This window comes from Saccopteryx leptura, chromosome 4 (assembly GCF_036850995.1).
Source record: "Saccopteryx leptura isolate mSacLep1 chromosome 4, mSacLep1_pri_phased_curated, whole genome shotgun sequence".
NCBI lineage: Eukaryota > Metazoa > Chordata > Mammalia > Chiroptera > Emballonuridae > Saccopteryx > Saccopteryx leptura.
The window spans coordinates 8,371,397-8,443,485 of NC_089506.1; positions in this window are offsets into that span (position 1 = coordinate 8,371,397).

The following is a 72,089-nucleotide window of genomic DNA, read 5'->3' on the forward strand; positions in this document are numbered from 1 at the left end:
TACCTTATGTGTGTGTGTGTGTGCGCGCGCGTGCGCACGTGTGTGTGTGTGTGTGTGTATATATCTATCTATCTATCTATCTATATATATCTCACAACACATCACATGTACACTTTAAATACAGACAATTTTTTATTTGTCAGTTATAGCTTAACAAAGCTAGGGGGAAAATCAATCAGATCAGGCTATTTTCTTGTTCAGAATTTCTAGTAGTATCTCATTTTATTTGGAGTAAATACTCAAATCCCTGCAACGAACTAAAGGTCTTCACATGACGAGGTGCCCTGTGACCTGTTTGACTCTGTGCCTGTTCCCAGCATTGCAACAGCCTCCCAGTCTTGTCAGCTTCTTGGACTTGCTAAGTATCGTTCTTTCACAGGGTCTCTGCTTTTGTCCTTCTCTCGCCTGAATGTCTACTCTTAATAATGCATGGCTCATTCGCTCATGTCCTTTAGGCTGTAATTGAAAAAGCAGTGAGGTTTTTCTCTGGACACTGTATATAAAGATTCCCTTCTTCAATGCTTAATTTTCTCCAAATTTATTTTGTCTTCAGTACTTAGCTCAGTCTAAAATACTCCTATTTCCTATTATTACTCTCATCTATTGCATTTCTCTGCTATAACGTAAAATTTCTAGCATATTCTATAATTCAATAAATAAATGTTTGTTAATTGACCAAATGAATGAAACACCAGGAAGATTAGATGCATTAAAAGCATTAAAAAGCTAAATTCTCTCTGCAAAGTCATAGGGTCACATAGATGAATTAGCAATTCCACAGCCATACATTCATTCATTCAGTTTATGAAAATATTTATTCTGAGACTGCAAGATGGTGCATACTGTGCCACGCTAGAAATTGTTTCTCTCTCTCTCCCTCCATTAGTGTATAAATACAGATACATGAATTTATTTAGGTGAACTTTCAGTCTAGAGATACAAAAAGTCAAAAACAAATTTTGTCCCTAAATCATCTTTTGAAGTATTTCAAGCCATGGGGGTGACAAGTAAGTATTAAAATAATGTGATCCACCTGACCTCTGCTGGTGCAGTGGATCAAGTGTTGACCTGGAATGCTGAAGTCTTTTGTTTGAAATGCCAGCTTCCCTGGTCAGGGCACATACAAGAACCAATTAAAAAATGTTTTCTGCTCCTCCCCATCCCTTTTTCTTCTTTCTCTAAAATCTATAAATAAAAAATCTTAAAAAAATAATGTGATCCACTTTCAAAAATAAAATCCCTTTCTTCTCTCTTTCTCTCTCTCTCTCTCCTCTCTCTCTCTCTCTCTCTCTCTCTCTCCCCCTATCATACAGCAAATACCGTATTTCCCCATGTATGAGAAACATCTTAATTTTGAGGCTCAAAATTGGAAAAAAAATGTATTACATAAAGTTATTGAACTCAAGTTTTATTCATCATAAAACTCACACAACTCCTCATCACTGTCAAAACTACCATCCATTAGCTTGTCCTCATCTGTGTCTGATGAAGAATCACTGTCTTCGTATATTGCCTCATCCTCAGTTCCATCTATGGCACTGGAAATGCCACAACTACTATATAAGAGGCACCCAGTTTTTAGACTCCTAATTTTTTGAAAAAAGATGCGTCTTATACATGGGGAAATATGGTATCACCCCACTGTTCCATTTTGAAACAAAAGTTAAGATAGTCTCAACTTTTGAAGATAGGAAGGAATTCGCTTTATAATAAAATGTACCTTTTGCAACAAACCAGAACCTAGTTTCAGGTCAACTAATTTAACCCAAAATCCAAGTAAATATTTTTAGTTATTTGGAATAAAAAATTTTTAAAAAAATAAAAAATCACTCTCATTATAAAAGATAAACAGAATTGCAAATGAGTAGCATTCTAATTTACATAAAAAATGCAAACAAGTACTCATTATAATCATATTAGATTCATACCTGCAAATTTAGATTATACATAGTACATGGAAAATTGGATAAACACGTTTAGTTACACTTTTAAAAGAGTAAGTACAAACATGACAACAGCTTATACAGAACCCTCTAGAAGTATCTATTCGACAGCAGAGGATGAGCTACTTCCCACCGGATTCAAGTGTAGGCAACGGAGCGGGCAGAGGAGACAAGGATCGACATAGGCATGCACCACAATGGTCAACTAACTCATGTGACAGAATATTGTAGCCAAGCTTGTATAGGAAAAGTGAAATTAACAAGATCTATGCTCTACTGATTATACAAAACTTACACCTATGTTCTTGTGCTCCAGAAATTTCTCATAAAAAATGCAGATGTTCCAACCGAATTACAACACGCCACAATATTTATTAACAACGTTTTTGAAAACTATTGTTTCTGTCATTTGTAAAAACAGTAACTTACCAAAGATACAGAAAAAAAAAAAATGGCATTCTGAAGATAAGTAAGCTTACTCTCAAGGCATTCGAAGTTTTATGTAAGATAAGATATTGAGGGAAAACATAAGAAAATTTTTTCAAAAATTAAAACTTAAAAATAAATGTAGGCCTGACCTGTGGTGGCGCAGTGGATAAAGTGTCGACCTGGAAATGCTGAGGTCGCCGGTTCAAAACCCTGGGCTTGCCTGGTCAAGGCACATATGGGAGTTGATGCTTCCAGCTCCTCCCCACCTTCTCTCTCTGTCTCTCTCTCCTCTCTCCCTCTTCCTTTCTCTCTCCTCTCTAAAATGAATAAATAAAAAAAATAAATAAATAAAATAAATAAATAAATGTAAAAGAAAAAAATTAACATTAAGACCATCTTCATAGAGGAAATATAAAGAATAGGAAACAAAGAATGAAAGAATGCTAAGAACAAGATTTGCCAGAAAATGGACTGATGTACAACATTAACCCCATGCTGATCATGTGTGAACTCTATTTCATTCATCACACAAATAAATGTATCTACAAAGTGAGAGTAGAGAGATGACACATTTTTATTTATTTTTTTCTGTAGGAAAATACATTTTAAAAAGGATATATATATTTTTTTCTGAAGCTGGAAACGGGGAGAGACAGTCAGACAGACTCCTGCATGCGCCCGACCGGGATCCACCTGGCATGCCCACCAGGGGGCGATGCTCTGCCCCTCTGGGGCGTCGCTCTGCCGTGACCAGAGCCACTCTAGCACCTGGGGCAGAGGCCAAGGAGCCATCCCCAGCGCCCGGGCCATCTTTGCTCCAATGGAGGGGAGGCTGCGGGAGGGGAAGAGAGAGACAGAGAGGAAGGAGGGGGGGGTGGAGAAGCAAATGGGCACTTCTCCTATGTGCCCTGGCTGGGAATTGAACCCAGGTCCCCCGCACGCCAGGCCGACGCTCTACCGCTGAGCCAACCAGCCAGGGCCTAAAAAAGGATATTTTAAAAGTGCTTTTCCATCAGCAGAGCCTAAAATTTTAGGAATAGAAAGAAAACACTTCTCGTCATTTTTAAGAAAAATTACTTGCACAGGAGAAAGGGTCTATCCCTAAGCACTTTTATTTTGTCTGTGGAAGAAATAGAGCCATTTGTTTCTCTAAGTGCAGGACAGACAGCCCATCTGTATGGCCAGAGGCCACCGCCATCATGGCCATTCACATGCAGGTTCTCATTGAATTTGGGCAGACGGTAAAGAAACAGTGGAGCCAAAAAATGGTGGGCCATTCCTTTATTAAATAAAGTCTTGCACCGGGCAATGAGCAAACCAGCAGGGAAAACACTTCCCTTTCACTCAGGGCTGCCAAAGCCCTGACGCATTCTCTGGTTCCACAACCAGGAGAATCTTCTCCGATTTCTGCTAGAATCAATGGTCCCACCAGTCTCAGTGGAGCTCACAAAGCGCCTCGGCTCTGGTTCCTCATCTGCACACCTTCTCTCTCCCTGCCAACATGGCTTCATTCTGCCTCTTCTCTTTCATCTCTGCTCTTTTCAAAACTTTCTGGCTTGAAAACCTCTCCTCCAGCAAACATTAGCAAAATAATGGTCCTTCCCAAGCAGGAAGGTAATTTGCAATCTCACAGACCACATATACCTGGTGCTGCCTAGCCCCCAAGGCAAACTATCAGCGAGCAAACATAAAAATCATATTTTACAAACTTATTTGACCAACACCATCCGGGGGAAGAGCACAGCCACACTGTAGAGTATTATGTCCTCCAGAGTCGTTGCTACATCTTCAATCGCCTAGTGACTAGTCTATAATTCTACAGTCCAGTGGCCTCTGGGCCATGAAGAGTGTGCAAAGATCTGTAAATGCAAAATGTCTCTTGCTCAGGAGCAACGTTGTGTGCTATAATGTATTGGAAGTAAGAACTAAGTACAAGGATGGTGTCGCAGAAAATCTCTGCCAGGTGGGGAAGGAGGCACTGCATGCAGAATGAACATAAAATCGGTGTGAGTAAACGGTAAACTGCGGCAGTCTTCATGACTGGCAGGTGTTTGTATCCAGCTGTGAGGTCAGTGCAGACAGCCCAGTTACCATTCAGCCCCATCTGCAGGCTGAGGCCAGGTGCAGTTACAACTCCCTTGTCACTATGGCAACCACTGGTGGGATTATTAAGCAAGCAACAGGGTGAGTGTTGTGTTCAGATTGGTCACATAATTATCAGGGCTACGTCTACATTGTGACATGTTGGTGTAATCATCGTAAGAAATTTCCAAACTTGTAATTTTTTTACGAGTTTATTTGAGCCAAACTGTCAACAATTGCTGGGAAGCAACGTCTCAACACATTGAGAAAATGCTCTGGAAAATGAAGGTTTCACCATTTATTTTCTACATCAGAGTCCAAGGGGAAGACTGAGGTAAATGATGTGAAATGGACTGGGGAGAGATTCGGGTGGTGGGAGAAAGCAAAGCGGGGATATCTCCGGGATTGGATACAAGTGAAAATGTATGTACAGAACCTCCTTTCACAGAGACAGGAATAAGATAGTTCATAGTTAGTTAACAGGATCATGACAACAATGAGGCGGGTTGTTGGTTACTGCTCTGGTGGGGTGCCGGCCCTGAGAAGGGCAGGCAGAAAATATTCTCACCTGTTATCAGCTACTTTATTGTAGATGGAAAAGACAACAGACAGGTTTGATGAAGGTAGGCCCTGACCTTGGTTAGAGACAGATCCCTCCCCAGGAGGGGACTACCCACCGTGACCTGCTTTCAGGGAGAGAGTTTTCATCTCAGACCCTCCCGTGTGGTGCCCGTAGGTCGCTGAGTCTGCAGGGCCACCGTGCTGGCTTTCCCTGAGCTGGTCAGGGTCAGCATGTGGCTCCTCTTTCGTCCACAGTGTGAATTCATTTGGGACACAAATACTTCAAAGTTGTAGACCTCTTTTGAAGATTTCCTCAACAGAACTCTTCCCCAGACATCCCCGTCATAAATATTTTATCATAACACCTTTTCTGTCATCTCCTTTTCAACTCCCTGAACAACTGGTGAAACCATGGGTGACTATGGGAGGGGCAGACACTGGTTATTAGGATGTACTTACTCTACTTGAACTTCTGACCAATGAGAAGATGTTCATGCATTACTGAGCTTTCAGGCCATCCCTGGGCTCAGCCGTCATACTACAAATGTCAATCTGTTGGCATGTGGGGAACATCATTCCCTGGTAAGTAGCTCCTCACACGGAAATGATAAGATCTATAGGAAGTGAGTTTTCAGGAATTGCTTCAGACTAATTACAAGTGATAGTAAAGTGCTTCTGGGTAGAATACCCAGTTCACACATCTTTGTCAGAATACATAGAGTCCCGTGTCCAAAGAGGAGAATTTCAGTCTCTAACATAGAAGTAAATCATAACAATAGTTATTTGCTAAACAATTTGTTCTAAAACTTGTCTATTACCAAATTGGTGCAATCTGGAATAATGCTCATGTACAAGTGAATACTACCAAAATAACAGTAGCTTCTTGGTGATCGTAGATGCAGATGTTACTGACAGAAATGGTGGGCTAGCTTGTTTCAGGTCAGACTTTCTTATAAGCACAACTTAATAACTGGGAATAAAAATGAAATAAGTTTGTTTGACGGCACCGGAGAGCTAACATGGACCTGTGGGGGCAGGATGATAATGAGAAGAAAACCCAAAGGATAGGAGTTCAACATTTCGTGTGACTTTTCTTGTTTTGGAAGCAATCACTATAAGAACAGGGCTGGCAGGAGGTGCAAAGTGCTGGAAGTATCAAAAAGAAATTGGATTAAGGAGTCACTACAGAAAAGGGACCATTGTAAATACTCCAGGCTTTCCTTTGAAGATTCAAAAGTTCTGGCATAAGAGTAACAGCAAGCTAAAAATAAATAAGGCTTGAAAAGAAATGAAACCCAGCTTCAAATAAGCCTGATATCTGATTGGATTAAGATAACTAGCACTTCCAAACTGCTAACCAGAAGCAAAAGTTAATCCTTTCAAGTAGAAAATGATATCACCAAGAGCTTTGAATTCTTCAGACTTTTTCTGTTACAGGGTCTGCCTTTAAAAAACAAACAAACAAACAAAACAAAACAAAAAAAAACCAAAGGCATGCAAAATAATTGCAGGAATACAATAATTAAGTGGAAATTGAGAGAAAAGATAAGTCATAAAGGAAGAGAAACGTAAGTTCTAGAAATGATTATTTAAGTATTCAAGATAATTTAAATATTATCTAAAATATTAAAATTTTTAGATATAAACTTTATAAATAGTTTGATTAATAATTGGAAGAAGAAAAGTAAATAATAATTTGGTGAATTTTAGCAGTGAACTGGAAATCACATTTAAAAATATTAAGAGAATTCTAGATCTATAAACAGAAGCCAAAATGAAGAAGCAAATAGTTGACTTTAACAACAAATTAGAGATAGCAGAAGCATTGAACAAAAAGACAAACAAGCGAATGTAAGTGGGGTCGTGAGAGGTTCTAACATGCGCTATGGAACTGGAAAAGAAAAGGAGAAAGTGGATGGAACAGACACAGACACAATGTCTGAAATGCCAGTGAGTGAACTTCTCCTCCAACAGATTAAAAAGATTAATTTCATAAAAAATTATTAAGAAATACAAAGGCTCCAAAATAGCTTGGGGAAAAAAACAATAAAAAATGGTAAGAGTCTTATATTACTTCGCATCTTTGACTTTATTAAAGTTACAGTTCTAGCTATGTAAAACAGCACAGTTGTGTATAACAGCAATGTACAGTGTGTCCGTAAAGTTATGGTGCACTTTTGACCAGTCACAGGAAAGCAACAAAAGATGATAGAAATGTGAAATCTGCACCAAATAAAAGCAAAACCCTCCCAGTTTCTGTAGGATGATGTGGCGGCATGTGCGCATGCTCAGATGATGACGTAACACCGTGTATACAGCGGAGCAGCCCACAGCCATGCCAGTCAAGATGTGGATGGTACAGAGGAAAGGTCAGTGTGTTCTGTGGCTCGCTAAATTCGAATCCATGACCAAAGTGCAACGTGAATATTGGCGCGTTTATAATGAAGCGCCACCACATAGGAATAACATTACTCGGTGGGATAAGCAGTTGAAAGAAACTGGCAGTTTGGTGGAGAAACCCCATTCTGGAAGGCCATCAGTCAGTGATGAGTCTGTAGAGGCTATACGGGATAGCTACCTAAGGAGCCCTAAAAAATCTGTGTGTGAGCCCACATCAAACTGCACTGAATAGGTATGAAACTGGGAGAGTTTTCCTTTTATTTGGTGCAGATTTCACATTTCTATCGTCTTTTGTTGCTTTCCTGTGACCGGTCAAAAGTGCACCATGACTTTACAGACATATTGTATTAAAGGAAATAGTATAAAAAAGTGAAAAACTACCTTGACAAATGGAACAACAGAGAATATTCAAAACCAAGCCAATAAATATATGGACACTTGAGTGAAAAAGGATGAACTCTTCAAGAAGTGGTTTTGAGTCAATTGAATATCTATGTGGTATTAAAAATATAGTCCTTAGTGTACATCGCATCATAACCCATATATCGTAACATTTGACATTTCCAAAAGGCAATCTCAGGTGGATTGTAGATTTGAGAGTAAATTTAAAAATAGGAAGGTTTGTGGAAGATTAAAAAAACCCTGGATTATATTAAAATTTTTGGTCAAACACACTGAAACATTATCCATTATGGAACAGATAATTTGGGCTAGGTTTAAACACTCAACCTCAATATATTAAACATTACCATTAGCAGGGGCTAAATATCGAGTCAAAAACAAGAATTGTGCAAGAGTAGCTAAATAGGCAAAGCAATGCATGTATGGGAACAGCCTCTGCTTTATATACTTACATTATATAGTATGTTATATCACCAACCAATTGTACTCCAATGTGTGTGTATGTATAAATATATGCTGTTTAAATATATCCTGGCCCTGCCTGGGTAGATCAGTTGGTTAGAGCATTGGACCAATACACCATGATTGTGGGTTCAATCCCACATGCACGCATCAACCAATAAATGCATAAATAAGTGGAACAACAATGAGATGTTTCCCTCTCTCTCTTCTGCTCTCTCTAAAATCAATGAAAATAAATAAATATATTTACCAATTAGTTGAGTACACATACAACACACACACACACACACACTCATACACAGTTGCCAAAAGAGAAATACAGTATCTTGAAAGCAGCATTAACTACTGTAGGGAAAACAGCTGTATTAGGCTTACTCTCTTGTTTTCAGCTGCAAGTACTTTGCATGATTAGCGCGTGATCACATGGCAGAAAGCCACGTGTGTGTGTGTATAGCCTATATAAGGATACCGGTATTTTTCCTCACGCAGATCGCTGGCCCGGCATCCTGAGAGGTGCGTTTCCTCTGCCTGTTTGCTCGCCTGCGTGGGGAAAATCCAATTAAAGGGAATGACCCAATGCCTTTCCGCTCCGCAGTTCTGTGTTCTGCCAGAATCCAATTGAACCTGCTTGGCAGGTTCAATTTCAGTTTTACAACTAAAATCTAGAGACAGTTTAAAATGCTCATTAATAGTACAATATTAAAATAAATTGTGGTAAATTCATACAATAGACTAGTGTAGAAATAATAAAAATGAGCAAGGTATTGTTATATTTCATAAAATATAGGCATTGAACAAGCATATTATCAAGCAGAAGAAACTAAGTTCCAAATAACATCCACCTTGTGACTCCATTTTCTACAGTTCAAAATAGCCCCAAACAAAAGGTGATAGGTATTTTTTCCCCACACATGCTTTGGTATGGACTGCATCAGAGAACAAGACATTGTTGTATTTTACAGCATAGAGTCCACGCACAAGACCATCTTCAGGGTCTAAAATGGCTGCCCCAGCGTATAAGAACGTATCTAAAGTCCAGTCCATATGGAGACAGAAAGCTAGGAAGAAAATACCTAAGAAGCTGAGCCTTCCTTTGAGGCCACATCCTAGAATATACACAAATCATGCATCAGTAGTATGAGCTAAATCCTGCTGCAACGGAGCTCACAACATCCTTACATTACCTTAAACAGAAAAGGATAAAATATCAATAGTAAAGCACAGTGGAGGGAACCGGGAAATGCCGGGGTTCTTTGAAAATGGAAGGTAGCATGTATAGTAACTGGACTCATCAGTAGCATATGCACACGGTTCCAAATCAGTGAGAAAGACTCACCATCTCGTCTGTTTCCTGCCAAAAGTGCATAACCTGAATCTAATTGTGCTGTGATATTACACAAATGGAGAGATTATATATAAAACAGCTGTCCTGCACCCCTAGAAAATCCATCACGGAACACAAAGAATTACTCTGCAAATTTGCCTGGTGAAAGAGACATATGATACATTATAAATAAATGTAATTCATGATGTTAGATTTTTCTATAAAAAATTTTTTTAGAAATTTCTATAAAGAATATTATTAGGGTAATTGGTAAAGTTTGAATAAGATCAGAAGATTACATAATAATATTACATTAATGTATATTTCCTGATCTTGATAATTTTACTATGGCAATATAATAAAATGCATGTTTTTAAGAAATAAATACCTATTGATGCATTTAAGAGTAAACTAGTATCAGCTTGCAGTTGAGAAACTCTGGTGTATAAATAGATAAACAACTAGAATGAGAGAAAAAGTAAAATATTATGATGTTAATATTTGTGATACATAGGTGAAGGCTCTCTGGGAGTTTGTATGACTCATGCACCTGCCTTTAAGTTTACAACTATGTCAAAATGAAAACTGGAAAACACCAACCAACCAACCCACCTTGGAATATAAATGTTACCCATTTTTTAGCCAATGGTAAAACAGAGACCAGATAGTTCAAATGCCCAACAATATGCATGAAATTTTGACCCATTATACAGTAAATTAAAAGTCCACTTTAAATAACAAAATCTTTTAAAATATTACCAATAAAAACCTCGGTTGCCAAGAACATCTTAATACATTGCTCCAACTCAAAAATAAAAAGAGCGAAGAGAGTGAAAGGAAATAAAGGAGCATGCTTCACTCCTTCCAGAATCTTCAGTCCAGAGAATGAATGGAAACACCGGAGCCCTGCGTGTGAGAGTGTGTGTGTTGGAGTTGAGGGCAGGGAGACAGTCTCAGATTGCTCTCATATTTATTGTTAAAGATGCAGAATTTACTGACAACCTCCAGCTAGGGTAGAAATTTCCCCTTGTATATGGAACTTGTTCCAGTCTTTGCGTTTTGTTTATTTGTTTCTTAGTTTTTTTTTCTCTACATTTACTCCTACTTCTATTATTTTAAAAAAATATCATGTTTTTATTTTACCTCCCTGTAATCTGTGAGGGAACATCAATCTGAACTGAGAAAGTAGCCATGTCTGTAAGTGTTCTTCTGTCCGGTCCAAAGCTTGTGGAAACCAAATGCTGATCTATGCTAAAAGTCAGTTGTACGTGCCTGAGTAACAATTCAAAGAATAAATTTCAAATATTCAAGTTGCTTATTTTCAAATTCAGGAGTTTTATAAACTTTCTCAGCTAATGAAATAATAAAATACATATATTTAACATTTTATTTTCAAATACTTAAGGAAGTAAAATTTACCTCCTTTAAGGTGGTTAATTTTTTAAAAATGCATAAACTGTATGACTAAACAGGTGCATAGTATTCCTGTAACTGTTCACATAAAATGCCAGAGGCAAAGGGGCAGAATTAAGCCCTGACAGGATGTTAAGTGCAGGCACTCGAACTGCTTGCTTCCAGTTATGCACGACTAAGCAAATCTATATACTGCATTTTCCTGTTTTTTTAATGAGAACAAGGAAATCTATCTAGAATTATTTATATGTGATACCTGTTATAAAGAAGCATGTCAAAAATAATTCAATATTATCGTGTTAATTAAAACTGTAACTCTAGAAGTAATTGTGGGAAAACACAAGGGTGGGGACTAATACATTTAATAATATATTTATAATAAGTGTTCATGATATGAAACTATAATAAAATGTTATAATATATTTAATAATATATAACACTTATAAATGTGTACTTATAATAGATTTTAAATCTATTATACATTTACTAGTAGATAAATATCAATTTATTTTTAAGTTTATTAATAATCTCTTACCACACTACATTGGATAACTATGTATAATGCCATCTAAGTCATATCAAATTTTTTTATGTTTCATATGAATAACAATGATATTATTAAAAATGTCATTAAGCAGCCACCAGAAATGACATATACAATTATTTCATTTCAGAGAAGAAAGTGGTATAGAGTAGAATGATAGAATTTATCAATTAAAAGAGTTATGGTAAATGTGATGTGAAAATATATTTGTGTATCAATTTATCTACATGTTAAATATTGGTATCACTTTTAACAGAGGACTTTGATATTTAAAATTAATATAAATCCTAATAGTTTTATATTTTATTTAAGTAATATTTCTCAAAATTAGAATGTAGAAGTTTTACTTAATTTTGCTCATGTATTATATGTATTACCATTACAATGAAAGTAATTTCAATGGTAGAACACATACAATAGTAGTTAATAGTGAATCAATCAATAAAATGAATCAAATAATTTCTAATGCTACCATTTACTAAATCTGTTATATTAAGCAAGTTATGTGACAGTTTTTGCTCTTCTTCAGTTTCTCTGGCTATATAATAGGAATTATAATACATAGTGAAAGTAATTTTTCTGAGAATTAATTAAGTAATCAACTTAAAACCATCTGCCCAGAGCATTGTATAGAGTAAATCTTTATTATTTGGGAGTTATTATTAACATGATTTTTGTAATGATACCAAAACCAAGAAAATATCTCTGCAAAATGAGCCAAACATAATCATTTATTTATGAAATAGCCCAATATATAGTAGTTATCTTACTATTTCACTTCCCTTTTAAGGAGCTTTTCTTATTTATCGAGACCTGTCATAAAAGTCATTGATTATTTCTCAGAAGGAACCTATAGGTAGAACACTTTTACCTTTCATCATTACCTGGTGATGTCATCCTATACTAAAATGAAAGAGTCTTAGATTTACACCTGTAATATAAAAATAAAATTACCTACCTATATATCTACCTCATTGGCTGTTGTTAGTACTAGATAAAATGACTCAGTACATTGACTGGTCCTTGATTTTCAAGGATTATAAGCAAAGAATATATAATCTTCATGGCAGAATACATTCCTAGCTCATATTTATATTTACTTCGCCACAGAAGGCTTATAGAAAGATCCCATGTTTTCTGTTTGTGGCCCGGTTTCTGCTAAGGAATGTGATGAAAATCAAAAACCAATATGAGAACAGTACATTCTCAAGCTTATGAAATCAGCGCTATATCTTCTATGATTTACAGAGTCCCTTTGAGGAAGGGACTGATGGAATTTGCTGAGAAAATAACTTTAGAACATGCTGTCTTCTCCTAAGTGGGAGGCATCTCTTACTATTGAATAATTTTAGGGATCATGTCAGGATCCAGATGGGAAAGAGACAGAACAGGTTGAGAGAATCTTCAATTTCCTGATCAGTTTTCTTATTGCTCCTCTTTTAGTACAAGAGATGGGAAAAATTCACATCAGAAGTCCTTGCTGGGAATTAAATGAATGCATATGGTTGGCGTATCTATGCTGTTCATTTCTTAGGAAATTGTGTTGCGTGATTGTAGCAAGAGTTTAAAGATCCTAAGCAGTTAGTTCCAAAGAACATAGTCTCTGCAAATAATGTAAATTTTTCAAGATTAATATAATAAAAATAGAAGAAAATGCATATGATTAAAGGTTAAATAATTAACTCATTAATATATGGTTACATAATTAATTATAGCTATGGAAAACTAGAATGATTAGAATGACCAAATTGACTATGCCCTAATGCTTGCTAGTTCTGTGAATGTATTCTTGGCTTAATTTCTAAGAGAATCAAACAACTTACCCTGGAAACTACGGTCAGCTAATTGTTCTTCTGACTGTGCAATCTTGGTTACTTTGTTTTATTACTACCTGCTTTACTTTTCTGGCAAATGAAGACAATAACTTCTTTACAATGTTGGTGTGAGAAAAATACTTGCAAAGAGCTATACTGGGTCTTTAATAGGTGATTTTGTTTTCTTATTTCCTTTCCTTTCCTTCCAAACAGAAATGGCATATCTTATAAAGCAGAAACAGTTTTTGACATGATTATACAGATTTACACTTTTTCTTCATTACCATTTCACTACAAAATAATTAATGAGCAAGTACTAGACAAACAGTTGGGAATGCAATGATAAGAAAGACCATACCTACAAGGGCTCATTGTCATGGAGATCACATACAGAAACACTCCACAGCCGTTTGGTTTATACTTTTATCTTTATAATTGATATCATTTGAATTACTGTTCCTTTGAATACAACATCCTTATTCCCAGAAAAGCTACACATCATATAACTAAATTCAAGGGGGGTTTTGCACATTTTGACTTGTTAAACTATTCATGAATTGATATCATTCATTTTTATTAGTAGTATCAAATACAGACCTGGACCATGCAGAGATTACAGGCCTAAATGCTACATTTTGATCTCTGATTTAAGCTAATGGGTATATTAAACAGAATGGTGAATTAAAATGTTTTGGGACATGCTCTGAGGCAGATCGAAAGCTTAGGTAATGCTTCTGAGATTAATTGCACATTGAACTCATTAACTTATTGTAATTTATTATTTTCATGTAAAAACCCTTGATAAATTTAATTACCTAAAGATGTTTGATGCTGGTAAAACATTCCAAAGCAAATAAATAAATAACTCTAACAATACTCTATATTGTTTTCTTTGAAACACCTTTTCAAAGGTAAAATAGAATGTAATTAAATTTGTTACGGTTCACCTGTTTTGTAAGTATATACCAGGGGTCCCCAAACTTTTTACACAGGGGGCCAGTTCACTGTCCCTCAGACCGTTGGAGGGCCAGAATATATATATAAAAAAAAAAAACTATGAACAAATCCCTATACACACTGCAAATATCTTATTTTAAAGTAAAAAAACAAAACAGGAACAAATACAATATTTAAAATAAATAACAAGTAAACTTAAATCAACAAACTGACCAGTATTTCAATGGGAACTATGGGCCTGCTTTTGGCTAATGAGATGGTCAATGTCCAGTTCCATATTTGTCACTGCTAGCTGTAACAAGTGACATGACGCGCTTCTAGAACCGTGATGCGTGCGTTCCGCTTCACAGGAAGTAGTACTGTACATGAGTGACGCAGCGCTTTGCGGTGCTGCCACATACAGTACTCCAGGAGCTCAGGATCCGCATCCTGTGCTCCTCTCACTGACCACCAATGAAAGAGGTGCCCCTTCCGGAAGTGCGGCAGGGGCCGGATAAATGGCCTCAGGGGGCTGCATGCAGCAGTAGTTTGGGGACCCTTGGTATATATATATAGTATACGTGTGAACTCGGCTTTTCATGCTTGATACTTGTCCGCTTTAGAAGGCCTAGGAAGAAACAGGATTTGCAGAGTTGACTATTTCGTCACTTAGCAAACAATGGGCATTCTAAAATGGCACTTGTGTTCGTAGTAAACATTTCTTAATTACATATTTGACCCAGAGAGCAAATGAATTATTCTTAGAAATGAAATGAACTATAAATTATTAAGTCTACATTTCAGGTAGCAGTGTCCATAAAATGGTATGAATATTATTAACTGTAAATTTCTTTGGCGATAAAAATGTGGTCAATATAACTTTTATGCATCTTTCTACGTCTTATTGTCATGCAGTCCCCACAGAGGTGTGAAGAACAGCTTGTGAGTGGGTACACACTCCACTCAGTCTGGGGCTGCCAGGGACGCTAACCTGCCTGGCTAGTCCACACCAAGCTTTTAACAGGATGCTAAGTCTCAACGGATTCTTCTCAGCAGCTGACGTGCTGTGAGCATCATGTCTGCATGTTTCCTGTGTGGGTGTGCCCACGCTAGCTAGCAGCACACCACTTTAAGTTGGTCTGCCTTACCGAGTTTCTGATATTTGGTTGTCCTGTGATGTCATCTTTCTGATGAGCTCCCGAAAGTTGCTTTTGTTCTGTTTCTTTTAGTTTAGACAGCTTCTTTCTCTTGGTGAGTTGGAGCGACTTCCTTTACCGTTTTCGCCATGTTAGGGATAAACAGAACACGAAACATTCTCTGCTACTTGAAGCTGATTTCTTTGTAACGCATTAACTTGCAAATGGTTCAGCATGCTTTACAGAAAAGAGTGTAATAAAAGTAGTCTAAGCCTTGGCTGGGTTGCTCAGTGGGTTAGAGGGTTGTCCAGATATGACAAGTTTATGGGTCCGATCCTGGTCGGAACACATACCAGAATCAGCCAATGAATCCATAAATAAATGGGACAAAAAAAAAGGATGTCTCTCTCTCTCTCTCTCTCTCTCTCTCTGTCTCTCTCTCCTGTTGTCACTTTCTAAAATTAATAAAAAATAATTTAAAAATAGTACAATGGACAAACAAAGTGGTTATTTTTAAAATGTATTTTAAGGATGTCAGCAAAATTGCAGATTAGGGTGCTCCAGGCCTTCAGAACTCCACAGAAAAACTGATTTAACAACAATGGAAAGGCAGCTTGCCTTTGTGGGCACTCTGAAGAGCAGCGGATTCTCATTAGCCATCTTGCAGGCCAGAAGGGTGTGAGATGCTACATTCAGAGTCCTAAAATGCCCGCTAATAGTTATATCGGGCAAAACTATTTTTCAAAGCTGAAAGGGAAATGAAGCCTTCCCCAGAAAGAGAAGCTGAGGAAGACCATCAGCACTACAGCCGCCCCACAGGCAATGCCAAGGGGAGCCCTTCACACTGACGTGGAAGGGTGTTAGGCAGCAACGAGAAGCCACACAAAAGCATTCAGCTCTCTGGTGAAGTAAATGTATAGAAAATATATAGACACGGATAGAACTTAGTGGTATTATAATGTTATACTTCTGTGACTTAATTATGGAAAAATCACTATTCCGGTATGGGTTTTAAAAAACAAAAGCATAAAAATCACTGTAACTGTGTATTAATGGATATACAATATACAAAATGTAGTACATGGTGTCAGTAACATAAAGTTGGGGTGCAGACAGTATTCAGTTTAAGTAAAATTGTTACAAGTTTAAGATAGGTATAATTTAAAATAGATTCTTGTATGTGTTCTGACCAGGGATCAAACCCACAAACTTGTCATATTTGGACAACCCTTTAACCAACCGAGTTACCCTGCCGGGGCTTATACTATTTTTATTATACTCTTTTTTTTTTAAGATTTCAATTTATTCATTTTTAGAGAGACAGGAGAGAGAGAGAGAGAAGGGAAGAGGAGTAGGAAGCATTAACTCCCATATGTGCTTTGACCAGGCAAGCCCAGGGTTTCAAACTGGCAACCTCAGTGTTCCAGGTCGATGCTTTATCCACTCTGCCACCACAGACCAGGCTATTTTTATTATACTCTTTAAGCTGATGCTATTGTTAGTCAACTTCATATTTGATTACTTGAAATATAAGTCAAGATAAGATTATAACAAAATGAGAGAAAAGAAGAATAAAATATTGTATTTATAAGGAATCATTCATTATGTTATTACAAGCACATTATTTTTATCTTTATAAATTTGAAGATTTAGCATTAAAATGTTCATGCTACACAAAATAATCTACAGATTCAATATAACCCTATCAAATTTCTGATGGCATTCCTTGCAGAAATTGAAAAGAAATTCTAAAATTTTTCTAGAATTCAAAAGGATCTTCAATAGCCAAAGTAATCTTTAAAGAGAAAAGCAAAATTGCAGACCTTACATTTCCTGATTTCAAAACATGCTACATAGCTATAGTGATTAAAACAGGGTGAAAGTGTCATAAAGGCTGCCTTACAGAGCAATGGGAAAGAATACAGAGCCCAAAACTCAACCCTCACAGGTACGGTCGAATGATCTGTGAAAAGAATGCGAAGTTAAAACAGTGGGTTAAGAACAGTCTCTTTACTAACTAATGTCGGAAATTATATATCCACATTCAGAAGAATGAGTTAGATCCTTACCTTACCCATATTTTAAAAATTAACTAAAAATGAATTAAAGAGCTAAACATAAGAACTAAAATGATAAAACTCCTAGAAGAAAATTTAGAAGAAAAGCCTCATGGCATTCAAGTTGGTAATGATAGCTTGAACATAACTCCAAAATTGCAGACAACAAAAGCAAAAATATACGAATAGAACTACAAAGATATTCAAGCCCTGGCTGGTTGGCTCAGTGGTAGAGCATCGGCCTGGCATGCAGGAGTCCCGGGTTCGATTCCCGGCCAGGGCACACAGAAGAAGCACCCATCTGCTTCTCCACCCCTCCCCCTCTGTCTCTCTCTTCCCCTCCTGCAGCCAAGGCTTCATTGGAGCAAAGTTGGCCCGGGCACTGAAGATGGCTCCATGGCCTCTGCCTCAGGTGCTAGAATGGCTCTGGTTGCAACAGAGCAACGCCCCAGATGGGCAGAGCATCGCCCCCTGGTGGGCATGCCAGGTGGATCCCGGTCAGGCGCATGCGGGAGTCTGTCTGACTGAAGGTTTTGGGCATCAAAGAAAACCACAGAGTAAAAGGGTAATCTAGGGTGAGATAACTTGCAAATCATACATATGGTAAGAAATTACTATAAAAATATCTAAGGAACTTATACACTCAACAAGAAAATAAATAACCCTATTAAAAATAGGCAAAGAATTTGAATAGACATTTCTTCAAAAAGATACACAAATGTTTAACAAGCATATTATATGAAACCAAACATCACTAAGCATTAGAAAAATGCAATATTACCTCAGACTCATTAAGATAGCCACCATTGCCCTGGCCGCTTGGCTCAGCAGTAGAGTGTCTGCCTGGCATGTGGAATTCCAGGTTCCATCCCCAGTCAGGTCACATAGGAGAATCTCCCATTTGCTTCTCCACCTTTCCCCTTCTCCTTCCTCTCTATCTCCCTCTTACCTTCCCGCAGCCAAGGCTTCACTGGACAAAAGCTGGCCTGGGCACTAAGGATGGCTCCATGGCCTCTGCCTCAGGAATGGCTCCAGTTGCAATGGAGCAACACCCCAGATGGGCAGAGCATCGCCCCCTGGTGGATCTGCCAGGTGGATACTGGTCGGGCGCATTTGAGAGTCTGTCTCTCTGCCTCCTGGCTTGTAACCTCAGGAAAATAAAAATAAATAAATAAAAGATAGCCACCATTAAAAATCAAAGAGCAAAGCAAAACTAAAAACCAGAAAACATAACAAGTGTTGGCAAAGATGTAGAGAAATTGGAACAGTTGTGTAGTGTTGGTAAGACTGTCAAATAGTGCCGTTGCTATGAAAAACAGGATGGTGGTACGGCAAATATTAAAATAGAATTACTCGATCATCTAGCAACCTTACTTTTGGTCTCTGGGTCTATAGCCAAAAGAATTGAAAGCTGGATTTTGAAGAAATAATTGCACATTCATGTTCATTGAAGGGATAGTCACAATAGCCAAGCACTGGAAGCAACAGAAATATTCATGGGCAAATGAATACAAGAAAGTATGGTTTATATATACAATGAGATATTATTCAGCCTTCATAAAGAAGGAAATCGTGTCATAAGCTACAATGTAGATTTATTGTAAGGACATTAAGTGAAATATCTAGTTACAATAATCAATACCATATCATTCCACTCATGAGATATCTAAAGTAGTCAAACACTTGGAAACAGGAAGTAGAAGCACAGCTTGGGGAAGGGGGAAATGAGCAGTGTTGTGTGATGGGTACAGAGTATCGGTTTAAAAAAAAAAAAGAAGAAGTCTAAAGATCTGTTGGGCAATGAGGAAAATATATTTAACACTACTGAACTATACATTTCAAAATGGTTAAGGTGGTAAATGTTATGTTATGTGTTTTTACCACAATTACAAAGCAACACATTTATGTGGAGGGATTCTATGTGTATGTTTTGTCGTCAACATATGTGGTATCACCCCGACCAGAAGGCAGACCCAGCCCTGAGAACAGCTAATTTCTCAGTGAGCAAGAGTTCCAGTTAAGAATAGGGTAGTATTTGACTGTAAAATCGAAAAGGCATGGTAAGACTTTAAGATGCCATTCGCCTGGCATAGACACATTAGGGACCTGAAAAGGGGACCTGGGTAAAAGAGTATAGAAAAAATTTGCAGGGGAAAAAAAAAAAAATATATATATATATATAGTGTTTCGGCTTTTGTTCTGCAGTGAAAAATAAAATTGGTGCTACTTCTAGTAAACCTGGAGGCATCTATTTTTCTTAGACCCACAAATTTTCAGTGAATATGTGTCTTCATTACTGTTCTAAATTTGTTTTAAGTCTTACCCATAAATACTTTGTCCTACCTCTAAATATTAACACTTTTAATTTTAGGTATTGCTTCTAGATGGCTTGTAATTTATTTTTAAATTTTATTTTACAGTGAGTAAAAGAATTGGTAGCTTTAAGCCTCACAGAAGAAATAAAGAATCAACATTTTTTCCCTTTATTTTTTAAGTACACAGATTGGGTTAGGGATCTGATAATCATGGTGAAATGCCTTGCCGGGAGCCTCTCATATTCAAATGCCTGCACTGCTCATGGTTTTTGCATTTATATGCCCACGGCGACCACAGTAGTTGTTAAAGAAGTTATCTTTGTAAAGCCAAGTTATCTGGGAACTAAGCACATTTTGATTGTATTTCCAATTATTTCCTTTTCTAAATAAAAGAGAACTAATTGTAGTTTTCATCGCCATATATTCTGGCCTTCACTAACTTACTGATTTTTTTTTTCCTCTACCTTCTTTCTTTTCCTAAATAGCCTGTCAGAACACTGAGACCAGGAGTTATTCCAAGGCTAGTCTTGTGGAAAATAAACACTCTCCATCGTAGCTAAAATGTAAGCAGAAGAAACAGAATTTAACAGTAATTCAATGTAGTAAGAAGTCACCTGGGGGAACGTTAGGGGACTCAGTAATGGGATATTGAAACTGTGAATATTATCAGCCAGCATTGTCAGATCTGTCTATGTAGTCAAAAAGGGGGGAAAAGTGAGACTTTGTCATCACTGACATTACAAGCTAACATACCCATATTTCTCATTATCCTTTGAATCCTTCTCTGATAATCACTGAATACTTGTTTTTTCCACAATTTTAAGAATTTGAAGGTTAGAAAACCAATAGATAGTCAAGGTACAATATATTTTTAAAATATCATGCTTTGTTTAATATATCTTATTTATTTTATTTTAGTGAGAGGAGAGGAGGCAGAGAGAGACAGACTCCCACGTGGGTCTAGATCAGTATCCACCCGACATGCCCACTAGGGGGCGATGTTCTGCCCATTCAGGGCCCTTGCTCTGATGCAAATGGAGCCATTTTTTAGCACCTGAGATGGAGGCCATGGAGCCATCTCAGCACCAGAGGCCAACTCGCTCAAGCCAATCGAGCTATGGCTGTGGGAGTAGAAAGGGAAGAGATAGAGAGAAGCAATAGGAGAAGGGGTGGAGAAGCAGAGGAGCACTTCTCTGTGTCCCCACCAGGAATCCAACCTTGAGACATCCGCTTGCCAGGCCAATGCTCACGCCCTGTTTAATTTGACTCAAGCTCCTAGCAGATGAATATTCACTCATGTTGCCAGGTCCTGTATATGTTTTTCATCAGCTTTATGGAGATTGTAATTGACATGCAATTCACTCCACATATGTAAACTTACAATTTGATGTTTTGTCATAAATAATACACCATAAATCATAATCACAACCAAGACAGTAATATATATTGATTGTGCTCAAAGTTTCTCTTTTGTAAACTTACCCCCAAGCAATCAATGATCCACATTCTGTCATTTTAGATACTTTAATATTATATAGTTTATATGTACATATAAAACACCATATATATGTATTATATATATATATAAATGAAGTTGTATATTGTATATTCTTATGTTTGACTTTCCTAATCAGCATAGTTATTTTGATAAATCATATGAAGGCACAATCCATAAAGGAACAAATTGATAAACTGGACTCCATCATAAATGAAAATTTCTGGTTTTATAAAGACATTATTAAGAGAAAGAAAATACAAGCCAAAGACTTGGAGAAAACATTAACAAGCCATGTATTTCATTTAAAAAAAAACAACCCACATCCAGAGTATATAAAACTCTCAAAATTCAATAATAAAAAAACAAACAACCCAGCCTTTAAAATGTGTATAACATTTGAACAGAAACTTAAACAAGAAAAATAACAGCCACAAATGGATAGCTGCTCATGTCATGAATCACTAGGGAGGGACAATAACACTCAAGCATGTATCACTGCACATTTATTAGAAAGACTGAAATTCAAAACACTGAACACACCATGTGTTGGTAAGTACATAGAAGAACTGGAGCTCTTATATTCTCCTGTTGAGAATATAAAATGGTATGACCATTTTGAAAGACAATTTTACTGCTTATTTTTAAATAAAGCACTTATCTACCATAGAATTCAGTTATTTCATTCCTTGATATTTACTCACGAGAAGAGAAAGTATATGTCCACACAAAAACAGAACTGCACATAACAGCTTAGTATTTAAGATGAAAACTGGAAACAACGGAAAGTTCCCTCAACAAGGAAATGAATAAAATGTTATAATATGTCCATATAGTAGAATACTACTCAGCAATCAAGTACTAGATTATTGGTGCACAACAACTTCAGTAGGTTTTTATAACCAGCAATGAAAGCTTTTTGGTTAAAAACACCAAGGACATGTAAATGACAATGAAATAGATAGAACTATTTGATTAATATTTTCATATTTGTCACTTCAAAATTGTCAGCTTTAGTATAATTCCAATGTGTACATGCATAGTGAAAATCCTACTTACTGCATCAGCCTAAGCTCTTAGACAACGTATTAAGGTTTTACAATTCGAGTTCCACATATTTAAACTGATGTTTCATATTGACTTTTCTATCTCATACAATAATAATGCTCAACAGAAAGGCAACAACAAAAACAACTGCTAGTCATTTCATTATTCCCCAGCAGGAGATGCAGCAGGAAGGAGGTCTTGTCCAGCCCTTCCTTTGACATCTCAAATGTCTACTTAGTATTGAAAACAGCACATTAAAAAGAAGCACATACGCAATTAGGGTCACAGAAATCTAACAGTGTTCAGACAATGCCTCTTTGTTAAAACTTTCTCTGTATTTCAGATTCTTCATAGTCAGTGGCAAAGAAGACTGCTCCTGGTAATACTCTGTCAGAATTATAAACATAGACTGGACATTTTTTTTTTCTTGGCCAGTAATGCCCAGAGGTGTCTCATGGCTCTGATTGGCCTGACTTCAGCTCTCCCCTTAATGGATTATTTTGGTCAGAACAACACAGTATCTCATCAGATATCTTGAGTTACTTGACGTGTCTGGAGTGATTGAATAAATGGACACAGTTCCAAGAAATTCATAGAAAATCAAGGAGCTGCTCAAAGAGAAAAGGAGATGGATTGTGAGCAATGGAAAGCAACTGTTGTCCACTGACAAACGGGAAAGATTCTATAGAAGGAAAGTGACCCTTCTCCCTCCTGAATTTCTGCCGGAAAGAGTGGAGCAGTGGTGTGAACAAAATGATTATTAGCAACTTGACAGGGAAGCTAAAGTAAGGTAAGACTGTTTCTGTAGGAATGTGGAGTGACCTAAAGATTTACGATCCTGAGAGTTTGATTTGTTCAGGAGGCAAGAAACTCTTCCAGCGGTCACGGAAGTGCACGCTATTGGTAGATGGTTGAAGTAAGGCACAGACCCCTGTGGTACTTCTGCAGGTTCCAATAAAGGATTCAGTATGGATAAGACCTCCTCAATAGACAACCTCTCATTGAGTGCAGGTGTGTGTGTGAGAGAGAGAGAGAGAGAGAGAGAGAGGGAGAGAGAGAGAGTGTGTGTGTGTGTGTGAGAGAGAGAGTGTGTGTGTGTGTGTGTGAGAGAGAGAGAGAGAGAGAGAGTGTGTGTGTGTGTGGTGTGTGTGTGTGTGTGTGTGTGTGTGTGTGTGTGTTTGAGAGTTGATGATGTGAAACAAGAAAACGAGTGTAGATACATAAGGGACTTTTCCTCGGGATAATGTTCTTATCGACTTTACTTGGAAATATAAAGCTTGATTTTTTTTCCCTCCTGCCAATATGTAAGTCTAAATCTAAACTTTAAGTATGTTTTATTTAAAATATCAAATGAAGTCCAATAGTCACTGAATCCACCCCGGAGGAAGATTAGATGTGCCTAAATTGATTTCTGACACGTGCACGCAGGAAGTACTGCCTCCATCTGCTGAGTCCAGTCTGGGGAGAAATAAACGGGGCGGGGCGAAAGCCCCTGCTTCTGATGCATCGGCAAGGGAAGTCAAGTTCCAGTCAGGAGAAGGTTTGCTTCTGATGGATAAAGTGAGAGCGGGTAACTAAGGTCACCAAGTCCATTTTCACTGTACAGAGCCTGGGATAGTCAACCTTTTTATAACTACCGCCCACTTCTGTGTCTCTGTTAGTAGTAGAACTTTCTAACCGCCCACGGGTTCCACAATCATGGTGATTTATAAAGTAGGGAAGTAACTTTACTTTATAAAATTTATAAAGTAGAGTTACAGGAAGTTAAAGCTTATAATAATAATTACTTACCAAGTACTTTATGTCGGATTTTCGCTAAGTTTGGCAGAATAAATCTTAATAAAACAACTTACTATAGTTAAATCTCTCTTTTTATTTATCCTTTGGTTGCTCTGCTACCGCCCACCATGAAAGCTGGAGCGCCCACTAGTGGGCGGTAGGGACCAGGATGACTACCACCGGCAGGGCTGTCGGTGCCACAGGCTCTTAAGGATGGCCTCAAGCTTACCGAATAAGAAACTTGGGCTGTTTTTATATGAAGAAAACAGAGACTGTGCGTCTAACTTGCGATATGGAAAAGCACCTCTTTAGCAGCCTGAGTTTATCAGGCATCCATCACGCTCCTAACATGCCGACCAGTCAAAGTTCCCTTCGGAGAAAAGTGGCTGCAGGGTTTCAACGCATGAGTCTGCGTCCTTCAAACCCTGGGACCCTTTCCATTGCGGGGAGGTTGCTAAAAGCATGGTGCTTGTGCCCCTGAAAAGACTCCAGCCACTTTTCTCAGGAAGAGGCCGTCCTGGGCAGGGAGCCAGCATTTCCCTCCGCTGAGATTCACAGAGGACTACCGGGGGCGACTGCGTGTCCTCCGCCTGTTGCCTCCGACAGGGGTGCCAGTGCTCAGGGGCTCTGAGAGGACCACGGAGGCCTCGGAGCTGTGACCCGTGGTTTTTATGATGTTAGAGATTTGGTGGTCTGTGTCAACGCTTAGGGTCCTTCAATTAAAATACTTTAAACCTTATAATTATATTGCCTTCCATCCTCCTAATTCAGAAGCTTCAGATTATTGTTCTCTCTAGTTTAGCATCTGCCTCTCACCGGAAATTGCCCGTCTTCTGCTTGTTCAGTTTCATGACACGCCTCTGCTTTGGGCAGAAGTAGCACTCGAACAGGGATAAACTTGAGGCTCTGGCTGAGGGATAGGTGACGGTTTCTCCAGTGCAATGACCACTCTCTTCAGGGCTTGGGAGCTGTTGTAGAGACCAAACAAAACTGGCTTTGTATCATGGGCACATTTTCTTTGGGAATACTCTGTCGCCTGTGGAATCATGCTTACTAAAACATTAATTCTGCCTAACAGGTCATTTTTTCTTCCTTTTATGTAAACACAGTTTTCCTGGATGGATTGTATTCATTTACTTAATTTTTTCCCAACATAGTAACGATTTTTTTATACTTGATTAATATGAAAGAGGTATTTTTAGGTTATGAAAAGTATATATGCCAAAAAAAAAACAACAACAGATTTTAAATTGAATCGAAATATACTAAAATAAAAACAAGAGAGGCAGGCACACATGCTGTTAGATATTTTAACAACATACTATAATTATTTAGTTTGAAGGCAAACATAATAAAGCAGATTGGAAAATGTGCTAGTACCGGATTTCCAATAACGTATGAAAATGTGTTACCCACGAAATGACATAGCTGCTGAAAATGTTTCTAAACAACCCTTTATCAAATATTTTAGGCACTGTCGAAAGTGAGTGTCACGGGACATGTAAGTGGCCCGTTTATTGGTTCTGTGTTGCCTTATTGTGGAATATGTGGCTCTCCACATTGACACCAAATTGCTATCCTGTCAACATGCAAAGGAACGGATAATTCTATCTCCTGAGTGACGAAGTTTCAAGCCCACAAAGCAGGCCGTCAGCGTTTGAGGTGGTTGCGACGCGTCAAACCTGACAGCTTGCCCTGACAGCTTTCACAGAAGTCCTGAAATCAATGTGTCCCTAATTCTATTAGAAGAAGGCAGATGTGTAAAACCTAGAGGAAGAAGAAGGTAAATAGGAAAGAAATTGATCTTCAGGTTCAGAGTAATTATGGATGTCGTTTCCAGGGAAAAGTAGATTTTGATTTTGCCTCTCCTTATGAGGTCCACAGATGAGACGCAAAGAACCCATATGGGTCCCAGGTTTGCCAGGAAGAAGAATGTCAGGGTGAGCAGATGGCGGGGACATCGCCATACGGCTACTCGGGGATGGGCCCATGCTATGGCTCTCTGCCATCACAGAACGCCGCAAATGTCTGCAGACCACCACTTCCAAAGCACAGGCAGGGGAGGCCGGGTCTGTGGGCATAAAATATCATCAGAAAAATAAGATGTGTTGTACTTTATTATAGTCATCTCCATTAACTGGCTCTTTGATTTATGAAACAGATTGAAAAAAGATCAAATTCATGGAGTTTACCATGTTTTAGATACAAAATTATATGGATAATATTGCAGAGTTTTTGTGTGTGTGTGTGTGTGTGTTGTTTTTATTTTAAACCTAAAATCCCATTTGTTGAGGTTCCTCAGACTATTTCCAGAGGCTTGTATTATAAATATGACTTGGAATTATCATTTCCAGTGGTTACAATAATAAATAACTAGCTAAGCACCACTGGCATTACCATTCTCATGTTAGCCTGACGTAAAATGGCAATGTAACGGAATTTTTGTCATTACGTTTTTTCTAGTTTTATTGAGATAAAATGACACATAACCATATTAGACTAAGGTGGACAGTACAACACTTTGATAAGTGGATACACTGAAAAATAATCACCACAGTGGGTTTCGTTAACATCCGTCACCCCACCTCGTCACTTTGTTCTTCTTGTTAAAATGGCAATTAAAAGAGGATGACACAGTGTCCAGGGCATGGGGTTTAGAAACTAAAGAGAAAGAGCCATGACCCGACGAGCCAGGGACAGCCTGTGACAACGCTGGGAGGTCAGTTAACCCCTCCTCCCACATTTCAGCTCTCTTCTCTGAAGAACACAGTCTGTGACGTTGTTGGGAAAAGGCACGCAGGAGGGACCTGGAGACCACACAGAACTCCATTCAAACCCACCTCCTCCCAGTCCTCGCTTTGCTATTTCTTCTTGAAAGTGGCTAAAACATTCAACTCAACTCCCCCATGACAAGGGGTCGGGGGATAACACTCTGTGACACACAACAGGTCTGGGTGGGGGGGAATGGCGTGGGTTGGGAGACTACAGAAGGGGGAGGGGAGTCCATGGGTAGCCTTTCCTCAGGCGTGTGGACCAGGCGGGGTCTCCCAACCCAAGACCTGCAAACACTTGTCTGCCTGGATAGCCTTTATCCGATTCTGGGTAGTGTCTTTTAAAGGACGTTCCCTGGCACAGAGATCTGTCCCATGGTATCATGGTCCTCTGAAGCTATGTAGTTCTGGTGGGTTAAAAATGTCCAGCTCTGGCTCACTTGGAGAAGATGGTGCAATGGAACACAGCTTCTGGGAGGTCCTGGAGAGTCCTAACATCCCATTAAAAAGAGAGCCCATATGCCAGGATCACTAGAGCAGAAGGGATGATGGAATGACACAGCCTTCAGAGCACCGGCTGGCCAAGGAGAGCCTTGGTCAGTGTGCGCAGAGGACTCTCCAAATAACCCATTCTCCAGTGCGTCTCCCCTCCGCCAGTCTTCTAGTCCCATATCATCCTTTCTGATATCTCCTCTCCCTTTTAATGATTCTGAAAACTTAAAACTTTTGTGTATCTGAAAATGAATATGAATGCAGTAGATCTTTGTATTCTTTGCAAGAGCCTTTATGCACGTGCTTCTCATTTAGTCTCTAAACACTTAAACACAGACATGCGAGCCACTGACAAAATACCTCTAAGTGTTTATAAGGTATGATCAATAGCAAATGATCTGTAAATGATAGGACTAGAAGACATAATAAGCTGTTCAAGAAAGGTACATGACCTTCCATAAGTCTGATAAAGGCTTGCTTGCTTTCATAAATATTTGCATTAAGTAAGCAGGTGTAGAAAAATTTTCCATATTCTTCTTCCAAATTTTCTTCAGAGGTTATACATATACCATTACACAAACCCTACAGAAGTGTAAATCTCTCTCCTTTAATACTGTTTCCAGTATCTGAAAATACAAATGGTAAATTTCATTTAATAAGCATTGCTCGTGGAAATAAATCAGCTACCAAGAGAAAGGTTGCTGTGAATGGTCAGGAAGGTCAAGAGCAACTCCTCACAGGAAAGCAAGTCAATGAATAAATAACTGAGACGAAGCAGGGAAATAATTATCCAATCAACTTGCCCCTCCCTCCCCCAATGGAGCCTGTGATATTAGAGAAACTAGGAGAGGTGCTACAGACAACAGTTTATAATATACTTTCTCTGACCTCAAAAATCAAGTTTAAAAAAATAAAGCAGCAATGATTCATTGTGCTAGGTTACAAACTGACAGGACTTTGCTGGGTGTAATGTACCCCAGGTAGGAACCTGAAAACAAGAGTCAGCCACACACCAGCTGGAGGCGCTGGGACGCCCAGCCCTTCACTTGTGAACACAATGGGACTCAGACAATAGCAGCTGCCTCTCCGACACAGGGTTTTATGTGCGTACCAGAGACAATATTCTACATCAGGGGTCCCCAAACTTTTTACACAGGGGGCCAGTTCACTGTCCCTCAGACCATTGGAGGGCCAGACTATAAAAAAAACTATGAACAAATCCCTATGCACACTGCACATATCTTATTTTAAAGTAAAAAGACAAAACGGGAACAAATACAATATTTAAAATAAAGAACAAGTAAATTTAAATCAACAAACTGACCAGTATTTCAATGGGAACTATTCTTCTCTCACTGACCACCAGTGAAAGAGGTGCCCCTTCCGGAAGTGCAGTGGGGGCCGGATAAATGGCCTCAGGGGGCCACAAGCGGCCCGCAGGCCGTTGTTTGGGGACTCCTGTTCTACATGAAAATTTTCATGAAGTTTAACTTAGCTACTTTTTTAGTGATTCACAGAAAACGTGAGAAACTGAAACAAGTTATTTGGGGTTATCATTTTTAAAGCAAGAAAAAATAGAACTTCCTTTAAGACCCCAAAGCCGTGATAGGGAGGCTGCCGTCTTGTAAACAAGGACGGAGTCAGTTCCGAGGGGGGAGAGCAGAATTATGACCCCAGAATTATGGTCTGATCTGCAGAAGGCAACGGCGTTTTGTGAAATGCATACAAGCATCTTAAGTATAAAGGGTGTTGAAATGCAGGCAAATAAAACACTCTTTATAAGGATGCTAAGAAGCATTTGAGAAATTATATGTTTTCATGGAGTTCTAACAAAGTAACTTGTTGAATTTGAGTTTTAATTGAAAGCCACTGTTAATTAAAATGATGCCATATTAGACAGATCACTAAATCTCAGTGAATTAACATAATGAAAGTCTCTTGCTCAGAGATGTGGAGGAGGCAGAGTCTGTTCCTCCATGTTTATTCAGAAACCGTGGGCCACCATGTTCACATCATTTCCAAACAGTCAACTGACCGCGGAAAAATGGGTAGGTGACTGAATGGCAAGTGTGTTTTACTCTATTGTATTTTACTTTTTGCGTATGTGTGGGAGAAGGTGTTTTAACTAACAGTGGAATACACCGTCAAACCATAATCCACTGGCCAGAATTTAGTCATATGGACCTATGAGAAGAGCATAAAACATGAGATGTAGTTGTGTGTCCACAGTGTAAGGACATGTAAACATTCTCCATCACACCCTGCCCTTCTTGTCACCTAGTGACGTTTTCTTTTCTTCTCTTACGCAGACCGCAAGCAGCCCCACCCCCAGGGAGACAGCGCCAGATCCTACCCAGACACAGCTGGGTTGAATCGACATGCGGCTCCTTGTGCTATGGAGACTTGACAATCAAACAATTTATCTGAGAGTGGACCCCAAGAAACAGACATACAAGGCAGAGGGTGCAGCAGACCACAATGAAAACCCGAAGTCACAAGAAGGACAAATGGGAGATTCATGGCTAGAAGGTCAAACGGGAGAAACACGGCCTGCCGTGGGGCCTGTGAAATCTCGCCGGGCAGGCAGAGGGCAAGCGGGGTGTGGACCTCAGCCCCACGTGTGGGGGGTTGGCAAAGCCGGGCTAGCTGATGGGTCTGCTGCCTGGTGCAACACCTTTGACGGTCGTGTGCTTTGTCCTGGCTCCCCAGCAGGAAGGGTCTTGCTCATGCTACAAGTTCAGTAGCCTTATCCAAGGTGAGGGTTGAGGAACATACCCCCTTGGAGGCTGTCGCTGTGTGGCCACCGTCTTCTTGGTACAATTGTAGGACCAGATGGTCTGTGAGAGGTCTGCTTCCTTTGTTTAAAATGGCAGCCTCCTTGACAGTTACAGTCTCTCAGAAACGTACCAGTCTTCCAATATTTGTATTTTCAGTCAGTTTCAGGTGCTTTCCCTAATTCTGTTCCTCTTCCGTAACTGCTTCCTGGTCTCGGATGGTAATCTTGCTCAATCTGATAGGAATGACCTTGAGGCGGATGGCCTTAGCCTTACCTTTTATTTATTTATTTATTGATGGAGTGATTGGTTTTGAAACTGAATCAAAAGTGTTCTGATGTTCAAAATATGCTGAGGTTTTGTTTGTTTGTTTGTTTTTCCTTACTGTTTGGGATCTAGAAGCTAATCTACCCTGCTCTCAAATGCCCGTGCTTTCTCTGGTCCCTTCCACTTTGGCTTACAAATTAGGCCATTGTACAATAATTTAAGGCCATCTCATCTTTCTAATCCCCTGAAACATGCAGTGAATGGCCAACATCCATTACTGACTTCTGTTGTCCAGTCTCTTGTAGAGCTAGAGGCTTAGAGGCTATGGGAATGTGATACGTGTTATGAGGTATCCCAGATGACATTTTGAACATTTCTTCACTGCCTAATAGACATCTCCCTTTTTTCTATCTCTTTTATCAATACACTTATAACTCATTGTTGGATCAACAGGAAGGCACATGTAAGGAATTTGAATTTAGTATCCCCATTTCTGATAACAAGTCTTATATGAATTAAGTTAAGGTTAGGCACTGTAGCAAGAAAAGTTTTTTATTTTGCACGGGTATATTAGATAGGCATGGAGAGGACATTTGACTTCATAAATTCTCAAACAGGCTATATATATATATATATATATATATATATATATATATATATATATATATTTCAGAATTACCTTAGAATTTGAGATCAAACAAACAGATGAATAAAGAGAAAGAGAGGAGAGGATCACAGAAGAAATATTTAGTTGGCTGTGACTAGGAGTTTTATACATGATTCACATAACTATGATTAAAATAAATCACCTGGGATGATCTTGCAGTTTTGGCCAAGATATATAGTGTAAAACTATGTTCAACAGAAAAGAAAAAAGATAGGTTTTCTGAACAACCATCCAGCCTCCGCGAGTTACTGAGGTATGACTTTGTGGACACAGTTAACGTCACTGTACAGGCGACCCTTGTTTCCTGTGCTTCCCAGACACTGTGTCCTTTTACGAATTGGAGGTTGGTGGTCTCACTGCACTGAGCGAGTCTATCAGTGCTTTTCCAAGTTGGTGTCTCTGTGTCACGCTTTGGAAATCCACAGTATTTTAACCTTTTCCATTATTATTATTATTATTGTTACAGTGATCAAGGATGGTGGGTGTTACTATTGTCACTGTTTTGGGGCGCTCCCTATGAACCACACCCACAGAAGATGGCTGACTTAACCAGTACATGTGTGTTTTCCTACTGCTCCTCTGCTCGGCTGGTCTCCATTCTCTCTCCTTCTTCCTAGCCCTGCCTTTTCCCCAAGACACAGTAACCTTGAAATTAGGCCAACTAATAAAGCCTCCAGCGATCTTTAAGCGTTCAAACAAAAAAGGAGACTTGCATGTTTTCACTTTGAGTGACCAGCTAGAAATGATTAAGCTTAGTGAAGAAGGCAGGTTCGAAGCCGACATGGGCCCAAAGTCAGGCCTCCCGTGCCAAACAATTAGGCGATTTGTAAATGCGAAGGAACAGTTCCTGAAGGAAATTAAAAATGCCACTTTAGTGAACACACAAAATGAAAAGAAAGCAAAACATCCTTCTTGCTGATACGGATAAAGTTTTAGTCATCCGGCTGGAAAATTAAACCAGCCGCAACATTTCCTGAAGCCAAAAGCTCATGCGGAGCAAGCTCCTCGCTCTCTTCAATTCTGCGAAGGCCGAGAGAGGGGAGGAGGCTGCGGAAGGCGAGTCTGAAGCCAGCGGAGGTGGGTTCGTGAGGTTGAAGGAGAGAAGCCGTCTCCATCCGTAACAGGAAAGGGCAGGGGACGCAGCAGGGGCTGGTGTAGAAGCGGAGGCAAGGTCTGGGGAAGACCCAGCTGAGAGAGGTAGCGGGGTGGCTCCACGGAGTAACAGATGTTCAGTGCAGTCTGATAGCGGAAGAAGATGCCGTCTAGGACTTGAATAGCTAGAGAGGGGACGTCAGTGCCCACTCCAAAGCTGACTCTTTGCCAGTGGCTCAGGCAGCTGGTGATTTTAAGGTAAAGCCAGTGCTCATCTGTTCCAAAAATCCTAGATACCTGAAGAGTCACACTGGACCTACCCTGCCTGTGCACTGTGCATGGAATAACAAAGCCTGGAGGACAGCACATCTGCTCACAACACAGTTTGCTGGCTATTTTAGCCCGCTGCTGAGACCTACTGCTATGAATAAATAAATAGATAGATAGATAGGTAGATAGATAGATAGATAGATAAATAAATAAATAAATGATTTATTTCAAAACACCACTGTTTACGGACAGTGCACTCCGTCATCCAAGAGCTCTGATGGAGAGGTACAACTAGATTAATGTCTTCACGCCTGTAACAGGGCATCCATTCTGCATGCAGCCCCTGGATCAAGGAGCAAGTCTGATGTTCAGGTTCTACTACTAAGAAATACATTTCATAACACTATAGCTGCCTTAGACAGTGATTCTTGTGTTGAATTTGGGCAAAGTACATTTAAAACCATCTAGAAAAGATTCACCATTCTCAATGCCATTATAAAACACTTGTGATTCATGGGAAAGGTCAAAATATCAACATTAAGAGGAATTTGAGGCCCTGGTTGGTGACTCAGTTGGTAGAGTGTCAGCCCAGTGTATGGACACCCAGGTTTCGATTCCCAGTCAGGGCACACAGAAGCAACCATCTGCTTCCCTACCCCTCCCTCACCCCCTTCTCTCCTTCTTTCTCTCCCAAAGCCACTGGCTTGATTAGTTTGAGCCCCAGGCACTGAAGATAGCTCAGTTGATTCAAGCATCAGCCCCAGATGGGGGTTGATGGGTGGATACTGGTCATGGCACATGCAGAAGTCTGCCTCCCTATCTATCTGTCCTCCTCTTACCTAAAAAAAAGAGGAAGGAGGAGGAGGAGGAGGAAGAAGAAAAGGAGGAGAAGATGGAGGGCAAAAGAAGAAGGAGAAAGAAAGAAGAATTTGAAGTAAAAGTTTGACTCCCTCACTCGTGGAGGCCTCTGTGTTTTCAGGACTTCAGCCGAGTTACTTCAGTGCAGTTACTAAACTGCAAATGCAATGGAAAGGGCAAGAGACTGAGAAGCGCTGTCCGAAGATGGGGCTGAACTGCTGCAATCTCTTGAGAAAACCTGATGGATGAGGAGTTGCTTCTGCAGAAGAGCAGAGAAGACGGTTTTCGAGTAAGACCCTACCCCGGAGCAGTGCCGTGAAGACGGACGAGAGGGCAGGACAGGGTTTATAGTACCACCGACACTTAGTGCAGAAAGCAGCGGCAGGGCTTGAGAGGACTGACTCTAACTTTGAATTTTACTCCTTTATGAGTAAAATTCTATCAAACAGCACCACACGCTACAGAGAAAATGTTTGTGCAAGGAAGAATCCATAGAGGTGACAAACTTCATTGTTGTCATACTTAAAAAAATTCCGACAGCTGCCCCAAATTACAGTCACTACTCTTCGCCACTCACCATCAGACGGCAGAGATCAGCACCAAGGCCAGATCCTCCGACAGCAAAAACATTATGACTCACAGAAGACTCAGAGGATACTTAGTGTTTTTTAACAATAAAATATTTTTTAATTAACGTATTCTTTTAGACATTCTATTTGACATTTACTAGACCAGAGTACAGTGTAAATGAAACATTAACATACACTGGGAAACTGAAAAATTTGTGTGACTTGCTTATTGCCATATTCGCTTTTTTGCTGTATTCTGGAACCGAGCCTAAAATATGTCTTCAGGATGCCTGTATTCACTGGTTCAATCATTTGATCATTTAACATTTTGAGGAATTGGTATTTTCTAGGCAACATTAGTATTTTAATTTGCAGGTTAAAAAAGTATATTTTAAGATAAAACTATAAATAATAAGGCCCTGGCTGGTTTGCCCAGAGGTAGAATGTCAACCTGGTGTGTAGATGCTCTGGGTTTGATTCTTGGCCAGGGCAAAGTTGGCCCAGGCACTGAGGATGGCTCCATGGCCTCTGCCTCGGGCACTAGAATGGCTCAGGTTGCAATGGAGCAACTGCCCAGATGGGCAGAGCATCGCCCCCTGGTGGGCATGCCGGGTGGATCCCGGTCCAGCACATGCAACGTCTGTCTCTCTGCCTCCCCGCTTCTCACTTCAGAAAAATACAAAACAAAAACAAACAAAAAACTATAAATAATACTACATGATTATTAATCAGAGAACCTTTTTATTTGTTGATAGGATGATGAGGACAGAAAAAATAGAGTTAAAAAATCTGATGGTGAGTTTGGGATGAATCTTTTTAAAAAATTTTTATTGAATTTATTGGGATGATATTGGTTAATAAAATTATATAGGTTTTGGGTGTACGATTCTGTAATGCATCATCTGTATATTATATTGTGTGTTCACCACCCAAAGTCAAATCTTCCACCATCACCGTATCTGCCCCCTCACCCCTTTTTAGTATCTTCTACCTCTCCCCTGTTCCTCTGGTAATCACCAGGATGTTCTCTGTGTCTATGAGGGTTTCCAGTGTTTTCTTTTGTTTTCTGCTTGATCCCTTCATCCTTTTCACCCAGCCCCCAACCCCCTCTCCTCTAATAGTTGTCAGCCTGTTCTCTGTATCAATGAATCTGTTCCTATTTTCAGTGAGAGTTAGAAAAATACAAGACAAAAGAAGGAACAAATAATTTAGACAAAAAGAATATAATATTTAGAGACTTAAAGCAAGCAGTATTTATTATGTGTCTTAAGAAAATAAACTGTATTCTGCTAGCCTGAAGCAGAGAGAGCTTGAGAAAATCCATTGAATGACAATGCCAGAGAAAAAAGGTACCAGACAATAAAACAGGTTAAGGGGTGACATTATATTCATGTATTTATAGTGTAAATACATGTTTTATTAATATAAATGTAAATGTATTTATGTAAATGCATTTACTTCTTTGTTTAGTCTGTCTCTACCAAGATGTCCCACTCAACAAAGGCAGTCCTCCTGGAGTCATTAGGGTTATATCCTAAAACAGAGAACAATCAGGTTTAGAAAATTTTAGGATACATATTAGAAATCTGCATTAGTCTTTGGAAGCCCTCAGTTTTGTGGGAGAAGATTTTGTGAGGTTTCAATCAAAACCATTTGAGAGATTTTGGTCTTCCTGATATTCATACTAACTAAATGCTTAATACATTAAATAATTAGGCAGTTCCTGCCAACTTGGGTTTCTTCCATTATCAATAGTAGGCAATGTCCCATAATTTTCAGCTAACGGCAGCGTTTAGATGACACAGAAAGAGTAAATTTTAAAACAAAAATATGCCCACAATCTAAAAATATTTTTGTCCAGAGATCTTAGTATATCTTCTTTTGAACTATTTATATGCTCTGCCATGAAGCTTATCGCTTTGTGGAAACATCAAGTAAAAGGTGATATTTAGAATTTTGGGACAGAGAAACTTCCCAGAGCTTCAAATATCTACTCTAATGTCTGCCATTAAAATGAAATCAGAACACAAGTGTCACTCTTTTACTTTATAATAAATATAGCAAAGTTAGTAGATTATCTTTCTAAATAAACCCGAGTTTTAATAGACTAGAAAGTCACAGAAGACTGAAGGTAATGTGGGATTATATTGCTGTCTTTTGCCTACAGATTCGTTACCTTCATATGTTTTATCTCTCTCTTTTTTTTCCTTCAGCATAAAAAATGTGCTACTTGGATCTTAAATAATTTTAAGAAATATAATTATACCATTTTTTATCTGCGACTCTATCAGCAACTGAAGATTTGAACATCGTTATAGGGTGACATACTGCAAATTATTTAACAATCTTCTGTTCACTTTTCTAATACAAAATAATCTTTCCTTCCAAAATTTTTTATTTGTAGAGTAAGTTCTCTGTTATTTATGTGGACTATTTCACCTTTTCCCAGCTCTGGCTCTCAAACTCATATATACAATGCTATCACATTCTCTGAAAAAACAAAACCAAAAAACAAAGATAAGAAATGCTTATTAAACAGAGGCTCAGTGATAAAAAAGTAGCCAGTCTTTAGTCAAATATATATATAGTATATATATATATATTATATATATATATATATCCATCTGTCATATATGCACATACAATAAATGGATACAAGAAAACTGGGAAGGAAAATTATATGGAATCTCCACAGCCTCTTTTATGCTGGTTTACCATCTGTAAATCTCCCTCACAGTATGTAGTACTCTTCAAAATCATGTTTTAGCAACTTTAAAAGTTCTCAATCAGATGGATTTTTAAAGATTTTCCCAAGTTAAAAATCCAGTTGTCCCTAAAAAGAGATTCTTCCCTGGAAAGGCAGGAACAATAAAGGGACCAATATTCTAATCTCAACCCATATATCAGGACAAAAGTGTTTTATTCAATTCACCAACAGTTTGTTTGAAGACACTAAGTAATTATTTTCATTGTTATTAGATGTTGTAATAATACTGTGGTTATGTTTAAAAAGATTATATCAGTGAAAGATTAGTATCTAACTAAAGATTAAATAATATAGTAATGCATGGGGTTAGATTTTAAACAATCACTGGGGCATGAGAAATTTAGACATTTTGAACAATCACTGGGGAATGAGAAATTTAGACATTTTAAACAATCACTGGAGCATGAGAAATTTAGACAGAGCAATGAATAAAGCAAGGTTGAGCTCTGTCGCTCATCGTTAAAGTTTGTTGATGTGGTTAATAAGTGCACGAGAGTTCATGAAGCTATTCTCTCATTCTCGGTACATATTTTAATATTTTCTTAACAAAAATTAAAAGAGACCTGACTGGTTGTGGTATAACGGATGGAGCATCAACATGGGATGCTGAGGTCCCAGGCTCAAAACCCCAAGGTCTCCTGCTTGAGCGCAGGCTCATCAGCTTGAATGCCAGCTTAAGTGTGGGGTCACAGACATGACCCCATGGTTTCTGCTTGAGCTCAAAAGTCACTGGCTTAAAGCCCAAAGTCACTGGCTTGAGCCCAAGGTCACTACCTACATGATCACTCTCTCATAAGGTCCGCTGACTGAGACCTCAATTACCTCTGTAGTAATCCCTTAAGAGCAGCAACTAAACTAGTGTTTGATTAAGTTAAGGATAGTATCTGTAGACCTGCAGCTGAAAATCTCAAAGGGAAGAGTAGAATTCTGTCAGCCACCACAACAGTCTAGATTTTAAGAACCTCTCCAGATGATTCCATAGCCTGTGATAAATGGTCAGAAGCAAAGCTTCAGCACTTAGTACTTTATTCATGTGAGCAACTGTTCCACTTTGCCTACAACTCACCAGTTTCAGCACTGAAAGATTTTTTCCTGGCCTGGGGCAAAATCCATGGTTAATTACTCTATGACTCTAGCTTTTTGATTTCTCCCCCTGTCCATCTAAATAGTTTTCCTTTATCTCATTTTAAAGCAAAGTTCATTTCCACAACTTCTTACTTTTAGAATCTTCTTACTCAAAATAGAATTAATATTTCATTTCCAAAAGAAATGAATAAGTAAATGAATAAAGCATGTATACAACTATAATTGTTCAATTGCTAAGGGAACCATTATAACCCATTAATTGACAACCTATTATTTATATCTTAAAATATTGGTAAATTATGACAGTTGTTTTGCCTGAGATTCAAACTGATAAAGTACTACAATCTGGAATTTTGAGAGAAAGAGAAATGTGTTGTCTACAACACCACAAATTAAGTGTTTTTACTTAAATGTGACCACATCATTGTTGCTTACTTTTCATTGACCAAAGGAAGTTTCATAGTCAAGCCTAGCTTCAAGTAGCAATAGAGCTATTATTCTGAGTGTCCGGAAGATATCACTGCCAGAATGTGTGTGTGAATATATGTGTGTGTGAGAAAAAGAGAGAGAAAGAGAAAAAAAGGATTGATAGAGTACATGTATGTCTGTGAAAGAGAAAAAAATATTTTTTATTTGTCAGAAAACTTGAAACTCTCTTGACACTTCAATTTTTTAAGAATGTCAGAACAAAAATAAAAGAATGGAAGTTTGTGGTTCTAGAAAGTATTAGGGGAATAGATTTCCACTTCCACCTTACACATAATCAATAACCTAAGCTCAGAAGTTTGGACAGCTCAGATACTCTTATCAAATTTTGCAGGAACCTACTTAAACATATTAGTTTATGTCCATTTGTTACTTTCTAACTAAAAGAGTTAAAATGTTTTGGTCTAGATAGGAAGGCTCTTTATATGTTTGGACAATAAACATACAGATATGAAAACAACCAGAGGTTCTTTTTGTCTCTCTCTCTTGATCCAAGTCATGATTACCATGACTGAGACATCACAAGTCCTATCGGATTCTCAAGTGGTTATGTTCAAACTTCTTTTGCCATTTGTTTTTTCTCAACCATAGTTCACAGGCTACGGTAAGACTGAAAATGGGGAAACTAAAAAAAGAATTGGAGTTAGAGATCAACAGAAGAGTTCAGGGTAGATTAGAGCTGTCATAGGTCTATAATCCTTTTACTGAAAAATAACTGAGAGTCTCGTGTGGGGCATATTGAAAGGACAGGTTTTAATGGTAAAAGTGAGAGATGGAATCTGGACACTTCCATTGAATAGTCATGAAACCTGAGAAATCAGTTCAATTTGACTATGCAAATATTAGCAGAAATCTTTGGTTTGACTAATGAAAGAGTTTAAAACCCAGTCATTCTTTTAGTGATTAAAAAGTCTCGTATCTCTACTGACTTCCTGAAAAATCTGGAAAGTTTTATTATTATTATTATTACTATTATTATTATTAATCCATTATTATATTGGTACTTACATTACAGTAATATAGCACATCACTTTTAATATGAGCATTGAAGCACTTTATATAGTATGGTCAATAAGTTTACTTTGCTTTATCATAGATGATGATGACTTACCTCATAAATTTGACTCTAATACTGAAGTGGAAGGAAAACACTAACCCTTACATTTTTTATGTATTGAAGGGGAATATCTGATAGAATAAACATAGGTGAGAAAATGCATGTGTGCATAATTATATGTATTTTCCTCTCTCTCTCTCTCTCTCTCTCTCTCTCTCTCCCTCTCTCTGTCTCTCATATGGGTTATGGATATTTCAAAAATTTTGGTGTGTTGACTGAACTACACATTTTTTTTAAATGAATTTTTATTAATGGTAATGGGATGACATTAATAAATCAGGGTACATATATTCAAAGAAAACATGTCTAGGTTATTTTGTCATTAGATTATGTTGCATTCCCCTCGCCCAAAGTCAGATTGTCCTTCGCCATCCTCTATCTAGTTCTCTGTGCCCCTCCCCCTCCCCCTAACTCTCCCCCTGTCCTCCCTCCCCCACCCCTGGTAACCACCACACTCTTGTTCATGTCTCTTAGTCTCATTTTTATGTTCCACCAATGTATGGAATCATGTAGTTCTTGTTTTTTTCTGATTTACTTATTTCACTCCTTATAATGTTATCAAGATCCCACCATTTTGCTGTAAATGATCTGATGTCATCATTTCTTATGGCTGAGTAGTATTCCATAGTGTATATGTGCCACATCTTCTTTATCCAGTCTTCTATTGAAGGGCTTTTTGGTTGTTTCCATGTCTTGGCCACTGTGAACAGTGCTGCAATGAACATGGGGCTACATGTGTCTTCACGTATCAATGTTTCTGAGGTTTTGGGGTATATACCCAGTAGAGGGATTGCTGGGTCATAAGGTAGTTCTATTTGCAGTTTTTTGAGGAACCACCATACTTTCCTCCATAATGGTTGTACTACTTTACAGTCCCACCAACAGTGAATGAGGGTTCGTTTTTCTCCACAGCCTCTCCAACATTTGTTATTACCCGTCTTGTTGATAATAGCTAATCTAACAGGGGTGAGGTGGTATCTCATTGTAGTTTTGATTTGCATTTCCCTAATAACTAATGAAGCTGAGCATCTTTTCATATATCTGTTGGCCATTTGTATTTCTTCCTGGGAGAAGTGTCTATTCATGTCCTCTTCCCATTTTTTTATTGGATTGTTTGTTTGTTTGTTGTTGAGTTTTATGAGTTCTTTGTAAATTTTGGATATTAGGCCCTTATCTGAGCTGTTGTTTGAAAATATCATTTCCCATTTAGTTGGCTGTCTGTTTATTTTTATATCAGTTTCTCTTGCTGAGCAAAAACTTTTTATTCTGATGTAGTCCCATTCATTTATCTTTGCCTTCACTTCTCTTGCCATTGGAGTCAAGTTCATAAAATTGAACTACACATTTAACCTGAGCTTACAAGACGAGTTGGACCATTTTCTTCTCTCCTGGATAAATGTTTCCAAGTGGCACATAAATCCTAGTTCTCCTTTGCAAAAGTAGTATAGTTGATTTGAGGATTATGAACATCCTAGAATCAAGAAATATACCTGCACTTTGAACCGGCCTCCATAATATAGAACTATCTTTGGGAGTGGCTGCTCTTTGATAGAATTTGTGGGGAGTAGGGGAGGAAAGTTCACAAAGATAAACCTGGAAGAATTAAAAAGAGAGCTGGAAAAGATTTTCTGTGAAGGAAATAAAAACAAAATTATACTCTCCCAAATCTACAGAAACGATACACATAAATGACTCTGAGAGACATTCCCAGAATCCTCTGGGAACATACCATAAGCAAAAATGCCAGAGAAGGAAACAGGGAAAGAAGTCAGCATACTATTCACTCCTTCTTCCGAAATGAATAGGAGGGAGGCCAGGTAAGATGCGAAAGTATCTTCAAGAAGAATTTTAAAGTAATTTGGACTTACTACATCTACCTTACCTTGACCAGATTTGGGATTGTGTCCAGAGTCACCAGGCAGCCACATTTTCTTTCCCAGGCTGTGTGTAATAGAAGAATTATGTTAGCTCGGTATAATGCAGTAAAGGGAATTTAATGTGAACTCTAAAAGGTTCAGGCTATTTTATTCCTGAAGTCATTCAATTTCTTTTTCTGCCTCTGCAAAAACAACAGAAATTCACCGCATTTACCACATTTGCAATAGGCTCAGTATTGTCAGAATCAGGCTCTACATACTAAAACCTTGGAAAAATTCTCTCAGTAGGTTCTAGTAATTTCATTATTTTTAAAAGAATAGAAGGAAATCCAAAAATGATGTCCAATCTAGAATCATATTCTTGGGGAGCGACTTTTTAAAACATGACTTTAAAGGTGGCTGTGTATGATTTCTTATGTTATGTCTTTATTCCCACAAATTCTCCAACTTTAAGATAATTTTATACTAAACTTATTCTTCAATTTATTCATAGAGTATTTTCAATCTGAAAACTCTGTGGTTAACTTTTCTTTAATATTAAAATAGTTCTATAAATTAATATTTACAAATCTTATTTTGTAAAAATTAGAATATTAATAGCCAAGTTGTATTATTTTGTAGTTCTGGTGACTCTTTCTGCAACATCCTTTCACAGAGGATAGCTTCCACCCCTATATCAATAGCATTTTAGACCTATATCCTATTTAACTATTTAGCCTTGGAAACAGGAATCTACTTAAAAAAAAAGACTAATAATCACACCAAGAAATTATTGGCTTACCATTGCAAGTTACATTACTTAATTTTAATAAGGTTCCTGCTTCATCTGGTTGAGATGCATTATATTTCTTGCATGCTTCTAGATGCAAGCAACATAAAAATCATGCATTGTTAATGAGATAAATTATAGGTAGTCCATGTCTTGTGATCCCTTTTGATGTCCAATCAGTCAGAGAAAACAATACAAAGGTGAAAAACAAACATTTTGTATTTCATTCATTTACCCTTCCTAATAGATAGAAATTACTTGTCTTGAACCATTGGCCTTCAGCTTCCTCTAATAATCTTGGCACCCAGACTGTCATTAGAGGGAGGAATGTGAACAAATGAGGTGGAGTGAAAAATAACGTGACACGTTCGGGTAATTTATTTCCTGAGCACAGGGGCAGAAAGCTAAGTAAGATGATTATGCATTGCTTTGCTTTACTTCACTAAATGGCTTTCACTATTCATTGTGAAATCATCACAGTATGATTATTATTGAAATCTGTGTAAATAGGTAAGAAGTAAGAAAAACAACCACATCTCCTATTCACATATTATTCTTATAAAGACTATCCCAATGTCAATGGCCAAAGTTGCTGTTTCTAATTTTCTCTCATTATCCTTATTCTTTCTCTTATTTTCAAAGTTTTTTTTCTCTCAAAAATAAAATCTTCCCCTCCTTTGGTTATTAACATAGATGGGGTGATTAGCCATTAGTGTTGCTTATACATACCTTTATCAAAGCCAGAACTTACAGATTGTTTTGTTACAATTCTACACTCGTTGTATACCAATCAATATTGGTTTCATGATGGCCCTTATCTTATCAATTGCTTGATTCATGCTTAGTGGGTTTTTAAAATTTTTTCTCAAGAAATAAATACAGGAAATACAGGGAGAATAAAAGAACAAGTTCCCAAAGCTCAGACTCCTTTTTGATCCTGCAAATGTAACAGACAAAATATTATGAGCTAAGATCCCTGAATTGTAGGAATTATCTGAGAAAAGAGAATTTGGAATGAGTAACTTTGGAAAATTTTTATTTCACTGTTGGATGAGAATAGCCAATAGGTTAGTGCAGCTAGATGTGAGAGGTGGCCCCTAATCTCTTGCCTTATAAATTCTGTGTTTCCCAAGTGCCTGTAAAAGAAGTCTAATGTTTAGTGCTGAACTTAGCAGCTAGTAATAACTGAAGTCTGTTTCATCAGCCTGTGATTCAAGGAGTATCACATTGGAAAAATTCATCATGATTTCACAGCCTCAGCATAGATAAAATATATAGCCAAATAAATATACCAGGGAAATCAGAATTTGCACCCAGCAAATTAGAATGAGTCACTGGTATGGGCCATGATGAGACCTCTTACCTCAAACTGATGAGAAAATCGGTGGCTGATGCCAGACCAGAACCACATATTCAGAAATATGATGGATCTCTAGTCTACCTAGTGCCTGCCCCTGCATGTATCCACTTCCATAAGTAGGTTCTTATAGAGGACACCTTGGTAGGTACAAGCTTCTCTCCAGGATATTCATGGTAAGAAAAGCAGAGAAATCCTAAAAAGACATTTCTGAACTAGATTATCATGAATTTATATAACCTGAGAAGACTGTTTAATTGAAAGGCCAAAACAGTTTAAATTAAATTCTCTGCCATGAGGTAGGTTCAAAGTAAATAAATAAATAAATAAAAATTAAGTCAGGACTAGAATTATAATTTTACATATCAGAATTTTGTAGACTTAATAATATTTAGAATGTTATTGTTATTATACAAGGAACACTATTGTAGTCAAGTTGGCTGAAGTAATAGAGCACATCTTTATTTTTCACATGTTTTTTGGCAAAGAAGAAATTAGCAGATGCCACAACATTTAGGATCACATTGGGCTTATCTTTGAAAGGCAAGAACCACATTTATATTGTATCCATCATAGCTATGTAGTCTCTCATCACACCTCCGCTTCAAAGGTTCATTTTCCTCTCTCAACGGATTACCACTATCTGCCCTGAGCTCCAGCTAGTCATGTGTCATTATGGCTTCTTCAAAAGGTACCTTCATTTGTGATCTTATAAAATAAATTCACATATTTTATTTGACTTCTGTTATGTACCTGACTAAGTCTCTCAATGTGCTCATTCCAAATACTTTGGCCCAACTTGGGTCAAGTTTTCCACCATAGCGTGGTCAGCTGTGACCAGGTAAAGTAATTCATTAGACACAAAGATAGTACCCTTTTTTCTGAGGAGCTGTGGAGTGGGAAAGGTAAGCTTGGTAGGCATAACAGGGTAGTCATAATTATTATCTTAAAGTGCTTGAAAATACTCACTTTATCCTTCTAATAACTATAGAAGCAATTTTCAATAGTTCTTAAAATCCATTCAACTCATACATTCATGATAGCTTTTTGATTTTATAGTTGATTTCTTTCATGCTAAATTTTAAAAAAATGAATTTATTTAACTTTCATAGACAAAAACTCATGATTAATGAGTGCACAGAATTTTCACAAAATTTCAAAACGTAACCAATGTTTTCCAGCATTTAAGGATGACTCTTTTCCTTAACTATGTAAAAACTACCCACAAATATTTACTTCCATACATATTGGAAGATTTTTTTTTCTCCGTAATTGTACTCCAGATTTTGGAAATTGCTATTCATATCACATGGGAACAGTGTTGAACCTTAAATCACATTCTTTCTTCAGGTGACATCTTATAACATTGAATGATGGCATAATTTTCCTATCAGGGATTCTTGAGTCTTTAGGACTCTGACTTTTTCCTCTTGGTGTAAATGACGCAATTATAGCAAGGACAGATTTAGTGTTTTGCTCTTTTAGTGACATGTTCTCTAAATAAGAACATCTGTTTTACAGTCAGTTCCTGTTTATAGGGTAAGCTATCGCAGTTAAATTTCAAAATGTCAAACTCAATCAAAAATACTGATCTGTTTCAGTGTGCAAGTGAAACGGTTAATGTGTATAAGGAGTGAATATAACCTAGTGGCAGGAATGCCCTGCTGGGAATAGGGAGGACTATTTTCTGTTCTCAGCTCTCTCATGAATTATTGGCCATGTCTACGAAAGGATGCAGTGGTATTCCAAGGACAAACGGGCTAATGCACGCAGGGAAGACCTGGCCTGTGGACCGGAGAATCTCATTGCTCCGGCAAAGTACCGCTCCCATGTATACGACGTACCTTAACTTTGGTGTCTGAATTTTGGAAAAAAAATTATTACATAAAGTAATTGAACTCAAGTTTTATTCATCCGAAAATTCATACAACTCCTCATCACTGTCAAAACTCTCATCCATTACGTTGTCCTCATCTGGGTCTGATGATGAATCACTGTCTTCAACAATGAGCGCAAAAACAAGTGGGAAATGCAAGTAAAACAATCTCCAACCACTGTATAAGACACACCCAGTTTGTAGAGCCCAAACTTTTCAAAAAAAAGGTACATCTTATACATGGGGAAGTATGGTACTTATGTGCTCCATAGAGGTGAAGTACCTCTGGACAGGGCTGAATGTCCTGCTATGTCTTTGAGTGTTCATAGTACACGTGGCATTAGCCTATTGACGTTAGGCAATTAGGAGTGGCCTTGGTAGAGTAGAGAAGATTATTAAAACTTGGTAGAGTAGAGCAGATTATATATCTCCAAGGAGGCAGTATTTGAATGGTTAGTCACTGGCAGATGTAAGGGTCCGTTTGAGGATGCAGGAGTCCAGGCAGGGAAGGTAAGTGAGTGTACAAATGTCAGGATAGTTTGAAAAATAATTTGAAACAGTTTCTTTATGGAAGCTTTAAAATGCTTCTACATTTTCAGCACTAAGGACCTAAAACTAAAGAGGCTGTGTACTTTAACCTTTACATTGTCCATGCTTCCAGAGCCTTCTTGTCAGTTGTAGTAGGGCCACGTAACCGTCTGTATTATTGAATTGGTAGCAAGGTTCTTGATGACAGGCAGAGTGTGCAGGATGAGCACACTGTATGACCAGGTGTGCGGCCAGCCACACATAGAGTGTTCTACAGCCCGCAAGGGGTGCGTGTGAACCTTGCCTAACAGTTCGGAACCGCCGTGGTGTTTACATTGGGTGTAAAATTGGAGTTAACTGTAGAGGTATGGCTGAACCTCTCTGCCTCTGAGGGTTTTATTTCTTTTTTTTCTGAAATGAGAAGCAGAGAGGCAGACAGACAGACTCCTGCATGCACCCAACTGGGATCCACCCGGCCTGCCCACTAGAGAGTGTTGCTCTGCCCATCTGGGGGGCGATGCTCTGAAGCAATCGGAGCCATTCTAGCACCTGAGGCAGAGGCCACAGAGCCATCCTCAGTGCCCGGGCCAACCTGGGCTCTGATGGAGCCTTGGCTGCGGGAGGGGAAGAGAAAGACAGAGAGGAAGGAGAGGGGGAGGGGTGGAGAAGCAGATGTGCACTTCTCCTGTGTGCACTGGCTGGGAATTGAACCTGGGACTTCCACACACCAGGCTAACGCTCTACCACTGAGCCAACCGGCTAGGACCTACCTCTAAGGCTTTTAAATAGGAGAGATTAAGGGTAACACAGTAAAACAGAAACAGAAGTAGAAATAAAAGATGTAAACAGAACAGAAACAACAGAAAGCTTTTTTATTTTTTACATATTAATTGAGGGAATTAAAAATGACCAAATAATATTTTTCCTTTCATTGGTTTTTCATCATTTCTACCCAGGTGTTAGTGAGAATGATCAAGAGACTTCAAGCTGATGGCGCAGTTTATCTAAAGGGCATTAAACTTAAATTCCTGGAAGAGTATTTGATGCAGGGTCAGAAATCCTTGTTTCCGGTCCAGCCCTGAATCAATGGTCTCCGGCTTTGCACCGCTGTTCACCCTCAACATTCTGCTGTAGTTCCTCTATTTCCCTCTTCCCCCGCTTGCCTCCACTCCAGATCACTTTCCTCCGATCTTTTTCATGCCAGAAAATGACTTGTTATCATAACAGTCTCTTTCCTATTTTGACCCCGCCGCTCGTCACTGAATGGACAAGGGAAAGTATGCTAGAATCCCCGAAATAAATGCTGTTTTGTTTGTTTGGTTTCAGTGGATATAAAGCAAAGTTTTCGTTATTGAGCGTGATGAGAAATTTCTGTGTCTTAGGCATTAGGAAAGATTGGCTTGCTTCAAAGGGCAGGGACCGGGTAAGGGAGGAACGGCTGGTTCCCTTAAAGACCCTTCCTGACTAGGGATTATTGCAGTTAGATTGGCTCAGACATGGTGATGCGTGGTGAGCAGTCCTCTTCGGGGAGTTAGAGAAGGGAGATGGCGGGGGGCAGGGGAAGATTTACTCAAACTCTGCAGTTCAAATTTTTAAATGGAAAAGAAAAATAGCTGTTCAATACAAAAGAAAATCTCTTGCAAGGGAGAAAATAAGCATGCTTCTGGGTCCCTCACAAACCTCCGTGTCCAGCTGCTGCTCCGAGAAGTGATAGGAAATGCAAATCAAGAGCTAATGGTATACAGTTCTTCATAGTATTTTCTTACAATATTTTGTATTTCTGTTGTGTCAGTTGTTATTTCTCCACTCTCATTTCTACTTTTCTTTATTTGAGTCCTCTCTCTTTTTTTCTTGGTGAGTCTAGTTAAAGGTTCATTGATCTTGTTTACCTTTTCAAAGAACCAGCTCCTAGTTTCATTGATCCTCTGTATTGTTTCTTTAGCCTCTCTGTCATTTACTTCTGTTCTGATCTTTATTATTTCCTTCCTTCTACTACATTTGGGCTTTACTTGCTGTTCTTTTTCTAGTTCTTTTAGATACAGGGTCAAGTTGTTTATTTGAGCTTTTTCTAGCTTTTTAAAGTGTGCCTGTAGAGCAATGAACTTTCCTCTCAGTACTGCTTTTGCTATGTCCCATAAATTTTGAGTTCAAAAAAATTAGAAACTGAACTGTCTTTTGACCCAGCTATCCCACTTTTAGGAATATATCCTAAGAACATCGTAGAACTGTTCCAAAAGGGGATATGCACCCCCATGTTTATGGCAGCATTGTTCACAATAGCGAAGATCTGGAAACAGCCCAAGTGTCCGTTAGTGGATTAAAAGCTTTGGTCCATATATACTATGGAATACTACTCAGCCATAAGAAATGATGACATCGGATCATTTACAATAACATGGATGGACCTTGATAATATTATACGGAGTGAAATAAGTAAATCAGAAAAAACTAAGAACTATATGAATCCATACATAGATGGGACATAAAAATGAGTCTCAGAGACATGGACAAGAATGTGATGGAAAGGGGGGGTGGGGTGGGGGGGGTGGGAGGGGGCGAGGAAAGAGAGAGAAGGGGTGGGGGAAGAGGAGGGGCACAAAGAAAACCAGATAGAAGGTGATGGAAGACAATTTGATTTTGGGTGAGGGGTATGCAGCATAATCAAATGTCAAAATAATCTGGAGATGTTTTCTCTGAACATATGTACCCTGATTTATCAATGTCACTGCATTAAAATTAATAAAAATAAGATAAAAAAAAGAGCTAATGGCAGAGGCAAAAGTCCCTGCGAGGGGGGAGGGTGCCTCCCAGTCTCTGTCACTGCCTCTGATGTGACATTTTAGGTCCGGCCATGACATCCCTCCCTGGCAACCCCATTATTGCTCCTTCCCCTTCCCGACTTCCTCCCTAACAGAGACGATGATTTCCAACATGCTCAAAATAGAAGAGAATCACACACGCCGCGCACTTCCTTCACACTCAGGGACTAACGGGCTACAGGAACATGCCGACATGTGGAAGATTCCCAGCTGTGTCCTCGGCAGCCTGCTGGCCCTGGTGCACAAAGCCCGGCGAGGGGACCGGGCTCGCGGCTGTCCCACTGGGCCGGTCGGGGGCTGGAGCGTCCGTTTTCAGGGAGGGCCGTGCTTCTCAGATGTTACTGTGGAGATCTTGGTAAAACGTGCATTGTGACCCGGTAGACCAAGGTGGAGCCTGAGTCTCTGCTGGGGTAAAATACCCCCAGGTGAGGTCTGTCCTGCGGGTACTTCCAGTAAACGTGGGCGGGGGGGGGGGGCGGTGTTCCCGGAACAATGGGGGGGGGGCTCAGAGGGCCACTCGGGGCATGCCTGGTAACATTACTCTTCATGATATGATTTCAAACCACAATCAACAGAGTTTTTGTTTTTAAAAAAAACACTTCTTTAAAGAATTAACAAAACGGAACAGAAATATACAAATTCTGTGCATTAGAATGTGGTTTTCAACTGTGTGAAGCTCCGTACCCACCGTTCATCACAGTACTTGTTAATGTTCCATTTTCTATTATAAAATAAAATCCCTCAATAATATGCAATGTATTATATGCACATATAGTAGTTTTGAAACATCGATGTAATTGCAAAATTATGATACAGATTGAAACAGCAATTTGCTCTTTATCTGCGGGGAATGCGGTCCAAGACCCGCCCTGGATGCCTGATGCCAAGGGTAGCACCAAACTCTATATACACCATGTTTTTTCCTACATATACATATCTATGACAAAGTTTAATTCATAAATTAGGCACAGTAAGAGAGATTTACAATACCTAATAATAACATAGAACAATTAGAGCTATATGCTGTAATAAAATTACGGGAATGTGTGTGGTTTTCTTTAGATATCTTGCGGCACCATACTCACCCTTCTACTTGTGACGTGAGATGATCCAGCACGAACCGGTTCCCGCATCCGTAAGCACCCTGACTTGCCGTGAAGGGCTTGGTGTCACCCCGCCCAGGGGACCCCTTTCTGAGTCTTCCTCCAGGCTGAGACCTTTCCGGCGCCACACGCTGCAAAAGGGACACATTTCCTGTTCATGTCCGCCATGCGCAGATCTAATGTCCCTTCCATCTTCTCTAAAGGCTCATCAGGCACTGTGGCCGTAACTGCGGTGGCCTGCGGCATGACAGCAGAACGTGCACGAATGTCCGCCTCCTTCTCCACAACTTCATGGGTAGAGAGTCCTCTTACCGTAGATCTTAGCACCCTCGGCATACGATATTCTTTTCTTTCCTTGTTAAGTCGATAACTTCCACCTTTTCCCTGCGAGGACACACTTGCCAGCTACTTTTAGGCATGTCTTAACTGCCAGCACGACTACTCTTGCATTCTGGGGCCATTATTAAGTAAAATAGGGTGACTTGAACACGAGAACTGTGACCGCACTACAGACACCGGGATTGGCCAGGTGGCCCCTCTGCACTGAGGGGCAGCAGAGCGTGTGCAGCGGCATGGAGAAGCTGGGCAAAGGGAGGGGCCATGTCCTGGCACATTCGTGGGATGTCACCATGATACTCAGAATGGCAAATATTTTTTGTCTTATATTGTATCATGTGAAGCAAAAGCAGTACTGGCTAGCCTAAGATAGGACAAAAGATGTCTTTCCATTTTACTTATAGAGCAGTTTTCTCATAAAACACGTCCTGTCTTAATATACCTACATGCTAACGTTGTTTCTGCATCGTGCTATAATAGCAGGCGTAGTCATTCAAATTAATCAAACACCTGGGCAGGCAAGTGTCATAAATCAGTAGGATATTAGGGCCATTCTGAGAACTCACCACAGCTCTATCATAAATAAATTGCATTTCCCTTTCCTTCCTGGTTCATTTGCAGGTTCATGGAGAAGAGCAAAGACAGGTGAAGAGTTGCTGCCGCTCCTAACTCATGCAAGGACTGGACCTGTAAGTGGGGAGGAAACGTCTTCCGTCTACTAGTTTTCACTGTTTACATGGAAGTAACCTGAGCAGAAAATCAACTGGACCTTATGTTCAATCTGATGGAAGAGACTCACTAGAAGGCAATATTTTCTTTAAATACCATTCCCAGTAAAATTCAATTGTAATAATAAAAACTCAATAGGAAGAATTACTACATTTACAAAATATAATAATACATTTTGTGATTATATCTAAGTAAATACTAATAGGATCAATGTGGTATCTTATTTTAGTTTCTTAAGTGAGCAGAGATTTTGTAAGTTTTCAGAGATGATAGCTATATTTATAGTGTATGAATAGCAATTTCATTTAAGTCAAATGATAATGTGGTGAAGATATTTTAAATTCTAAAACACACCATGATAACAAATATCTTATTTCTATAAAATTTGTTATCGTAATTCCCACTGTTAGCGTTTTTAAAAATGCTACTTGGGATTTTTTAATATAGGTTTTATTTGAAAGTATTATCTACAGAATTTAATTAGATTAATATTTATTTTATGCAAATTAGGATGGAAGACAACATAAACTACCTATTGGAAAATTCAAAAAAATGAATCATATGAAAATGTATGATTGCTTTGGTCAGACATACAAATGTAGCCAACACATAGCCCTGTGCTCTCAGAGAAATAAAGAAAACCCCAAAGGAATTGTGCATGTTCTCCTGCACATTGTGAAAGGCTCACAAACAGGCACAGAACCAGTGTGGAAGGTCTGTTACAATATCCTGTAAAGGAAGGACTCAGTTTTTCTCACTAGTCTGTGTGTTGGTAGTTCACCATCTGCAAAGCAACTTAAGAGGAACAAGAACATGGAAGTTCAGCAGGAAGTGACTGTGCCCTATTTGCAAAACAAATTGGCAGATTGCATTTGGTTTGTTCCAGGAAACCAAAATAAACATGTTCCTTCAAAATTTTATTTCTTTATGTTAATGAACTAAAGAGGAATAATAGTATTAAAAACATAAAAGAGGAAGGTGAAAATAAACATCAAATCTAGAAACTTAGTTTTTAAAGTGAATTTAATTGCATGTTTTATGAGTTGTTTTCTTCAAAAGTTATATGTCACTCTTGGAAAAATTCAAATAAAAGGAACTGTTCTGTATAGCTATTATCCTGAAAACGCCATGAATGCCAGAAATGTGTGCATGTTTTTTCTTTCAAGATGCACATGTCTCCACTAGCATAATTGGACCAGAAAATGAAATGCTTGGAAGCCAGCAAGGGATTAAAAATACTGAAAATAGTGACTGTTTTCTTAAAAATGTAGAACTCCATAACATCCATTGAATTTTCACTGTATTCGTTATCTCCACTTTATTTTGCTAAGCACTCTACCACTTTTACTTTTTAAAAATTATTTATTGTCTATTTTTAAATATAGTTCATTAGAAATTACATTTACATCTAGTGTGAAATTTAAGTCAATATTTTTCAGCTTGTGAATAGCTTGTCAATATCAAGTGCTATTTATGAAACAGAATACTATTAACCATTGATAAGAAAACTCAAATTTATCAACTAATAAATGTATCCACTTAATTATTTTCTGGATTCTCAATTCTTGTTATTAATTTTTAAATTTTATAATATATTAATACATGTCTATGCATAAATTCATTCACATATTTATAACTATGTCTTATAGAGAAATATATAAATATATATGTGTGCATGTGTACATTTGAAGCTGGATTTGAAAACTTGAGTGCTACACTGTGGGATGCTCAGGCAGACATAAGGTATACCAAGCCCTCCACTCTGTCTGACACTTGTTCAAATGATCTCTTCTAGCTATTATTATTTGAAAATAAAATTGTGGATAGAGTCTGAGGCGGTTGAAGGCAGGTTGGTAGTGGAATCAGCGAGAGGGACCGTCTTCTGAGGAACGTGTGAATGACTGAAACTCGATGGTGTCCGCGAGAGCAGCACTCTTCCACCTTTTTCGTCTCATGACTAAAATTCTGCGGCGCATCAAAAAATATAATTTTTACTGATCTGACAAAAAACATTAGGTGTCATTTTGATTCATTCTCACCAGACGGCTCTTGTTGTTTTGGCCATTGCCATATTTTTATCTGATAATCTGAGAAAAGAGGTCAGTGCCCCTGACTAAATAGTCAGGTACTGCATTTTTAAAATATTTGGAGCACACCCGTTGAAAATCACTGTTTATTAAGGTATAATTGATGTAGAATAAATTACACTCTCTGAATCTGTAATTTGATCAATGTAAATAAAATTTGAGAAAACTATGAAGATTACCCGGCAGAACAATGTACTAAAAAAAATAATAATAACTAAAGAAATGTTTTCTGGTGAACACACACGATTCAAGTCAATACAGACCGGACAGAAAAAAAGAAGGGTCTGTGATATAACAGATGGAGAAGGACCAGACTAGTATGAAGAAAGGGTGGCTGCCACCTCTAGCGTGGAGGCAATCAAAGCAATTTTTCAATGCAAGTAATACCTGAATCTGTTTTGAGGATGACAAATGTACTAGACAGGGGGTAAAACCCCCAAGACCATGGGTACAGAGATGTCAGCAAAGGCTGCCAAGTGCACACATGTCTCCTGATTGCTAATTCGGGTCCTTCCTCGCCTGAAGGACCGTCTGTGAAATAACCCCTGCTCCAGCGATCAGTGTTTATCCCGTCTATGAAATATCCCCTGCTCCAGCGGTCAGTGTTTATCCCCGTCTGTGAAATATCCCCTGCTCCAGCGATCAGTGTTTGTCCCCGTCTGTGAAATAACCCATGCTCCAGCGATCAGTGTTTATCCCCGTCTATGAAATAACCCATGCTCCAGCGATCAGTGTTTGTCCCAGGCCGAGTTCACTCACCTCCACCTCTGGATTGCGCATGCGTGGGCACAGAGTGGGTTTCTGTAACTTCCCACATCAACAGCGGTGGCTGGGAGTATGACACAGGACTCGCCACAACATGGAAACTATAACCGTGGGTGGAACTCACGGAGTGGCTGGGTTAAGAGTCAGGGGAGAGAGAGACCTGCAGGATCTAAAGTGATGCATAGGAGGTGTCCAGTTCAGTCAAGGAGGAAAAGCAAGCATGCCAAATGAATAGAAAGAAAACACCTCAAAAGTATTAAATGAACACAACAAATGGATGTGTTGAAACATCTGCTGTTGGGTACCGAGAATCTGGTATTTAGACAACAGGTGGTTTGGAGCGTCGGGGTAGGGCGGCAGCTTCGGCAGCTGTTTGTAGAAGGGAAAGCAGTCGAGGCAGTGGTGGGCCTCAGCTGGTTCGCATGGTTCGGCAGAATCAAGCCCTAACTTTTTGTTGAGTTTGGCGAACCGGCTGTTAAAATGGCACTTGTCATCAGGGTTCTCTCTGAGGTGGGCGCCTGGGCAGCCGCCCAATGTGGAAATCACAAATTGACATTCCTTACTCTTTTTTAACGTTCATCTGCCCACCAGTGAATTCTAAGCACCCGTAGTCATGTTTATTCCGTCCATAGGTGGAAAAACTTACAAGTGAGGACACCAATCAAGAAGCAATATAGAAATATCCTAACAAAAAAAAAAATATCCTTTTTTGTTAGGCATTATTTACTATTTTTTTCATTAATATTTTAAAACTCTTTCTTATAACGTATCTAGTTTTGTGTATTTCTTTTATTGTTCTTATTCAAGTATTGAATGCATGAAATAATAAATTACCTTTCGGCACACTGGGTTTTTTTTATACATAAACAGTCATTAGGTTAGAAAACTGTCTGTTAAATTATTTGAATCCCACCACTGATGCAAAGAAAGATATTTTCCTACTTTCCAAAGTTTGTGGGCTCCATTTCTCTTTTACTAAAGTTAGTTATTTAGGTTTCTAAACAGCCTTTCTAAGAAAAAGAAAAAAAAAAAACCTTTCAAATCATAAAATAGGTCCACGGAGACCTGTTTTCAGACTCTATTTGAGATTCTTTTTACCAAAGAAAGTAATCTTCATAGTAGAACTGCAAGCTTAAAAGTTATTTTGCTTTCAGATTCATCTCTGAATGTTACTATGCTAAAGGAAACTTTTACTAAACAAGAAAAAAGCTTTGAAACTTCACACATAGCCACAGGGATACCTTCCTCATGCATAGCCACGGGGACACCCAGGGCTTTAATGAGAAGAAAAAAAGGTAGCAATTCCCTCTACCCATAATGCCATCTGGAGGACATTTACTAAGCTCTTTACACTTACACACATGTGTGCGCAAACACACACACACACAGACACACACACACACACACACACACACCAACCTGGATAACAGCCCATGAGTAGTGTTGGCAGAGTAATGATTTGGAGATTTGTTTTCTAGCTTGAAAGTATACTTGTAATTATATTTACAATATATTTCAGAGGACTCAGTGATTTGCCTTACAGTTTTTACTCATTAAATCAGTGTACTCTTGAAAATGGAATCACAGAAAATGGAAAGTTACAGAAAGTCAGTGTCTGGTTCATTCCATAATTGTAAAGGTTATTTAAAACCCAAAACCCTCAGGCAAGTTCACTCAGTAAAATCGCTTATTTAGTTACCTATCAATAAATTAAAGTTAGAGCATTTCCCAAATACTTTGGGCACTCATTCATATCTAAGGAAACATAGGAGCAGAGAACGTTTTGTGCAGAGACAACAACTTCTCTCAACGCGGGAGACAGCAGGACAGTGTAGCAGCATTGTCGTTCCAGGGGCTGTAGAAGGGGCACATCAAGAAAAATAATGACAGTCCAAATGATGGGGGATCTTACAGTTCTGTGACAGTGAGTCGGATGCCTGCTCAAGTCAGGGGAGCCCCTGAAGAGTTTGAACCATAAGAACCAATTCGATTGCTTGAAAGCAAGCCTGACACGGAAAATGATAAATATCAATGAACACTAATTTAGGGTAAGAGCCCCCGGAGAATCTAGAGGAAGGTACGAGACATGAGGGACACCCAGCACCCTCTTTAACAATAAATACACGAAAGGGACCCCAGAAATAAGCAAAAGCTGTCCGAGATATAAGACAAAATTACTTATATTGTTCGAATCCTAAGACTACTGACTAATCATTAGGGCCCTCTGTTCGGTTAAAAACTTAACGGTGACAGGGAGGGTACTACAATTCAGTTTTGTTCCTAAACAGCCAGAGTTAAAATTGAGGGGCACAGACTTCCACCAGAATACCCCTACTTCAGAATCCAGCTGTATCTGGGTGTCCGCGGGCCACTATCCAGTTGGTTATAAATGTGGGGTTCCTGTGACTTTCTTACTTCCAGTAATTCACAAGACTGACTCACACAATAGCAGCGTCATTACGAAGAAATCACAGGGCAGAAACATCTGATTTTATCAGCAATTGACAGAGATGGACCAGTTTAGACTTGGAACTGCTGACCGGCCTGCGCACTGAGACCACCAGTCCCTTCCCTGCCTCTCTCCTCCTTCCTCTTCTTTCCCACGACGTGCTATGCCATGCCGTCTGCTTCACACTTCTACACCGATGGATACTACACATCAATGGGAAGGATCCGAGAATTATGCACCAGATCATGGATAAAATGAAACAACATAATGCTGGGAAACAGCAGTCCGGAAAAGCTTCCCGTTAGAGGATTTCAGGTACATACAACAGTAAAATAACAGCAAATCTATACACTGTTATGCTCTGCTGTACATATACTTAGGCGGTACCATTCTCAAAAAATAGGGCATGATTACCATAAACATCGTGATGGTGGTTCCCTATGGCTTAAAGGAGTGTAGGTAATTGGGAAGGGTTATTCTAACAGCTCCTGGGATATTGGCAAGGTATTATTTCCTGACTCTAATGATGTCTCAAGGCTGTTCTGTTTTTAATAATGTATTACACTATTTATTAAGCATAAGTAGACTATCCCATACGTACTATATTTCAGAATTAACAAATTAAAAGCCAAATTATCATAGGCATACTTTAAAACACAGTTTTAAATAACATTACCTATTTTTAGACAACAAATCGATCAGATAGATATTTTACCTAAGGAGAATAATTGGGGATGTTTGTCCACCCCCACCCCTCGCTTTAGTAAAAGCACCACATACTGTAATTAGCACTTGTCACTCCTAAATACTACATGACAGACCCCAATAATACGGAGAGAAATACAATTTTATTGGTGATTTTGTTTCATAGATACTATACGTAGTACCATCAGCGGCACCATGCTCAAGGCTGTTATACTTAAAACTTCCCATCCACTCTGTTTAAAATGAAAAAATGTGGATTTTTATGAACTTTGGAGTTTTACCAATGAACACTTATTCTAATCTTGTACCTTTCTATGAATTAGTTAAGAGGTAAAATTACTTTGATTATAATACAAGTTTTTCATATCAGAGCAGATGTTCATCGTTTTCATCCTGGTGAAATTTCCATTATTAACAGATTTCATCTGTGTGTTGTACTTCAAAGAAACTACAACACATGCTACAGTGAAATGTCAGACATATTTGCTCTAATTTTTACAAATTAGACAAGAAGATCACCGAGAATTAATTTAGAGTCAAAGTCAAACTGAAGTGTGAATTTTATACTAGAAAAGGAATTCCTCGCACTATAGTGCCACGCCTCCCGTGGAGAAGACACCATGGGAGGCACTCCTGGTCCCCAAAGCCCAGGAGCTCCCTTGTATCTGCAGAACCAGAACATGCCAAAGGGAGCAGCAGCCAATCGGAGGGCCCCAAGGGTGCAAATCGGAAAAAAATTGAGCACCTAAATAATGATAGTATTATAACCCCAAGAATAAAATAAAGGTCTGTGGCACTATGCTGATACTAAAATAAATGAATACATAAATAAAGATGAAAGTAAAGACAAATCCAAATCATTGACATAGGTACCCTCGACCATAACCCCTAAGTGCCCCACACAAGAGGGTAGAGCTCAGAATCCCTTTCCCTGAGTGTCTGTTCCAGGGTCACGTTGTATAATCCTTTACCAGGTCTAGAAATCAGCCATTTCGCCAAGGAGCCCTGCTTCCTTTGCATGGAGAGGGGTATTTAGACACCAAGACGTAGGTCTTGGCTATTTTTACTGCTCTTAGAGTGGCCTCTCAACAGACAGAGCTAGGAAATCTGGGTAAGGATGCTAACAGGTGTCTACACACATAGATACACTTAGTTCTGTCAAACGTGAGCTCCTGCTGTTCTCTCGGGCCCTCTTCCCATGTTGCCTGGCTCATTCTAGCCTTCCTCTCCTGTGTGTGGGCAACTGCTTTCTCCGAAGTTACAGATAACCTGGAACACCGGGCTTTTGTTATCGATTGTATAGTTACTTATGCAAAGAACCCTGGGATACATAAGAAGTTGTTTCAGATTTGCTCCCTTGTACTCGGTGAGAAACAAATTTACCAGAAGCAGAAGAGAGTGTGGGCTCAGGTTCTTTGGTCTTTGGCTTTACTGCATCCGTTCAAACTCGATTTTCCTCAGTTAGTAAGTCAGTTCCTGTTTTTTCTCACCCTCTGCTTTGACATCGTGTCATATAATTAAAGGACAATTATGTTAGTTCGTCACTGTCTGCATTTCTTTCCTGGGATCACTCCAACCTCTGTTGATTTTTATTTTTTTAATTTTATACAGCAAAGTTCACTCAGTATTGACCTTGGGAGGTGGAGCCAAAAGTTTATGCATATAATACAGAATTTTAAAAATCAAAAAGATTAAAAAAGCAAAACATAATACTGAATATAAATAGAACAAAACTTACCTAACTATTGCATTTCAGCAAAATCTCACACATACATGCACAGCAAAAATTAATTTATTTAGGCAACTTTTGAGCTCAGCATGCAAATATCTACTCTAAGTAAGACAAATAATCTACCTGGTAACCATGATCCTTTTCAGTAAGTTTTTATTTATTTATTTTTTTGGGATGGTGAATAGTGTTGTCAGTGTAATGATTCTAGAAATATTCTGTGTGTGCTGTAAAATTGAGCAAATGATTAGATAAAAATGTATCATCAACAACCAGCGTGGACCCTGTGGCAGTAAGAAAGGAAACATTTGGAATGACAGAAGAGGAAGAACTCCATGAAGTTGAATGGGGAGAAATCAATATGTAGCCAAGACCTTTTCAAGAATATATTCCTTTCTTCTGTTCACTGACAGAGTCTAGAGAAGGAATAACACAGATGTAGCAATAAGCAAACTTACTGCTCAGAACTTGGTTTCAAAATACCATCCCGCTGAAAGGAATTAGAGCTCCTTGAAGAAAGTATTGAATATAGATCTAGGGCTGTAAAAATACTTCTAAAAATAAGGCAGGAACATCTTCTGGGGATTGAAATTAAGAAGGTGCCTGTTTCAAAAAAGACACTACAACCTTTCAAACTTGCCAAATCTGGGGAGTATAACAAACCCCAATGAGGCTTCTTTGACCTTATTACTACTGTTCTGTTGTCTTGTTTCATCTCTTCACCCTAAAATCCTGTTTTCATTTTAGACAGATGAAGTATTTTCCCACTAACAATTCATTCAGATAATCGATTCAGAAAATTGACACCTGGATTAATTCAAGCAATTAAAAACTTCAACAACTATTATAGAATAAGATATTACCAGAGCCTCATACCGTTGAAGTATGAATTCCAAAAGGATATATAACAAAACGTACAGTATTTCCAGAAAAAGTTGTTAAAAACACCTTAACTAAAGTGAACACTTGTATTTAACCAATAAGATAAAGTCACGTATGCTCTCACAATATGGTACAGTAGAAAATAGATAGCATATCCTCTATTGTTGTCCTGCCAATTTTGTTTGTTCTGAATTTAGCCTCTTAAAAATAATTACACAAATTGAAATTTTTTGTCTTTTTTAGACAAATGGTGTAGATTATTCAAAAATAAAAATTAAAGTTACTAAAAATACTTTAAGATATTAGTTATTATAATGAAATCAAAACATCCTTGAGTAGATATTAGATTTTAAAAAGACATGATGGACAAATATGGAAAGTATATCTGGATGCTATATTAGAAAATTTTATTGTCTCAATATTTGATTTCTTAAAACAGAAAATTTTATTGTAGTTTTATGAAAGAATACTCTCATTTTTTAGGCTATATAATAATATGTTTGAGAATGCAATACCATGGTTTCATTAAGTTTCATACTGTACTTTCAAATATTACAGTAAAATATATTAACAAATCATGGGTGTACATAGACCATATATAATTGCTTTGTACTTTCTCTACACATTTGAATTTTTTCTTTGTTGTTAGTGGGAAAATATTCTGTCTAAAATAAAAACAAGATTTTTGGGGTAAAAAGATAAAACAAGACAATAGAACATTGATAATTACCAAAGAGCTTCATTTGGCGTTTGTTACACTATTTTCTTTACTTTTATGGATATTTGGAATTTTTCATATTGAAAGCACATCATATATTTCACATTATATGTAACAGCTTATTTAATATTGATAAAATATATACAAACATATATAAGTAAAGTACAGTGGCTCTATGCATATACAAATTAAAAGAATAAAGAATAAATGTGAGAAATCAAAGTTGTGTCCTGTTTAGCAGTTTGATAACAGGCAGAAAACAAAGGAACAACTAAAATAAGCAATTTACCTCAAAGTCAAAACCAAATTATTTTCTAAGTACATTAAAGTATTAAATGTAAACGATATTATGATAAAACTACCAGAGTAAAAACATAGGGAAATAATAAGTTGTTCTCAAATAAGGGAAATTGTTCTAAGAAGTAGACCCAAAAATTAAGGAAAGAGAAGGAAATCAACAAGAATAAAATGTCTGTCTGGCAGAAAGAGAAGACAATGACTGACTGGCAAAGAACATAAGCCAATGCTTGTCACTGAAATCAGAATGCCCTTGTGCAGAATTCATACGGTAAATAATACTCTTCTAAAACAAGGAGCAGCATCTGTCACAGATTATTCACCAAAGAAACAAATAATTGATTAACATATAAGTTAAAAAAGAAAGTTGAACTTAAGCTGAAATAAAAATAGTCAAATTAATGGAAAAAAAAGGGATTCCATATGCTTCTATAAAATTAGAAAACAATTTATTATTTTACAATACCAAACATATTTTCAGAGGGAGTGAGATAATTACTGTCATAAACTGACTATGCAAATTGAACATCCTTTTCTGAAGACAATTTGGATACAGCTAAAAAAGTATTTTAAAATATTCATCTATTTAAGTTCTAGAAATATGTACTAAGAAAATAATCAGGTATGAGGTTTTAAATTGTACTCAAATACTTTCTTTAAATTAAAAATACAAGGCATGTTTATAGTTCTAAAACATAAAAAATGATTATATAAATTTTTTATGTATCTAGTATGCATGGTAACATGGAGGCCTAAAATAGAGTACTGCCTGACCTGCGGTGGTGCAGTGGATAGAGCGTCGACCTGGAAGCGCTGAGGTTGCAGGTTCAAAACCCTGGGCTTGCCTGGTCAAGGCACATATGGGAGTTGATGCTTTCTGCTCCTCCCCCCTTCTCTCTCTGTCTCTCCCCTCTCTATAATGAATAAATAAAATCTTAAAAAAAATAGAGTACTAAAAGCATTCCATGATATGCAAAATACATGATGGCATTCAACATGAGAAAAGAGCCTGACGCGAAGTCTCTAGTTCGAAACCCCAGGCCGCCCGGTCAAGGCACATAGGAAGGAGCAATTACTATCCTTCCAGTGTTGATGCTTCCAGTCCTTCCCACCCTCCTTTTTTCTCTCTTCTTTCTCTAAAGTCAATCAATGCAATCTTTAAAATGTGAGAAAAGAATGTTAACATATGGATTATAATTACGATTTTGGAAAGAAATATAGAGTATAAGCCCTGCTGGATGCCTGTTAGACCATCATCCCAAAGTATGGAGGTTGCTAGTTCAATCCCAGGTCGGGGCTCCAAAATATTTATATATAGAGAGAGTATAAAAATTAGAAGATAGACACAACTGTCTTAAGACAGGTGCTTATTTTATTTTTTAATGAAAAATAAGTTTTCATGTATTTATTCAATGCAAAACCATTTTGAACATGATACAAACAAAAATCAGCAAGGATACTCTGTACCACCTCCAGGAAATGAGTGAGTCAGCACTGGGGCAGTGACCAGGATGCTAGATTGAAATGTGATGTTCAAATAACGTTATAGAATGCCATGCCTTCTATAACAGAAATCAACTCTTTGAAGCACCATTCGGTACGGATGTCTGTCTTACATATTGTGACTATTAAGATTTCCAGGTTAGTGTCAGTTAAAGCCATGCAGTGTGGGTTTCTCCCGTTCATAAGAGGGGTGGTTCTTTTACAGAAGCGCTAACCACAGTTACACTCAGGGTGTAAGATGATTGGAGTCCCACTGCGGAAACAAGTAGAAAGAAGTATTTAACTTGTAGCGCATCCAAGTCAGACTATAAACTACGGTATATCCTGTGGGCTGATTATTAAATTTCCTTACCAAAGACGTTGAAAGAACATTTTGTCCTGGCCTCTAGTGGTCCCTCTTTTGAGGCAGCCCTTCCCCACACAATTCCCTGTTCCTTTTCTGCTTCCCGCCAACGTGGAGGCCCTTGCCAACCGATCCAGATCTCTTGGATGCCGGACGGGTCACTTTCTGTGTCGGGACTGACTGATACTAATGGCAGGGAAGCATCTGTCTTAGTTAGTCCTTTCTGTAAAGATAAGACTTTAAAAAATAGAGACTGTCAGTTGCATTGCTTCGGTGTGAGCCGTTCCTGTGCTTATGGGCGCATGGATCCCCGTGTACGTAGGAAGACAAAGATATGAAGTTGTTCTTTCACAGATGACACGACTGCTTTCGAAGTCCCTTCTCTCCCTCTGAATGGCTGGACTGGAAGAGTTTTATCAATTTTCCTGATGTTTGAAGGAAAACAAAACACTTGATCAGAGTTACACAGAGCGTCTGTTGAAACCTCGCCATTCCCTGTGCACGGCCGTCACTTCCTCTGGCTGAAACTGTCCGCTTTGGGCTCGCTAAGTGTTTCCTGTTAAATGGCAAAGTGCAGTATAAAAGCAGAAGACAGGGAGCGTGCACTGACTGCGGCTGTGGGAAATGTTTGCTGAGGCCTCATATGGCACCTGGCGAGCCGGGTTTCAACAGTTTCAACCAGAGGATACTCCTTGCTCCAATTCCCAGGTGTAATGATTATAACGTGCAAATAAACAACTAACAAGGTCCAAAATGTTTAAGTAACTAAGCTCCTGGCACCTTTGGAGAGAAACAAATTATGTGTAGGACCTCAGGAAAATCTCTGCTATCTTCCCATCGAATGAAGTTTGATGAAGAGAAACGTAGTTGGACTTTCTGATAGGAAAGTCCCCGGTGTCCTCTCATGAAGAAACGATTCCTGAAGTGGAAAATCCAAACAGGTCGCTCATTAATTCTTGCACTTCTCAGGATATAACTATTGACTCCAAACATTTTGTACTGATTAGAAAGGGCTGCCATTCACATCCATAGTAAAGTTCTTCCTTTCTTTCTCGACATACATAGATGATCGATAGGTAGATAGATAGAATATAGATGATAGATAATAGTAGATAGATGATAGATAGATAGATAGATAGATAGATAGATAATAGATAGAGAGATAAATAGAAAATTTATATTCTAGAATTGGGGAGAAGGAAATTCTCTATATACAGAATGCTTTTTAAATGAATAGCTGTAATGAAGTCCCGGTGAGCATCATTATGGTTTTGTATAAAAAGAATCTTCTAGTGTCATTCCTCAACCTTTTTTCCCCTGAATGTGTAGAGTGAGTGCTTGCTGTACAGGCTTGTAGCTTTGTACAGTGTACCTTGTACAAACAACTTAGTCATTTTTATAGACTTTTCATGAGTTCTGCCAGAACTACTAGGGCTTACTTATTTTTTACCTTCTCTATAATACTGGTGAACATCATAATCTTGTTGTGTAGTTCTGTTTTTGAACAACTATTGCGCTTTTCCATGTGATTAAACAGACTATTAATGGCAAATGTCTACAGTCATGTGCCACTTAACACCGGGAGGCATTCTGAGAAATGCACCATTAGGCAATTTCACTGCTGTGTGATCACAGAGTGCAGTGACACAAATCTAGGTTACACACCTAGGATATATGGGGTGGCCGATTACTCCTAGGCTACAAGCCCATACAGCATGTTTACTGTACAAGTCATGAGATTAAATCAAGCACCAGAAAAAACGATGCAATCAAGTAATGCAAACACGAGATATACGAGGCTGCCACTGGCGTACGTACCACACCATATTGTCTTATCACAAACATTTTTTATAAGTGGAAAGAGTATATTCTAAAATAACTCTAAAAAGTATAGTATAGAAAACACATAAACCCCTTATCTAGTCATTTATCATCTTTATCAAGTATGATGCACTGAACAGACTATATGTGCTGTACTCTTACACAACAGGGAGTGCAGAAGGCTTGTTCACACTAGCATCACTTCGAATACATGCATTTTGATACACCCTTATAATGACTATGACATCACTAGGGGGTAGTGATTTTTCGGCTCTGTGATAATGGCATGATGTAAATAAACAGCACATGTGCCATCTGCAATGGACCCAAACGGCCAGAGCTCCAACCTGGGGCTTATCCTTTGCAGTCTTCTCTGCTCTAATCCATTATTCAACTCAGCCACAGATATCCTTTTGAAAATGTACATACATTATTTCTTACCCTGCTAATACCCTTCAGTGTTTTCTGTTTTGAAAATGTGTACTTGGACGGTCCCCACCCTCCTCCATGGACAAGTGTAGCCATACTGGCCTTCTCTCTGAGCTTAGGTACATACACTAAATTCTTTTCTATGCCGGTGACTTTAAACATGATTTATTTTATTTTCCCCATATTCCCCCCTTCCCTTTAGATCTAAGTTTGAATGCTTTGCTTTGGCATCACTGTATAATTTTCCCCGCCCTCTATTATTTTTCTTATCATTGAATAGATCAGTATTGAGGCCGTATTCTGTTCCAGGTACTGTTACAAACACTCTATGTTTTCAAATACCATCATTGTGCTTTATTTTATCACCATATCTTTTTTCATGTTTTTAAAATTATTGCCTGACCTGTGGTGGCACAGGGGATAAAAGCGTCGACCTGGAAATGCTGAGGTCGCCGGTTCAAAACCCTGGGCTTGCCTGGTCAAGGCACATATGGGAGTTGATGCTTCCAGCTCCTCCCCCTTCTCTCTCTGTCTCTCCTCTCTCTCTCTCTGTCTCTCCCTCTCCTCTCTAAAATGAATAAATAAAAAAATTTAAAAAAAAATAAAATAAAATTATTGAGTGGCGAGGAGGCAGAGACAGACTCCTGCATGTACCCTGGCCCTACCAGGCAATGCTCTGCCCATCTGGGGCTGCTCGGCAACCGAGTTATTTTAGTGCTTGAGGCAAGGCCATGGAGCAGCTCTCAGCTCCTGGGGCCAAGTTTCCCAAATCATTTGACCCATGGCTGCAGGAAGGGAAGGGAGGGTGTGTGGACAAACAGATGGTCCTTCTCCTGTGTGCCCTGACCAGAAACCAAACCCAGGACTTCCATATGCTGGGCCCACACTCTACTGCTGAACCAACTGACCAGGGGCAATTTTATTGCAATTTCTAATTGCAATTTTTGTTTCTTGTCTTGACTATTATTACTGTCTTCTTGCCAAGATCTTTGTGTCTTGTTCTTTGCAATATCCTTGCACATAGTGCTAAGCCCTCCCACATAATAAATACTCTATGAATCTTTGTTGAATGAATGTACATGTTCTGGTCTTGTGAACATAGCTTTGCCACACACACAAAAAAAACAGGGTGTGGTTAAAAGCCACTCTGGAACAGTGCCAGCCAGAACCCGTGCCAACCTCCAAACGCCGTTTCTTCTTCCGGTGTTATCTCCTGGGTTCCTGTTTCCTTGCATGTTAGGTTAGCTCATAGTATAATATTTGCTCAAGGCCTCTTTATGCATTTATTTATTCATTTGCTCAACAAATATTCATTGAGCCTCTGCTGTTTGTCAGCCTTTTTGTTAAGGACTGGAGATCTAGCTCCACATAAAGAGAGATAAGGTTTCTATTCAAGTGTAGTTCACAATCTACTGTAGAAAGAATTATAGTAAGTTGTTCCTATTCAAGCGTAGTTCACAATCTACTGTAGAAAGAATTACAATAAGTAGTATACAGACAGGCTCATGTTGAGAACAAGGCAGTATTTTACTGCAACGCATAAAAGAGAAACTGATCCGGGTATGAGCAGTCGGAGTAGTCCATTTGGTGGACAGATGAAACAGTTAAGCTGAATCATGATGAAATTATTGACCTTCTCAAAAGGTGAGCAGCGGCAGGGGAAGACCAGGTCGCAGCTCCTTGTCTGGTTTACAGACTCAGTCGTCTTGCCTCCTCCCCTGGTTCCATGTGTCCCTCCGATGTCAGGGCTGCTTTCTGCTTGCCCGGGGCAGACGTGCGTCCTCATCCCAGCAACAGTGCCCACAACCCCTCTCTCCCCCTGAAACAGCGTCCCAGGGACAATGACAGGAAGGGGAAACCAGAAAAGTGGATGTAGAAGGCAAGGGCTTCGGGGAGTGGAAGGCTTTGGATGTAACTTGAAGCTGAGAAAGTAGCAGGAGATCATAACAACCTTGGGGCAAATTTACAGCAGGACTGCAACAAAGACACGGGAGAAAGGGGGTGTTGTACACGTTAAATACGGAAATGACAAAGTATATAAATTATATCCCACTAAAAAATGGTTGAATGGAAACAAAACAAAACAAAAAAGGACAAATTGCAATTCCAACTCTCTTCTCTGGAGTTTACAGATTGGTTGCTCGTTATTGTTTTACATTCTACTGAGAATGAGAATACAGTCATGAGCCGCGTAACGAAGTGCATCATTAGGCGGCTTTGTCATTGTGCGACCATCGTGCGGGCACTTACTACACACCCGGGCTGCATGGGATGGCCTGGGCCTCCAGGACCGCCAACCTGCACGACAGAGCACTGTCTGACTTCCATGGACAACTGTCACGCAGTGGGGAGCTGCTGTGCATCTCAGCATCTGCACACATACGGAGCTTGGGGTGGGGGTGGGGTTCTCGAGCTGAGTCAGTCAGTGAGTGGTGAGGGAGTGTGAGGGCCTGGGACGTCACTGCCCACTGCTGTGGACTGTACGGACACTGCCACTCAGGCTGCTCCACATTGTGTCAGCACAGACACGCGAGGAACAAATAGTGCTGACATGATGACAGATGCCACATCACTGGGCAACAGGGATTTTCAGCTCCATTATAACCGTCTGGGACCAGCATCTTATATAAGTCAGGGACGGAAACATTATGTGGCACGTGGCTATCCACAGACCAGTGTCCTGGACCTTGTGGTGCAGGTGACCTGCTCTATCCCTCTGCCTTGCCACCTGTGCAGGTAGAGCTGTGTCCTCAGCGCTTAGAAATATGAGTTCCTGGTGTCCTTCTACACCAGGGGTCCCCAAACTTTTTACACAGGGGGCCAGTTCACTGTCCCTCAGACCGTTGGAGGGCCGGACTATAAAAAAAAAAACTATGAACAAATTCCTTTGCACACTGCACATATCTTATTTTAAAGTAAAAAAACAAAACGGGAACAAATACAATATTTAATATAAAGAACAAGTAAATTTAAATCAACAAACTGACCAGTATTTCAATGGGAACTATGCTCTTCTCACTGACCACCAATGAAAGAGGTGCCCCTTCCGGAAGTGCGGCGGGGGCCGGATAAATGGCCTCGGGGGGCCGCATGTGGCCCGCGGGCCGTAGTTTGGGGACCCCTGTTCTACACCTTGGTGCAAAATGACCATGTATATTGACTTTCAAGTATTTCTTTATACAATTTATCTGTTATTAAATTGATACAGATGCGTATAATTATAAAACTTTAGCTTACGGTGGCTTTTTAAGTGAAATATTCTAAGTCATACCAGGAGCGATCTCAGTGGCAGATGAAGATCTATAAAGCTGCCATTTCGATTATGAAAGTCTCAGTTAAAAAATTCCTGCTTAAAACAGACTTCGATAGCTTCCTGGGATTTCATCGCTTTCTATTTCAGGTATGCTTTCTGGGGCCAATACCAGTGTATTCTCTCGGCGAAGCATGGCTCTTCGATATTTGAAGAGAGTTGTCACAAATACCTAAGACTTCTATCTGCCATTTGAAATAACATGGATTTCTGGTGGTCCTGACGTTACTTCACATTCCAGATCGTCAGCTCTTTAGTAACGTTCTTACGGACCCACTTCAGACAGTAAACTTCCCTTTCCATACCTTGCAGGGAGCACAGTGTTCAATGTGCTATGGCCTTATTCAGGCATGACAATATATAAATATTTCGAAGGAGCAATCGTGCACCACCGTTCAGTTATAACTAATTTGTCATCAGCCAAAGTATATTATATAAATTACACTTCATTATGGTTTCCTATGTATAAGCAACTGAGATTTCACAAATAAATCTAGAATTCTAGATTTGTGGAAGTGAATGACAAGCAGCAAGGTTATAAAATATGCACAAGTATAAAAGATATTGTGTTGAATTTGACATTATACTGACTCTTAAGTTCAGCCTAACAATGGGACAATGGAGTTCATTGAAGTCCATATTCTTCAGTTTAAATTAGAGGAATTTCATACTATGTTGTACAGGGAGCAAAGGGCAAGGAACAGATTGGTGGGAGAATTGGGTTCAGTTTGGATCACACTGAGCCTGAGATGCTAGACAGACTCCAGGTGGAGAGGTGGAGCGTGCAGTCACAGAAGGACCAGATAGAGCTCAAAAGTAAGTACTGTATAAGAGAGCAGCGCTATCTCAGTTTGGGAAAAAATTGTGGCCATCCGTGCATGCAAATATTAAATGATCTGCACAAGCTTGGGTGAACTGTTGATCGTTTTATTTCCTATTTAATGTGCGAGTTACACTATTTTCTATGCCCCCGGGTCTGTTCAATATTACCGAATGTGTATATTTAAAAATAAAATCAGTCTATAGGCACATAGTCTTTAAACACATAGGGAGGGTTGATCTCTCTGAGAAAGCATGGACAAGAAGTGACAAAGGTTTAACATATAAATTAAGTAAGGCCTTTTATCTCAGATGTAAATGAAAGAAGATGGAGCCAGAAAAGCTGGAGAATGTGTCAGTAATTAGCTAGATGCCCAACAGAATTATCTCTGTTCTTCATGGAGACTACTCAAATATATTCTCTAAGTCTTTGTAGCTATATTTGGTCAAGCTACTGATCACTGGACAATGGAGTTTTATGAAAGGGAAAAGAAGTCAGTTTAGGTAGCTGCCACATATGGTGCTCACTGCACCGTTTTCTTATTTCTGGGGAAGATGCTAGAGCAGAGAATCACTGGGTCTCCTTTTGGCAGAGATATGCTCCTCAGAAATGTCTAAATAGGAGCACCCACAAGAGTAAGAAAGGTATGTCTATTTTGTTATTTTATTATAACTCTGCATGTCAGAAAGCTCTTTTCTACTAAATCTATCATCTGAGTCACTTGATTTTATTTCTACTGACTATATTTTCTCTAGACTTTTTTATTAATTTATTTTTTAATTGAGTTTATTGAGATACAGGTTTAGGTGTGAAATGCAATAAAATATCGTCTGAAAAAAATAGAAGGCTCTGGCCAGTTGGCTCAGCGATAGAGCATCGGCTTGGTGTGTGGAAGTCCTGGTTTGATTCCCAGTCAGGGCACACAGGAGAAGTGCCCATCTGCTTTTCTACCCTTCCCCCTCTCCCTCCTCTCTATCTCTGCCTTCCTGCTTCTCACTTCAGAAAAATAAATAAATAAATAAATAAATACCATCTGCACACTGCATCATTTGCCTGTTGACTCGAGAAAAGTCTCTTGTACCCCCATCTCCCCACCTCTGCCCACCTGCTCCTACCCGTCAGCCCCTGTCCCACTGTCTCCACACTGTGGTCTGTCTATGTATTAGATAGATTAGTAGATGATAGACAGATAGGTAGATAGATAGATAAATAGATAGATAGATATTATACATAGAATATAGGCTTTATTTTGTTATTTCATCCCATCACCTTCTATCATCAGTCTCCTAACCCTGTCCCCTCTGACAGCTGTCAGTCTGTTCCCTCTATCCATGTCTCTGCTTTTATTTTGTTCAACAGTTTCATTTGTTCATTATATTCCACATGTAAGTGAAATCATTTAGTACTTGTCTTTCTCTGACTGGCTTATTTCATTCAACATAATGCTCTCCGGGTCCATCCATGCTGTCACAAAAGGTAAGATGTCCTTCCTTTTTTATGGCCATGTAGTATTCCATAGTGTGAATGTGCCACTGCTTTTTTTTTTATCCCCTAATCTACTGATGGGCACTTAGGATTAGATCATACTTCTCAATTTCTTTGCATGCCTAAAGATTTTGTGGTTGAATACCAGATATGAAGAATGTTACATTGTAGAGATTTTGGCTGGAGGCAGACAATAAGCTGCAGAAGAGCTATGAATGGTCAAACAATAAATGAGGAGAGAAAACATAATATTCCCAAGAGAACTTTGAAACCTAAAGGAAGGAAACAAATAACATGCTACTTGTGGATAGTATGACTTTTGAAATATGGTTAGCTTAGTTAAGCAATGTTTGACCACAGGGAAGAATGTAGGGGGAGTAAAAATTGAAAGTGGAAGAAGTGGAGAAAAACGTACAGTAATTATATATGCTTTAGGGAGAGCAGAAGAATATATCCCGTAAGAACATAGTAATTAGTATACATTTTGAAAGCACAGCTCCAAGGACAGAACTTTGTGGTTTCCTCCTAAATGATGCACTTATAATCATCACATTTTGATTATAGTGGATTCAATGTTATAAATACACCTAGCTGGAACACATATGCACCACCATTTCCCAATAGTACCTAGAATGGCATTACAAGGCATTTAAAAATATGACGGCAATCGATCTACATTATCATAGCAATCATCGTATGTAAAAGGTTAGACAGCCCGGCATGCCTTGTTCAGTGAAGATGAATTAACTTTTATTATTCTTTCTGAATTGATTTCCTGCCTCTCCAACTTAAACCAAATATATTCTTTTTGAGAAATTTTGTCAATGGGACTAGGATATCCATCCATTTATCTATTTTTCTAACTGCATGAATGCATGTGTTTATATGTATGTTTGTGTGTGTGTTTGAACTTTCTTAAACCTTCATGGTATTTGAACATAGGAAGAAAAATAAGAGGGGCAAAATTTCCAGTTTGGTGTTATACGGAATTGTGGAATTTGCAAACCGGGGTGATAAGATTGTATTGTTTGTGGAGAACACTTGGGTTGAGTAATCGAAGGGAGGGGCTTCATAGAAAAGAAGAGACAGATAGATGCACATCCCACCTGCGGAAATATCAATAGGTGCTGCCATGTGGATTCTGGCTGTTGTTCTGAAGATTACCTTTACTCACATTTCCTCCAGGGTTTTTCAAGCCTCCAGACTGATGATGACATGTGTGAAATCAGTAGAATATTATGTGCTGGGAAATAAAAAAAGGTATTTCTGGAGGAATATAAGAGTGTCACAAACATGGCTTTCAAATAGTCTTCTCTCCTTCCTTTCCCATTAAATTGGACTCATATTTTTACCTATTTTCTTGCCACCCTGTGTAGGGACAAATAAAGGAAAAAGACAGATATTTTTAATTAGTGGTTTCTCAGTTTTGAATCAAGTAATATTCCTAAGAGAACATGTGTTTTAATTTTTTGAAATGTGCAGAAAAATTATAAAGCATTATAACAGTTTGCCGCTAGCAAAAAGATGATTGAAAGTTATATCTTTTCCATATGTAATCCAGGAGATGGTTGTCCCAGCTGTCTTAGAAACTTGACCAATCAGAGGATCCAAAATAGCATTTTATATCAATTACATGCAAAACCCTGCCAATTATCTTCTCATATCATCCACATCAATAACTGAGAAGCACAAAAGACATCAAACTCGAACCATCTGCTCTCACTCCAGTAAGCTACTGAGAGCTTCGATAATAACTCACACAGAACCGCGCTTTGATACTTTATCTGGGATCATGCTGTTTAAGTGGGCTTTGTGATTAAAAATATTACCAGTTGGGCCTCTCCACTATTAGAAAATATGCTTTTCCCTTTTTAGGAAAAGCACTGTCATTTCTGTTTTATTACCATGGAAAATTAAGAGAGCTACCGCCAACTACCCCTAAAGAGCGAAACTGCACTTCACTTACGGTCCCCTGCAAGAATTCTTCCTCCTGCCAA